The 72,089-nt window shown below is 37.2% G+C and overlaps 2 protein-coding genes across 6 annotated transcripts in view; both read left to right on the top strand.

Moving 5' to 3' along the window:
• Positions 1-15,204, top strand: part of RSRC1 (arginine and serine rich coiled-coil 1) — a 429,432-nt gene extending 414,228 nt beyond the window's left edge. Inside the window, exons 10-12 of the mRNA XM_073890364.1 lie at positions 5,888-5,994; positions 13,747-13,899; positions 14,560-15,204. Of these exons, the coding sequence (XP_073746465.1) occupies positions 5,888-5,994; positions 13,747-13,899; positions 14,560-14,652 (353 nt within the window). The 3' untranslated portion in view covers positions 14,653-15,204. The remainder of the gene's footprint in view (positions 1-5,887; positions 5,995-13,746; positions 13,900-14,559) is intronic.
• A 23,530-nt stretch (positions 15,205-38,734) lies between these two features.
• Positions 38,735-70,892, top strand: MLF1 (myeloid leukemia factor 1). 5 transcript variants are annotated; one of them, XM_073898085.1, is made up of 8 exons: positions 38,735-38,926; positions 54,876-55,023; positions 59,992-60,033; positions 63,775-63,834; positions 64,928-65,056; positions 66,771-66,930; positions 68,928-69,066; positions 70,565-70,892. In XM_073898085.1, exons 1-8 carry the CDS (start codon positions 38,880-38,882, stop codon positions 70,668-70,670), a joined length of 831 nt encoding a protein of 276 aa, XP_073754186.1. In that variant the 5' UTR covers positions 38,735-38,879; the 3' UTR covers positions 70,671-70,892. The 5 variants fall into 5 exon arrangements, with proteins under 5 accessions (XP_073754186.1, XP_073754184.1, XP_073754196.1 ...); XM_073898083.1 differs by having other exon boundaries at positions 63,751-63,834; XM_073898095.1 differs by lacking the exon at positions 59,992-60,033 and having other exon boundaries at positions 38,736-38,926.
• Positions 70,893-72,089: the final 1,197 nt, after the last annotated feature.

The raw sequence follows: 72,089 nt of genomic DNA, 5'->3' as shown, positions 1-72,089 counted from the left end.
TATTCTTTTGTATTATTCATGTATTTATAGCAGTACTATTAGTATATAAATATTTTTTTACTGGAAGAATAGCATGAGTACCTCAATAACTATGAGGCCAACTGACCCAAACTCTTTGTAACATAAAATGCATTTTAACTTTAGGGAAATTCATAAAATATTAATATTCAGAAGGAGTCAGTTGAAGATGAGATTTTCATGTGTAAGATACCTTTCATGAAACCCATGTTGGCGGTTATCCCATGATTACATCTTGGGTAATAGTGCCACCTGCTGTTCTCAGCGTGGCATTGCTGCCAGTTTAGAGAGTGGTTTGTGTCTACAAATGGAATATAGATTAAAATTTTGCCTTTTCAAATAAAAGGTTTATATTGGACCTTAACATCTGTACTAACTAATCTTTGTGTATCATTTGATAATATTTCTTAAGTCTGTAACAGCTGTATCATGTAACATTTCAAATATAACTTGAAGTGGTTGGTGAGCCTAATTTGTATAATGTAACATCAACAGTAATGAGCAAAATGTTTAATTTTAATTTTTTATCACAAAAGGAACAAAATGATTTTCCACACGGTGAGTTAGTATTGATTGTTTTTAGTCTGTAGTGACTTTGCTTTCTGACTCCAGTATTTTTTATTTTAATATGAAATATGTATCCCTTCTACTGAAATTGTACCAACTACTTATGAAAGTCATTTTATTTACCAATAATGTGTTTATCAGAAATGCTAATAGATATCTTTCCTTCGTGTTTACCATGTTAATGTTTAAAAACATCCTATAATTTTGATTCTTCCAGTAACGTTGTTCCTTGTCTTTATTTTTACCTCATGGCTGGTGAATACAAGATACTTTATATGCTAGGCATTCATGCCAAGCATATAAATGATGAGTAGTTTTCATTCACATTTTTCCTATTAAAATTGGTAAAGAGTTTTTCAGTGACAAATTGGCATGTTAAACTTAAGAGCCTTAATTTAAAACAATTTACTGTATCTTATTGATGTGTTTAATTCTGCTTCCCAAAATGGCAGGATTATATTCAAGACCTATATTTGTGGACGTTGATACTTGAATTTTGAGTATGAAGCCCTTTAAAACATGTTTTATGCCTTTTTTCAAACAGCATGAAGCTGAGCTATTTACAAGGCTAAAAATGTAAACCTCCCATGAATTTTTCAAATTTTAACTTAAATATCTCTCTCTTACTCTTTAATCTAAATATCGCTGGTAAAATGTTCCCACATTGAAAGGTAAAAGCTACGTTGGTTTATTTTCATATTGTAAGTCAGGGAAACTGGCTTTCTTATCTGCCCTGTCACTTTGTTAGTCCTGAAGTGATCTTTAAAGAAACACAAAGATAACGTTCTGGTTTTCTCTCATCTTTTTCCTTCCTCCCTTTATAATTTCTCCAATGCTATTTTGTTAAACATGCTGGCCCTTGGGCCAGCTCCTGTGATAATACTTTTATTTGTATTAGGAGCTGGTTGTATGTCCATATTTGAAGCTGCAAACACTATAAGCTTTAGACATCAAGTACTATTCATGAGCTCACCTCCGATTTTTAATACTAATGGTGTGCTTTGTAAATCCAAATGAGAGAATATGTCAGAGAAAAAACCCAAGACTTCAAATAGTTGATAAATATGAGACATCATCCTGAAGTCTGAAATACTATCTTTTGGTTGGGAGTCAATGATGGTGAAATAATCATGAGACTAACTAAGACCTATACAAACAAGTGTATTTTCACGTTGACAAATTAAAGTTGGAATACATGGAATGGTATCCATTATGACTTTTCTCTGCCATATTAACACTATTATACATATAAGTAATAAAAAATATCATCCACTGGTATAAGTGGAGTTAATAGTTAATAAATTAGCTAGGCAAAGAATCTTCTCATTTTATACGCTCAATTAGTACACTGCCTAATTAAAATCCACAGGAACTTTTATTCTAAAGCATCTGGAACTATTTGCTCATCCATGACACTCTAACACTACTTGCTTTTATGTTGTAAAATATATTCTTCCTAAGTTGGGAGTGTTGGCTCTAGCAGCGATTACTTCCAAACATTCCATGCATTATTTTTCACATGAGAAAGGACTGGTTAGAGCTGTCAGGGACACATCTCCAGAAGACTATCTTTCCCCTAAATAAACTGGAGGTTGCAGAAGTCTTATATAATTACAATTTACAGTTGGCCAAAAGTTGAAACAAAGACTTTTCATAAATTGTTAATTTTTATTGAAATTATTAAACCAAATTTCTTTTCATACTCTTTATAACACTTAGCATTTTAAGCTTAGATCTGCTGGGATGTAAAAATCACTTTAATGCAAACAACTACCTTATTGTCAAACCACTCTTTATGGTTGTTTCTTAGAATGTAAATCTAGTTATTGTCTGTGAAGTCTAAAAATCCCAAAAATTTTTAGGTGCTTGTTGAATATACAGTGGCTCCTAATTTAGCTATGTATTCATAGCAGCTTAGAGCAAGAGTTTAAACAGTGAGTGTGTGAACCGTAATGTTGCATTTTTCCTGCCCAGCTTAGCATGTGAAAAAAAAGAAACAAAAATATGAAACAATACATTTCTTAAAGCACTAATTGGAAAAGCAAAAGACTGAAAACAACTCAGATGACCACCAATAAGGCATTGGTGGAAAAAAGCTATCATAAAACCATAAAATAGATAACTATACAGCTGTAAAATAGAATGGGGAAGTCTATACTGGGGTAGGGTGATATTGAAGACATAATGTGTGGTATGTTAATTTTGTATAAGAAAGAAGAGAATATGTATACTTATATTTTCAGAAAGAAACAAAGGAAGGATAAAAACCAAAACCTAATAAAAATGGCTAACTATGGATTGGAGGAAGAACTGAAAGAATGGGATAGGAAAGGAAACCTAGACTCTTCTGAATGATGTTTTGTGTTTTGACTTTGGAATCATGTGTTTTATGCAACTAAAAAGCAAATATTAAAGACAAGAAACAACAAGTGTTGTCAAGGACATGGAGAAAAAGGAACCCTTGTGCACTCTTGGTGGGAAGGTAAATTGGTGCAGTCACTCTGGAAAAACAGTATGGCGGTTCCTCAAAAAATTAAAAGTAGAATTACCACATGGTCCAGTAATTCCACAATTTCACTACTAAGTATTTACCCAAAGAAAACAAAAACACAAATTCAAAAAGATATATGCACCCCTATGTCTATTGCAGCATTATTTACAGTAGCCAAGATATGGAAGCAACCTAAGTGTCCACTGATAGGTGAATGGGCAAAGAAGATGCGGTATGTGTACACACACACACACTGGAAAATTACTCAGCCATTTTAAAAAGGGATACAATCTTGCCATTTGCAACAACATGGATGAACCTAGAGTCTATTATGCTAAGTGACATAAGTCAGACAGAAAAAGGAAAATACCATATGATTTCACTTATATGTGGAATCTAAAAAACAAAACTAGTGAATAACAAAAAGCAGAATCAGATCTACAAATACAGAGAATAAACTGACAGTTGCCAGAGGGGAGGAGGGTTGGGAGATGGGCAAAATGGGTGAAGGGGAGTGAGAGGTACAGGTTTCCAGTAATGGAATGAATAAGTCGTGGGAACAAAAGGTATAGTATAGGGAATATAGTCAATGGTATTATAATAGCATTTTATGGTGATGGTAGCTACGCTTGTGGTGAGCATGGCGTAACATATAGAATTGTTGAATCACTGTGTTGTACAACTGAAACTAATGTAACATTGTGTGTCAACTGTATTCAAATAATATATATTAATCACAAGGACAACAGAACAAAAACCAAGATCTAAATCAGAAATGAATTGAAACAAATTAAACCTAGCTAGATATCTAGTTGGTAGCATAATCACATGGAGAATTATTTCAGGTAACTTTAGAGTATACTGTTTTGACATTTCATCAGTGGAATAATTCCTGAGATAAAAAGAACCATAAAGAAATTCTAAACTGTATTAATTCATCTTATTAATAGTGATATTAATCTTTTTATTTTGAAACTAATGCATACTCGACTCATATTAAAAGAAACGAGTAAGTACTTTTGGTCATATCATTAAGATTTTTAAAATGAGAGAAAAGATAATACAAATATAAAATCAGAGACTTTAAAATTCCTCTAATCTTTAATTTGATTGATAGTATCAGCATGAACTCGTATTACTTTTTTTTTTTCTTAAAATATGCATTTCCTACCCCACCCACTGAAAAAGCTGAGAAGCAGTGACAATCCAGGAACAGTGAACACCCCTGGTGCCCAAGTTACTGTTTTTAAACATCATTCCCCACTAAAAGCAGTCCGAGCCTTTTGGAGAAAGAGCTAATTTCAGGTCTTGGGCAGGAACTGTACAAGATGAGCCCAGAACTTCTTGTCACCCCTTAATTATAAGGGATCATATCAAAAGGATGCAGGACAAACTTCAGGAGGTCCCTACTACCCAAAGGCAGAATAATTTGAGCAACAAAATATGAAAATGATTACATGGGGTAAAATATGTTAAGTGTATAAATATTCAGGAACTCATAATGCTCATCTTTGGATCAAAATTGACAAGTAAAGGGAAAATTAAACATTTATTCTTCCTCTCTTGTACAGACTATTCTTTACAGTCAGCAAGGGAAGTTCTTCACAGCAGAGGAATCAAAGCTAATAAATACAGGGAGAATAATAGAATTGGAAAATCACCATTTTGCAACATCTCATGAAATAATGGATCTAATCAACAAACATTAATGTCTGCCAAAAGCATTAAGTGAATGGTTGGTGAAGAACTTTATAATAGGGCCAGGCTGACATCACCTTGGACCCACTGATCGATCTTAACATCTTTAAAATTGGGAGAAGCATATCCCGATACTGTGTAATGGGAATTATGCATCATCACCTATGATGTATCCTTGACCAAAAGAAATTGAACCTGAATCTTATCCAGCCTCTAGACCTAACTATTGGTTTACACAAAATATGAGGAATAGAGGAACATATTAAATGACATCATAAGAATAAAATCAGCCAGATCTAGAATGTAGATTTTCAAGTGTAAATGATCCATTCTCTTCAATAAAAAAATAGCAATGAAAGGGAGGGCCTGAAGACTGTCAGTGATTAAAAGGGATTTAAGATACTTGTCAACCAAGTCTAATGTGTGGACCTTGTTTGGATCCTGTTTCAAACAAACTACCTGTAAAAAGAAATTTTTTTTTGGATAATCAGTGAAAATTAAACATGGACTCTATAAGATGATATTAAGGCATTGTTGATAATATTGTTGGATGTGAAGATGGTAGTATAGTTATATTACTATTTGTTTTTTTTAAGTCCTTATCTGAAATGCCTACTAAATATTTAGGGGTGATATGGCACGATGTCTGGGAGGTACTTTTGAGTACTCCAGATCTACCCAAAAAAATGAAATGAGGATCAATAAATAAGTAACAGAGTTCATGACTATAGAAGCTAGGTGATGGGTGCAGGTGGATTCATTGTGCTGTTAATTCCTTTTATATGTATTTCCATAATAAGGTTTTTTTTTTTTAATTTTTAAAGCCCTCCCATGAGATTAGCCCAGATTAGATTGGATCATTATAGCAGTACCTTCTCAGCCATGTTCTATTAGGTTTTAGGTGAGAGACTTGGTGTGTAGGAATGTGTATTTGTGGATCTCAAGGGGAAAATAGTTTTTTTATTAGAGCTTAACTATAACATCTTTTCATCCAGTTAAATTCCAGAAGTCATAAAATTACTTCATAGAAAGAAAGAACCTTGCTTAGGATACTGTTGTTAACAAGCTTACACACCAAAATACACTGACATTATACCCTTTTTTTTTTTTTAGACCAAGCCACCCTGGTTGAACAAGTAAAAAGAGTAAAAGAAATTGAAGCCATTGAAAGTGATTCTTTTGTTCAGCAGACATTCAGATCAAGTAAAGAAGTCAAAAAGGTAAGTTTTCATCCAGACATTATGAATAAGCCTTTAGAATCCCACTGAGGAAATGCTTTATTAATGGATTTTACTTAAATGTAAGTGCTTCTTCTAACAGGTAGATGAAGTAGGGTGAGCGAGTGTCAGTGTGTTATTGAGAGAGAGAGAATGAATCAGTGAGAAGCAGTTCAAGTTTAACTTGTAAAAATATATCTGATGCCATTTTTTATTTTAAAATTCACTGAGAAGACAAAGTAAAATGTCAACAGTTCTAAAGCAGTAATATGCATTTCATGAACATACAGTTTTCTTTTCAAGTGTCTACATCTACTTTCTGAATTGACACTGCTAGAGAAAAGTTAGAAGAGATCTTTAACAACCCGATTATTACCCAAATAGTAACATGTGTGCACTCTTTGCCCAGATTGGTATCACTTATTAAACTCCAGTAAAAGGAGTTTTGATTGGCATTTTATTTCTGTTGATTATTGCATGTATTCTTTCAATTATTATCAGGACCACCTTTAGGAATCTGTTCCTTTAGTCAGAAAAGGCATTCTACTGTGAGATACATGTATTCTTTAATAACATACATGTAATAAAGACATAGTATTGTTACCACCTATTCAAAAATATTCTACAGCCGTAAATATATTAACAACTGTATAGCATCCTGCTGACAAATTTATCATAATTCATTTATTTTTTTCCTCTGACACTAGATAATTTAAGTAGTTGTAAGCTTGAAGGTATTAATACATGTTTGTAAATATCCATTATTGTCCCCATAAGATCAATTTTTCAAGATGGAGTTACTTGCTTAAGGTTAATATTATTTATTTCTACACATGTTCCCAAAGTCATCCTCCACTAACGTCCCAGTCCAGATTTTGCCCACAAGTCCAAGGAGAGGTCTGCCTCTCACACCCTGGTTAACACCAAGTCCTTTTTCACATTTACTTACCTGATAGGTAGTCAGGCAAAAATTGACCTTTTGTCTTCCTATTAGCATTTCTTTTGTTGCTTGTGATATGAACATCTTTTCAGTTACCATATACTTTTTAAATCTTCCTGGAGAAGTGACTTGAGCGTGTGCTGGTGCTTAGGTGCACAGCACCAGCCATCCCTGGTTAACCCATGGTCCCTGCCTTCATTTGCTGATTTCATTTGAACTTTTTGTAAAAGTTAGCCACCACAACTCCTAAAAAATGGTGGAACTGTAAAATGGACATCCATAAGTATAGTTGCTCATTTTATTTACTATCTTACTCTTGAATATCTTACATATTAAAAGGTCATTCATATGTCCTAAAACAATGGTAATTTACTTTTAAATTTACTTTCCTAATACTTGTTTTCTGAGGTTCACCCTGACTTCCCAGCTCTTACTGGACTCAAGATAAACAGCATTTTCTTTCTGTGGAAATACTTATTCCTCTCTAGTAAATACACCAGGTTTTCCTCTACATACCTTTTTCCCTTTTGATACTAATTATTAATAATAAACTTATTTTTGGGCGCCTGGGTGGCTCAGTCGGTTAAGCGTTCTACCTTCTGCTCAGGTCATGGTCCCAGGGTCCTGGGATCGAGCCCTGCCTTGGGCTCCCTGCTCAGTGGGGAGTCAACTTCTCCCTCTGCCCTTCCCCCCAGCTCATGATCTCTCTCTCAAATAAATAAAATCCTTTAAAAAAATTTAAAAATAATAATAATAATAATAAACTTATTTTTAATTCCATTGTTTTTCCTTCAAAATACTGGCAGCTCCTCCAATAACTAGCAAAACCAGCAATGAGCAAGGAAATTGATCAGAAGTGTACCTGATAAAGAGGAAAGAGGATGGGGCTTTGGACTCAAAGAGATCTGAGTTTGAATCTTAACTCTCACACTTCCTGCCGTGATTTATGGTCTTTAGCAAGCTTCTCAACTTCTTCATCCCTCAGTTTCCATATCCATAAAATAGAACCAATAATACCTACTTTTGGAGTTGTTGAGGAGTAAATATAATGAGTATCAAATATCTAACATGGTTCTTGGTCCCATAAATGCTTATTTTTAAATAACATACTCTAGCACCTAAATTATTCTATATCTAAGTACATTCTGTAAACTAAGCATAGTGCTTAAAAACTTCTACCGTAGGTGCTCAGTCTGTCTTTTTTCTTTTTTTTTTTTTTTAGATTTATTTATTTGACAGAGAGAGACACAGCGAGAGAGGGAGCGCAAGCAGGGGGAGTGGGAGAGGGAGAAGCAGGCTTCCCGCTGAGCAGGGAGCCTGATGCGGGGCTCGATCCCAGGACGCTGGGATCATGACCTGAGCCGAAGGCAGATGCTTAACGACTGAGCCACCCAGGCGCCCCAGTGCTGAGTCTGTCTTAAGTATCAACACCTTACCCCATTTACATTTTTTTAATATTCCCCAAGTTTCCATGCTCACCAGTAAGGCAGACCTCTTGCTGAGAAAACAGAAAATCTTTAGATCTGGTTTTACCTTTAAAGTCTTTTGAAAGGTATAAATGTAAAATATCTGTATATTTCAATTCCAGAATTAGTAATGTTTTCACCTCATTGTATCCCCTAGAAAAGTTTTGAAAGATTATTTCCCCTTAACCTCTGAAGGTTATCAATCTTAAGCTAATGGACTAAATCCAAGAGAAAAAAGTCTTCTTCCTAAATCTCTAACAAAAGCCTGTGTAGTTAAATGGCTTTCCGTGGGACCAATATAAAGGAATTTCACCTATATCTCTGATCAAAGGGACCATCACTATTCATTATTTTAATAACTAGTTCCCGTTGTTTTAGTGTTCAGTGCCGAGTTGGAATGTTCACTCACCTTCAGTATGGCTTTTCTTGCACTTCTAATTCAGATGCCACCATCAGGGATAGAGAGGATTAAGATGAAATAGGGGCCTCTAGGGGCACCTGGGGGGCTCGGTTGGTTAAGCATCTGACTCTTGATTTCAGTTCAGGTCGTGATCTCAGGGTTGTGAGATTGAGCCCCATGTGAGGCTCTACACTCAGTGGGGAGTCTGCTTGAGATTGTCTCTCTCCCTTTCCCTCTGCCCCTCCCCCCAACACATGCTCTCGCTCTAAAATAAATAAATAAATCTTTTTTTAAAAAAAGATGAAATAGGGGCCTCTCAATTTCATAAGGAATGTTCATGAATCTGTGTAAGAAAAACCCATCTACTGTTTCAGCTGTCTTTTTTTTTATTTTTTTATTGTTATGTTAATCACCATATATTACATCATTAGTTTTTGGTGCAGTGTTCCATGATTCATTATTTGTTCATAACACACCCAGTGCTCCATGCAGAATGTGCCCTCCTCAATACCCATCACCAGGCTAACCCATCCCCCTACCCCCCTCCCCTCTAGAACCCTCAGTTTGTTTTTCAGAGTCCATCATCTCTCATGGTTCGTCTTTTAAAAGAGGTGGCCCTTAACAATAATTCACACAAAGAAATAAAATCAATTCTGGAAGGCCTTGAGCTGGCTAGTTCTAGATTGAATGAGTATGAGGGAGAAGCAAAAGCAACCTAGAAATATTAATCCAGCACTGTGAGTTGAGCCACTTAAAAATGTATGTAATTAAAATATTTTACCAACATTTTTATTTCTTTCCTCTAAAATTAAAACCAAATAACAATAAATCTTAGGTTTAGCAGTTGGGAAGCAGTGGTCAAAAGCATGAGATGTAGGGTCAGACAGATGCAGGGTCAGGTCTGATTCTGCCATTTACTGGCTATGTGTCCTTAAACCACATGATAACCCCATGGCTCTCGTATCTTAAAGGGGAGGTAATATTACCCCTGGCAGAAGTTTTTATAAGGATGAGCAAGATACTTTACATAAAATAGTTAGCCAAGCACCTGACACTCAGGAAATAAAAGCTGTTATTATTCTTCCTCTTCCTGAATGCTGAGGGCTGCATTTGTCTCTGGCTTCCTTAAAAGGAATTGGAGATGCAAGGATTCTCATTTTGGTTGGGTCACAGCTTGTTTTATGTAATTTTTTATGGTTTATAGATCCTACAATTCTCACTGGAGGCTTGGTGGCCTATTGTATTCCTAAGCAAATAATTAAAAACTTACTTTACAGCTTTATATAGTAGCTTACTGGTTTAGTGTGCAGACATCAGCTTTGGGCCAATTTGTTTCAACCCAGCATTTGGAAACATTAAAGCACAAGCAAATGATGTAAAACAATGTTGTAACATAGCCCCATTTTGATTTTTATATTTAAATAACTTAAAGTGACTAAAATAATAATGGCTACCATTAATACTAGACATTTAGCGTATGTAAGTTATCTAAAATCCCAGTAACCTTTATTTAAAACTAAGCAAGCTAAGGCTCAGCAAATTTTATTACCCATGGTCAAAGTGCTAATAAATGGCAAGAAAGAGCTTCCACACAAAATTTATTCAACTCCGGAGCCCTTGTTTGTTTTTACTCATCCAGTGTCTCTCATAATTGTGAACTCAGTGCACGTTCCCTATTGAAGTATAAAGAAAGCATTCACTAACGGGGGAGTAAGCTAAAAAAAAAAAAAAAAAAAAAAAGAAGAAGATGGCATTTACCTTGGTGAATGTACAACAGTCTAAAGTATTAGCCATCTAACACTGGACTTGTATTAGTCACTGCATTTCAAAATGATCAGAAAAGCAGGGATGGGCCAACAGTGAATAAATTTACACTCAACTGTAATATAAAGCAGAGGGCCAATTTATTAGTTTAGAAAACGGTATCCTTTTCCAGTTTCCAAAATGTCTGTGTCTGCAATATAAGGTAGCGATTCAGGATGCCCAAGAAGCTGAATTATTTATCAGGAGATTACTTAGCAAAGGGAGGTAAATTATCTTGAGGACCATTTCATCCAGATCATGGGGAGATAGGGGCTATCCCTGATGCACACCAAAGACTAATTCTCTTGAGGACTAAATTACTCATGACCCAGGTTTCAACGTCTTTCTCTTCTGGACAGTTCTACACACATTGGCATACATTTTGTATTTCTGAAAAAGGCTTCTCTATACTAACCACCCCTTCAGTTGATAGAGTCTTTCTTCAGCTGTGTGAATTCCACTAATTAAGCTAAGGAGCTGTTACCAGAAAGTGGCTATTACCAGTAACATGCTAGACATTGTGTCTCTGTCAACACATATCAATTTAACAGGTTAACTCTCTGCAATCATCTCTCTCTTGTGTGAGTAGATAATTGATAGTTCCTGCTATATCATCTTCAGGAACCAAGATGCAGTTCGTTTCCAGACTTCTGTCCCAAGTAAGCTTATTGCCAGTTATTCAACCCTAAAATTGTTGTAGCTGGCAGATATCCACCTATGTTCAGAAAGAGGATAAATAACCCTAAGCAGCAGGGTCTAACTTACTCTTTTACTTGGAAGTACATTTTAAAACAAGTTTTCCAAACTGAACCACCAGGTGGCAGTGCTACTCAAAGCCAGATACTTGATAGTGACCATGTTGTGGGTTTTTTTATAGTCAAAATTTCTCCAACAGTTTTCCTCACTTAAATAAAGAAGCAATTTATGATTCCTGTCATATATTTTTTAATTATCCATTTAAATAATAACTTCCATGCTCTGATCCTAATCTCTGAAAACTTTACCTGAAATATACATAAGTACTTTTCCAAGAAAATGTTAATGTACTGTATGTATAAACAGAACGAGACCAGGTCATTTTTATAATAGAATGTTATCTCTGCCTCCTGAATATGTGCGATCCACATCTTTGGCAACTAGAATAACAACACTCCACAGTTCTTCAATACTGCCAGTCTCCTAGCTGCGCCCTATGAGGCACGGCTCAGACAGGCGGAATGACGTGCTCATCTGTTCTCTGCATGCAGCATAGACCACCAAAAAATGATGTCTGAGCCTCATTAGACTGGCATACTTCCCACCTTCCCCTGTGTGGAATGTTGGGCTTTACTGATCTACGTCCTCCGTTTTATAAAGGGTCAGTATAATATCACACAGGGCTTTAGGCCTTCTAGGCCTAGCATGTTGGAAACATAGAAAGGTTTGATGCCTGGGGGTGGAGGTGGGCGGAGTATTGGCTTCAAAATACAAGAAGAAAACTGCCAGATTTAACAGTTATTTCTTTAAGTATCTCTGTGTCCCTTGTTACAATGTGTGATTATATCTTTATTTTGCTATCTGTTTGTAAGTTATCTGTCAGTTCCATTAGCAAAATGTAATCTCCACTTGGTACCGGGAACATACCTATTCTACTCTCCCTTGTGTACCCAGTGCTTAGCAGTTAGTAGCACTCAATAAATACTGAAGATGGATATCCAGTTCTAAGATAAATCATTCCAAGAAAGGATTAACTAATTTGTGTAGATTTCATTTTCTAGATGTTTTTCCCAGTGACATCTGTTTTACCCTCCACTCAGAGAAGTAGATGTTCAGAAGTAGCTACATTAAAAGAAAATGGAGGTTCAAAAAGTACACATACAGAACCAGTAGCTGTAGAAAAAGGGCCGAATGGTGGAATTAATCTCCCAGTCATCTTGGGTTTTTTTATTTTAATTTCCGATTTCAGCTTCTCATCTAGTCCATTTCATGTTACCCCTGCAGCCTTGCTGCTGATTAGCCACCTCCCTGGCCTTTTGCTTTCCCAGACAGGGAAGTATGGGAATTAACCCAAGAGAGCACAGTACGACTGGCTTCTTCCAGGCAGCAGCAACCATTTATCAGTCCTCATGTCCGCAGCCCTGAGCCCAGTGCCTGGCGCTTAGTATTCCGTGATGGAATATTATCATTCAGCAATAAAATGGAATGACATACTGATACATGCTTCAGCCTTTCATGGAAGAACCTTGAAAGCATGCTCAATGAAAGAAGCCAGTCACAGAAAACAAAACAAACCCACAACAAGAAACTACATAATGTATGATCTTTTGTATGAAGTGTCCAGAATAAGCAAATCCACAGTGACAAAATAGATGAGTGGTTGCATAGGGATGGGGAGGCTGGGAGAAATGGGGAGCAGTGACTGCTAATGGGTATGGGGTTTTGTGGGAGGAGGATGAAAATGTTCTGAGGTTGCTTGTGGTGTTGGTCGCAAAACTCTGTGGATATGCTAAAAGCTATATGAATTGTGATATGTGAATTATATTTCATTGAGGCTGTTATTTAAAAAGCAAAAACAGGGTGCCTGGGTGGCTCAGTCAGTTAAGTGTCTGCCTTCAGCTCAGGTCGTGATCCTGGGGTCCTGGGATCGAGCCCTACATCGGGCTCCCTGTTCAGCGGGGAGTCTGCTTCTCCCTCTCCCTCTACCCCTCTCCCCTGCTTGTGCTCTCTCTCTCATACTCTCGCTGTCTCTCAAATAAATATTTAAAAATAATAATAATAAAAATAAATAAAAGCAAAAACAAAATAACCTTTGAATTTGCTTTTCATCTCTAAAGAGACCAAATGAATGCTGGAGATTTGTTGCTTGTTTTGACTAATAGAATTTAGATTTATGAAATGTTTTTCTATAGTATAGACACCTAAGTCCCAATTTCTCAAGAAAAATATGCTGATCATAAAAAAATCAACATTTTCTCCATGTTTTTGTATTTTTTTGCTTATTTTCAGAATTGTTTCTTACTCAATCACCCAGGGTCTTTTTATGATTAATATTATCTCAAAGGAGACTAAATGAACAATTACTATTCCAAATAAAAAATATTGTTAAGGCAGAATTTTAATTGTGTATTGTGATCTAATTAATAAAACATTTATGTATCATGTTTCAGTCTGTGGAGCCTGGTGAGGTGAAGCACGCAGCTGCGACATCAGGACCAGCAACAGTAGTTCCTGACCCTCCCAGTAGTGAAAAAGAAATAGACCCCAGCAGCATCCCCACTGCCATCAAGTACCAAGATGACAACTCTCTGGCCCATCCGAATGTAAGATCCTTAGATCTGAAGAATGTCCACTGAAGTCTAGTTGACTGAAATGAATTCAAACTATTGTCATTTTGTGCTGGTGACAAAAAGACTGTTGGAGGAAATGGATTCATATATTACTATTTGCTAGAAATAAGCAGCTGACCCCCGTCCCTTAGAGCAGTGACATGGATTTGAATCTGGTATGATCCAAATCGTGTTGTCTGACTTCTAGAAGTAGTCTTCCTATCCTTAACAAAAATAGGCAAAAAGAAGAGGTTGGTTGGTTGGTTTTTTTAAATCTGGCACTAAAAGATCTAAATCTGCCTCAGCTCTCATTGGTTCATTGAACTGAGCCTGTCATGGACATCGTATTTTGCTATCTACTCTGAAGTCGTGTCATTCCACTGTGTCTCTGAGAAAAAGTGTAGGAAATAAACTTCACAAAACACGGCGTAAGATTGTTAACAAAAAATGTTGCTATTACTCTTTTTCTCCAAGACTTTCTGAACATTATTAATTCCAAATAGATTATCTTCAGTTGAGAAGTCACCAAAAGTTAACAGTATCCAAATCTTGTGCTAAAAGATGTATTCTGTAAAGATAATTTATGTTACATAAGGTCAAATCCAAGTTATTGGCAAACAATAACATTTTTCTTTTTTCTTTTTCTTATTTCAGTTATTTATTGAGAAAGCTGATGCTGAGGAAAAGTGGTTCAAGAGATTAATTGCTCTCCGACAAGAAAGGTTAATGGGCAGTCCTGTGGCCTAAGTAATATATTTATGGTTGAATTAACAGTAACATTGGAAATTTAGGTTTTTAAATCCCAATATTAACTTTTTACTCTTAAAAAGCAGTTAGCTGATTATGTGAAAAGGTAATATTTCATTCATTTCTCATGTAGGCTTGAATATTTGTTGATTTGAACTTAATCAAACATTGTGAATATTAAAACTAGTGTAAAATTTAACAATGCATGAAAATATCATATTGTTAATAAAGTTAATCCTAAAAATATCATTGGTAAAATAAATGGTACACAGTAGTGTTTGAGTAAAATTGGAAAAATACCAAGTCGTGACAATTTTGATTAATCATGCATATGTAAGAATCAGACTATATGCTATCCATGTGAGATTTCATCTTCCATGTATTATGAAACCATTTTTGAATCTTTTATTTCAGCTTATTGTAAAAATTTAGGCAGAATAAAAAGCACTGTAAACAATCTAAGTAGAATGAGCATGTTAATCCTAGAGGAAAAAAATATTTTTTGAAAAACATTTCTTGCAAATTAAATAAATTGATGATTTATTGCTTAGAGATCAGCATTTACTAAGTGTTCCTTTTAAAAATGTTAGCAGATTCCAGCTCATTCCTCTAGAAACCATATGTTCATGGTAGACCTCATCAGTTGACCAAATACCCGTGATGGAGAAATCATTTCTGAGAAAGCTGGTAAGAGCTCTCACTTCAGTCTTACTTACCCAACTGCTATTCCCTACAGAGGAAGCCAGCTAATTGTAATTTTGATAAAGCTATCTGTCATTGTAGAATACCTTTCTCTAGTAGCTGAATGAAAATCAAGTATGCATTCCATACTAAACATGCCAGAGATAAAGATTTCTAGGCCTTGCCTTACAAAACTAGTTTTCAGCAGCTGATGTGAATATTTCCCTTCTCTTCTGTTCTGTTGTCTGGTCTCACTCTAATTTGGTCTCTATGAAGACCGTGCCTTGGAATACAAGATAAACCTGAAAAGTTTTTAGGAGAAGATTACCAATATATAGGACAGCTTAAAGCCATCTTTGCTATATTTCTGGAACTACTAAAATTCTAATTCCTGTTAAAATTTTTTTAAAAATAGGGGCGCTTGGCTCAGTCAGTTAAGCATCTGCCTTCAGCTCAGGTCATGATCCCGGGGTCCTGGGATCGAGCCCCACATTGGGCCCCTTGCTCAGTGGGGAATCTGCTTCTCCCTCTCCTGCTCCCCCTGCTTATGTTCTCTCTCTCTCTCTCTCTCTCTCTCTCTCTCTGTCAAATAAATAAGTAAAATCTTTTAAAAAAATAAATAAAAATTTTTAAAATATAAAGATTCCAGTTGCAAAAGGTATGGAAAATAGACTGATGACAAAATACTTGTTTTCATATAAACATGGTTCACATTCTAAATAGGTGCTAGTCGTCTTTTCTTTTCTTATCTTATCTTTTCTCTTCTTTTTTAGGTGTAAGTAAAAGTGCCCAGCATAAACTCAGGTTTATGTGATCCTTAATATAGATACACACATTTTTGGTGACTAAAAAAGGGAAATAATTTGTATTTCATTCTTTGCATAACTTGTAAACAGTAAAAGGACTCTCACTCTTTTGGAACGTATATTTTACAAGAATATGGGTTGTCATTTGGGCCACTAGTTATTCTCCAGAGAACCTGGAGTAGGCATTTTTTTCCAGTATGCCTGATGCTCCTTACCTATAACTAGTGAAAATATTGTGATCTATGTTAATTATATTTAACACCCGTGTTCCTTTGTGGCAAGTAGCCCAAATACAGAAGTTTAAATTACAGTTGATTTGTATTTTAAAGCTGAATTTTTCACAGAGATGGAGAATCAAGTTATTTTTTTAATTAACTAAACTTTAGTCCCTGCAGGAACTCAATAACTATTCCCCTCCTTCCTGATTTCCAGTATGATTCATTTTAATGTATTATTAACTTCATTTGCCTACATTCCTGTTGAAGACTACAATATTACCACACAAGCCAAATCAAATTTAATGAGGAAAGACTTCAGAGAATACTATCAAATATATCACCATACTCAAGCTAGGTGATGCCTGCTGGCCTTCTTTAATATCCTAATATAATGAGTCTGTAAAACACAACAATCCCTTTAATGTCACTTGACTAATGATAACAACTTGGATTTACATGAGACCTTGGTGTTTATTGAAATGTTGACTTCATACAAAATAATGAGTGCTCGTAATATAAGTTGGGTTTTCATTTCTGACTACATTCTTAGGGAAAATGGAATAAGAACATTAAGTCATTCAACCTTCACTTCAGCATCCTCACCTATAAAATGAAGATGCTAAGAGTGTACCTGCCTTCTTTGATTTTTCAGCAAAATAACATAAAAGAATGCCCTTCATAGAAAAAGTATTCTGTTTATGCCAAGATAACATTTTAGCATGCTAGCCATCTTAATGAAATATGGAACAAATAGTTGCACGGGTAATGGTTTGAAAAGCTGCACCCCAACATCAGTGTACTCGTTATGTATGCTCTTGAAATGCCACGGTCAGTGGATTCCATCCCAGCTTTGTCCCCAGCTTCCCCTGATCTCCCTCCCTGCCGGGAACACAGGAAACCCTATTTTCTCTGCAGTTAATGACCTATACCTTCTACTTACTTAAAGGATCTCAGGTCTTCTTCAGTCAAATTTACCTACTTATTCATTAATCTTTTTTTTTTTTTTTTGAAAGACTGGGCTGGGCACCATAAGTGCAGTTGGGTATACACAGGTGAATCTAGTGGGGATCCTGCCTCCCAGAGGCTTAGTTATAAAGCCCAGACATGTATATAACATAAGAAATACAATACTTAGTGGCAGAGGAGAGGATATCGTTGCAGTGAAAGAGAAATTACTCCGGGTTAGAAAATTATGGAAGACTTCATGGAAGAAATCACAACTGATGAAGACTTGAAGGATAAGATGGCTCCTGGAGCCACAAAGACTCACAGCCATCCTCCTCCATTTTCCTAATAGTTGCCCTAGAAGGTTGGGAACTATCACAGTTCTAATCCAGAGAAGAATCCCTCTTGTGAAAGACCCAAGTGGCCCTGCCTCTCAATCTTATGAAAAGTTCGGGCAAAATTTGAGGTTCCTGGTTACCATTTGGCTTTCTCTGACCATTTCTTCCTTTTGGCGGAGAATTGGATGAATAAGCCAAGCCTTCATTTGGCCACAGGCATCAACAGTCTTGTATCACCGTGAAGTTGACGTGAGCTGAGACGTGCAAAGGTAACTCAAAGGAGACTTTCAGGACCTCTGAGAAAGCATTGCACCTGCCAGTAAGGCCTTGCACAGCTTTGTGGATCCCTGTGCGTTCCCCGACACTCTTTGTTTTTCCACTGTGTACTGTTATAGAAAGCATCATTTTGGAACAAAAGATACAGTCCACCTGTCTGTGGTTAGATCCTATGCCAAATTTTCCTTTCGTTTGGGCATCCAGTGAAAATCTGTAAGTGAACAAATAAGATAGTAACAAAAGCTGGAAATGAAACAAGACAGGTGACATTTTTGATCACTGAACTATGGATGAATTGGTCTGGAATTCTTGTCCCCATGTTACTCCTTCCTTCCCCCTTTTCCCTACCCCAATTCATTGTGAGTATTACAGAAGGAGTTTTATTTTTCTTAAAGAATTATTTATTTTAGAGAGAGAGCAGGGGGGAGTGGCAGAGGGAGAGGGAGAGAGAGTCTTAAGCAAACTTTGCTCTGAGCACAAAGACCCTGAGATCATGACCCTGAGATCACGACCCTGAGCCAAAACCAAGAGTCGGACGCTTAACCAACTGTACCACCCAGGCAGCCCTACAGAAGGAATTTTAAACCAGCTCTTGACCATTACTCAATTGATACAGTACTTGAATTATTTAGAAAGTGTTTACATGCCATCCTTTAAATGTAAGCCCGACTCCTTGGAACTCCGTCATGGAATAATGAAAAAGCACATCATCTCCGCAAGAAAATACTTGAGTCTTTACCACAGAACAGGAATGAAAATAAAGGTAAGACAGAACACTTTGTGAATTCTCTAATCATCTTCACCTTTCATTACAGGAATGGACATTGGTCAATATATTTAACTGGTGGGGTTTTTTTCCTAAATCAAAGAAAATGCTCTTATCATCTGTATTTCCAAGTTATTTTTACTATCATTGTACCCCCAGGATCTAGCTCATTCCTGACACAAAGAAAGCTCTCAATAAATATTTTCCAATGAAAGAAGAATGAATTTGCCCATGTTGAATGAGCAGTCTATTTAACAGTCTGGTTATTTAAATTACTTAAGCTATTTGGAGCCAGTATAAAAAATAAATAGGTGTCTATGTATATACCAAAAGATTCTTAAGTACAGTCTCAAAGAGATGCTTGCACACCCATGTTCATAAAAGCATTATTCACAATAGCTAAAACATGGAAGCACCTCGAGTGTCTATGGATGGATGAATGGATAGTAAAATGTGTATACACACAATGGAATATTATTCAGCCTTAAAGAGAAAGGAAATTCTAAACAAAATAAGTCAATCAGAGAAAGACAAATACCGGGGCGCCTGGGTGGCTCAGTTGTTAAGCGTCTGCCTCCGGCTCAGGTCATGATCCCAGGGTCCTGGGATCGAGCCCCGCATCGGGCTCCCTGCTCGGCGGGAAGCCTGCTTCTCCCTCTCCCCTTCCCCTGCTTGTGTTCCCTCTCTCGCTGTGTCTCTCTCTGTCAAATAAATAAAATCTTTAAAAAAAAAAAAAAAAAAACAAATACCATATGATCTCACTCATATGTGGAATTTAAAAAACAGAACAGATGAGCAAAAATTAAAAAAAGAAAGAGACAAACCAAGAAACAGACCCTTAACTGTAGAGAATAAACTGATGGTTACCAGAGTGGTGGGGTGGTGGGGGGGGATGGGTTAAACAGGTGATGCGGATTAAGGAGCGCACTTTTGATGAGCACTGGGTGATGTATGGAATTGCTAAATCACTATATTGTACACCTGAAACTAATATAACACCATATGTTAACTAAAGAAGGAGGAAGGAAATTCTGCAATACGCTACAACATGGATGAGCCTTGAGGACGTTATGTTAAGTGAAATAACTCAATCACAAAAAGACACAAACTGTTATTCCACTTATATGAGTTACTCAGAGTAGTTAAAATCACAAAGACAGAAGGCATAACGGTAGTTGCGCAGGCTGGGGGAGGGGGAAAATGGGGAGTTATTGTCTAATGGGTAAAGAGTTTCGGTTTCATAAGGTGAAAGGAGTTAATGGGATTGGATGGTGGTGATGTTTTCACAACACTGTGAATGTATTCAATAACACTGAACTGTAGGCATAAAAATGGTTAAGATGGTAATTGCTATGTGTATTTTACCACAATAAAAAAAAATCTAAATAAATGTCATGGGTAAGTACAGAGTACATAGTGCCTTTCTGTTGCATTTGGGGCTACAACAGTGCGGTAGAGTTTAAGCAAGGATCTTACTAGTTCTACACTAGACCAGACTTTCTAGTGTAATTGTTTTGTATTGCTTAAATAATATTTCAAATGGTGTGGATGTGGTCATTAAGGGTCCGCTGGCTCCTATGATGGCTGTCCTTGCAAGCCATAGGCCAGTGTTCAAGAAGTAAAGGCTACTAGTATAGTAATATGCCACTGTAAACTCAACAGTGTACCATTTTATTTTTAGATCTTGAGAAGGAATGGCAAAATGATCCTGCTACAGCTCTCAGACGGAATGATGAACTGAACTGACCCTCTCTTAGCATCTTGTAACTTGATATGTGGGCTGAAATCTCACAGTGTAAAAAATGTAATAGAGTGGAGACTGCCTTCATAATCTTTTTAAAAATGAACTGCTAAAATCCCATGTCTTACGTAAACTCCATAACTACAGTCTGTCTACCTGTGAATGTTCCACAAGAATTATGCCATAAATTAAAATGGAATTGAAAACATAAATAATTGAGAAATAAATGGTTTCCAAATACCAGCACAATGAATGAATGACCACTGTGAAAAATTCCTAGATTTTTTTAAACAAATCCCGTAACTGGATTATTTATTTAGCACCACTGTAGCTTTTCTGTCTTCTCTTTCTGCTATGGTACGTCTAATTGGCCTGGAGAAGAAAACTCATACTATTAATAGTTTGAAAAAAATACTCTTTTCAAACTGCTGTGTATTTGAATCCGCTGCAATCTCAGTATGTGAGGTGAAAATGGAAAGTCATTGAAAATGATCATTTCCCATAAATATAGTTTTCTGCATGTTTAAAATATTTCATTAAAATTTGTGGACCTGCCATAGAGCATAATGAGTAGTGCAAGTCCTGTGTTACTGAACAGCTGTTCCACCAGAAACACTTGAAGGCGAATACCTATTCACATTACCTTGTGTTTCAGAGGTCATGTGGGCCAATTTCAGAAAAAGGTGCTCAGAGACTTCTAACTTCCCTTCTTTATAATTAATAAGAGGGTAACGAATATGTTAGCATTCACCATAGCTTAGAAAATACCAGAGACTCCATTTTTATTTGTTGTCCTTAAGTTGAAATTCCAATCTCTAAGTATTCTCATCCTGCTATAATAACTGTGCAATGTAATTCCCAAGAGATGGTGTTCGATTAATTTCTAAATCCCTTTGAAAGGCATTTAAATGGAGGTGGGGGGATGGGTTAGCCTGGTGATGGGTACTGAGGAGGGCACGTATTGAATGGAGCACTGGGTGTTACACGCAAACAATGAATCATGGAACACTACATCAAAGACTAATGATGTAATGTATGGTGATTAACATAACATAATAAAATAAAATTTTTTTTAAAAAGGCATTTAGACAGACCTTAAAGAGCTTTGGAACAGTTATTAAAATATGTTTTTTCTCTTGTTTTTTGAAAAGCTACCTTAAAATTCTCACAATCTATGATAAAAATTTCTGTCCTTTTGCCAGCAAAGACAGCATAGCATTAAAATGTGTTTTTAGGGGGCGCCCGGGTGGCTCAGTTGGTTAAGCGGCTGCCTTTGGCTCAGGTCGTGATCCCAGAGTTCTGGGATCGAGCCCCACATCAGGCTCCTTGCTCAGTGGGGAATCTGCTTCTCCCCTGCCTGCCGTTTCCCCCTGCTTATGCTTGCTTTCTGTCTCTCTGTCTCTCTCTCTCTGTCAAATAAATAAAATCTTAAAAAAAAAAACATGGCCTTTCATTAAAAAATAATAATAATAAAATAAAACGTGTTTTTACTTTGGGAGTTAAAAAATCAATCTAATGTTTAAATGTCACTGGGAGATTTAAATACTGGATTCTAGTTCAAATGCAGACTGTGTATACTAAATGTGAATGGCCACTATTTTATTAAACTAGTTCTGTTTCTCAGTACTTCAAAGTGTACTCAATCTTCATGTATATCTTCTCTATAATTTATATAATTTAAATATGCCAGCTAGCAAATGGTCACATAGAATTTATTAAATGTGCTCATTTGCTAGCCTTGTATAAATACAGGCAACGTCAGCCTGATAAAAGAATAACGTAATGGAAGTTGTATCGAGAATTAACCTTTTTCTTAAGTGATATCTTCAACATTTGTGTGACTTGAGGTTTTTATTTCATTAATTTAAAAAACAAAACAAAACCAGGAAAGTCAAGTCATCCGTATGCAACCAGTTTTTGTTAGGCTGCTGCCCTGCCCCTCCCTGCCAGGTGATCATTATTAACAGCCCTTCCCAGCCCTGTCCTATGTTTAAACAAATACATCTCTGTAGAGATACTGACATATGGGCTCTCTTTCCAGACCATGGAAACAGATTGGTCTGCAGTTAACTTTTTCCCCTGATATTATGCCTTGGATAACTTTCTGAAGCTCTCCATCTGTGTGCCTCGTTCTTTTTGAATGGCTGCGTAGATTTCCTAACCGTGAAACTGCTAAGCCATAGGGTACGTACCTTTTGTATTTATAGTATAGTAGCCACAGTAAATAAACGTTCAAATTAGATGATTTTATGCAAATTAGGATTGTATCACTCTCTTCTTCAAATCATTTAAGAACTAAAAAGTCACTTTATAATTAGGATGCATTTTATGCAGCCAGTTCCCTCCATATTCCCCCTAAAATCATTGGTCACAGTGTCCCAGGAGGCTGACTTTTATAGACTGCAGCACCCGGTTTCCCTTGTCCTCCAGCCTTTGGTTGGGTTCACCCAATAGGCAGCACTGGCAGGAAGTCAGAGGAAGGAGCAGAGAGAATTGGGTATCTGTACCCTTGCTGGGCCATGTAGCTGCTTTCCTAAAGTCACAGCTCTAGGAGGCTAACTAACCCCTTTCCCAAGGGTGCATCTCTCACCATGTTCTAGTAACAGCTCCTTCCTCCTGCCCCTTCAGACCTAGGGGCCGGAACAGTTTCCTATAGCTACTACTCCCTGATTGGGGCCCTTAACCCTGTCCACACCCCTGTATTTCATACCCTCATTAAACGCTTTTGCCTATGTCATCTGTTTCCTGCTGAGACCAAAGCTGATAAAATTGTCTTCAAGGGCAGTGTATCAATTAGGATTAATTAAGTACAGCCATTTCATAACAATAGCATAACAACAATAGCAGCAACAAACAATGGCTTAGAGAGGAAAAATGTTTCTCTCTCAACTCTCTTAAAGGCACTTATGATGGAGTCATACGTCAGGGACTGGGGCTCATGTTCCACCATCTTCAGTCGATGGCCGCTACCACATGCTTAAGTCTGACTGAGGCTGTAGCTAGCATTCTCACATTCCACATGTCCACAATCCAGGCAGCAGAAAGGATGTCCTCCCTGCCTTTTAAGAAAACCAAGAAGTTAGGGGCGCCTGGGTGGCTCAGTCGCTGAGCGTCTGCCTCTGGCTCAGGTCATGATCCCAGGGTCCTGGGATCGAGCCCCGCATCGGGCTCCCTGCTCGGCGGGAAGCCTGCTTCTCCCTCTCCCACTCCCCCTGCTTGTGATCCCTCTCTCGCTGTGTCTCTCTCTGTCAAATAAATAAATGAAATCTTTAAAAAAAAAAAAAAAAAGAGACCTGGAAGTTTGTATCACACCCAACTGAAACTTAATCAAATCAACTTAATCAAATGACTGCTCTCCTGTTCCAAAAAAGTTTGGGAAATGTAGTGTTTTAGCTCGTCAGAGCAGAAAATACCCTGATAATTATGAATCAATCATAAGATAATATTTCCTTTAAAAATATAGTAAAATCCTGAAACAGACTTAACTTTAGAGAAGAAACTGATGGTTACCAGAGGGGAGGTGGGTGAGGGATGGGTGAAAAAGCTGATGGGGATTAAGGAGGGCACTTGTCATGATGAGCACTGAGTAATGTATTGAATTGTTGAATCACTGTATTGTACACCCAAAACTAATAAAACACCGTATGTTAACTATACTGGAATTATAGTGAAAACTTAATTAAAAATAAAAATATAGCTAGCAAAATCCTGAAGGAACCCAGCTACATAGCCCATCTACTCATTCAAATTTCCATTAATTCAGAAAACAATTTCAAGGAATACTGCTGGGTGGCATGTTCCCTTTCCCAGCTCTCCAAAGGCTACTAGACACCCTTTTCATGAAGTTATATTAAGCAGGAACAGCAACAGTTTATATGTAAAAATTTCAAACACCACATGAGTGGCATTTAGACCCTGAGAATTCCTAATCACTATTGTTCTTTAGCTTTATTCCAGGCCAATACTAATCAGTTAAGGGTGGTTCTCTGAGCCTGCATGTATCACCTTTAGAGAGATGTGGCATGCATGTTTCAGCTTGACTTTATGTCGTCCTGCTATGATCTCTTGGGTGAGGACCCAGGGAGGCACCAAGTCATCAGTTTAACTCTGGTGCCTGACCACCTCTTTTTAAATGTAAGTAGTTCCCATGTCTTTATTCAACTTTGTCTCCTTTAAAGGAAAGGGAAAAAAGACCCTTTCATTCATCTTGTATTGTAAGCACATGAAAAATGCTGAATTCAATTCTAATTCTACATTTATCAAGCAACCTTTGATCAATGGTTTCTGTCTTCACCGGCAGGGGCTTGTCAACAAATATTTTAATTTGCTAAAGATTGAATTAATGGGGTGCATGATTGTGTGTGAGTAAAGCAATAAATTTGAATTTTTTAGCCTTCTCTTACTCCTGAAGAGCCAAGAAAAACTAAGGTAAATGAGAGGCATAGTCTGCCTCTTTCTGTCGTTAGAAGAAATGGTTGAAAAGAGGTCTCCTAATGCTTGTATCAAGGTAGCAGATCAGCTAGAAATTAGGGGCAGAAGCCCCAACTAGTAACAGAGGTATATGTGTCTGGAGCATGTCCTTGCTTATATTTCTGGGGACCAAGTGAGTCAGCAGAAGGGGATAACAAGAGAGATAGATGAGAACCCCAACTCCAACATGTAAGCCAGAGATAGCAGTAGGTAGTAGAATATTTGTTATAGGCTGTGATGGCTTTAAAACATGTCTGCAAATTCTTTGATACTTTTCCCATTGATAGGTGGGGGGCCTAGGTCCCCTTCCTTGAATCTGGGTCAGTCTTAGTGACTTGCTTTTAACCAAAAGAATGCATCAGAAGTGGCCAGCATAACTTCCAAGGCTGGTTCAAGAAAGGCCCATGCCCACTTCTCAGGATCCTAACCCTTGGAGCCCCGAGTGGCCATTAGAAGAGGACCAACTACCCAGGAGCTGCCCTTTTGTGAGAAAACCCAGGCAATATGGACAGTCCATGTGTTGGTGTTCTGGCTGACGGTCCCATCTGGAGTTTCCAGCCAACACCCAGCATGTGAGTGAAGACATCTCCAACCTCTGAGTTTCCCTAGCTGAGGCCCAGAGGTAAGCCATCATCATTTCCCTGTCTAAAGTCCTCACCTGTGGAATTTATGAGTGTCATAAAATGGCTTTTTTGCACCACAAAGCTTGGGGGTGGTTTGTTGCACAGCAATAGTAGTCAGAATACCAACCCTATGGAGTCACTGAAAATCTGGTTGAACCGCACACCAGTAAGCATGGATGTTTACATGCAGGTCTGCTGGAAGCTGGCTGATTGCCGCTGTTGAGGCTGCATGGCATGGTGGTATGGGCTTGAGTTGTCTACAGAATCGACTCTACTTCCTGAATCTCTGTTCCACCATCTAGTAAACAGGATTGGGGAGGGCGCCTGGATGGCTTAGTCCATTCAGCAGCAGACTTGGTTTCAGCTCAGGTCATGATCTCAGGGTCGTGAGATTGAGCCCCAGTGGGGCTCTGCACTCAGCGTGGAGTCTGCCTGAGAGTCTCCTTCTCCCTTTCCCTCTGCCCCTTTCCCCCACCGCATGCATGTGAGCCCTCTCTCTCAAGAAAGAAAAAAAGAAGAGAAAGATTTAAAAAAAACAAAACCCAGAACGGTAATTCCTATCTTGCAGAGTGTCTGTATGGATTAGAGTTGTATATAAAACACTCAGCACAGTGCCTACCAAAGAACTAGAATCAATTAAAAAATAGTTTAAGGGGCGCCTGGGTGGCTCAGTCGGTTAAGCGGCTGCCTTCGGCTCAGGTCATGATCCCAGGGTCCTGGGATCGAGCCCCATGTCCGGCTCCCTGCTCAGCAGAGAGCCTGCTTCTCCCTCTCCCTCTGCCTGCCACTCTGCCTACTTGTGCTCTCTATCTCTCTGTCAAATAAATAAATAAAATCTTAAAAAAAAATAATAAATAAATAAATAAATAAAAATAAAAAATAGTTTAAAATTGCAATGCTATAATTTTCTGATTTTGTGTTCCCTGTCATTTCACTTAGAATGAAGCTTTACTCTCTTCTGAGTGATGTTATCCTATAAAGCCACCTCACCATATCACCATATACAGCTAAGTCAGACAGACAAACCTATAAGACTGTTTGGGTTAAATGATAAATATAATTAGAAAATGAGAGTGCCATGTAAAAACAAATACAGGGTTATTTAGCGCCCTTAGCTAGAAATCAGTGTATCCTGTAAAACTGACTGCTGTGCAGAAGATTGAATGAAGCATAATCATCAAAATGAGAATTAAGTAAGAAAATTAATTCCCAAAGGAAATCACTGTAGATCTCATTAGTTCAGGAATAACCTACCTTAGGACTTTAATTAAAAATAATATTTATTCCAAATAAATGAGTGCTGACAGGTTTCTGCAGAATCCATAATCTTGGTTATGCTAAATCTTCTTATATTAAGGCAGACATCATTAATCTCATCTGAGATGCCCTCCAGTCTGACAGCTCTTACAGCACTGGGGCAATTTCTTGCAGCAGCCTTTTTATCTTCACAAAGGAGTTCTAACTCATGCAGATACCTAATGTAAAAAGGTCTAGGCAATTAGAGACATCACTCTTGAGATCTACACTGGCATTTTATCACGTTGGAAAGCATCGCATAATGAGTTTGTTCTCAAACAGAGGCCAATATCTCAACCCTACCATCAAATTAACAGTGGCTATTTTATTATTTTCTTTATTGCTACAATTCTTTTTTTCCAGAAAATCATCAGGTGTTTTATAAAAATGCATAGAATATGGCAAGATAAAACAGAAATTTTAACAAATCGATTAATAGGGCAAAGGAGGGAATGAGAGTAGAAAACATAGGAAGAAGTTAGAAGGAATCAGGTTAATACCCAAAGTTTACTTTGGTAAACTACTGTAAAGTTTATATAGGTATGCACTTTCAACCAGTTTGTTGTACTACATTATGACAGCCCTGAGAAACTTATACAGCCCTTAAAGATGGTTTCTTAAGAGCCTAGAATATATGCCCAGAATGAATATAAAGGTCCAAAGGAGAAAAAATGAAGTAAAAGAAACAAAATTCTAAAAATATTGCCTAGTAAACTTTTTGTCTAAAACCTATGGCTTGGGGTGCCTGAGTGGCTCAGTTGGTTAAGCGTCTGCCTTCGGCTCAGGTCATGATCCCAGAGTCCTGGGATGGAGCTCCGCATGGGGCTCCCTGATCAGCGGGGAGCCTGCTTCTCCCTCTCCCACTGCCCCTGTTTGTGTTCCCTCTCTCGCTGTGTCTCTCTGTCAAACAAATAAATAAAATCTTTAAAAATAAAAAATAAATGGATGAAAGACCTAAATGTGAGACAGGAATCCATCAAAATCCTAGAGGAGAACACAGGCAGCAACCTCTTTGACCTCAGCCGCAGCAACTTCTTCCAAGAAAGTTGGAAGCAAAGCCCTCCCTCCAAAGGCAAGGGAAGCAATGGCAAAAATGAACTATTGGGACTTCATCAAGATAAAAAGCTTTTGCACAGCAAAGGAAACAGTCAACAAAACCAAAAGACAACTGACAGAATGGGAGAAGATATTTGCAAATGACATATCAGGGCTAGTATCCAAAATCTATAAAGAACTTATCAAACTCAACACCCAAAGAACAAATAATCCGATCAAGAAATGGGCAGAAGACATGTACAGACATTTCTGCAAAGGAGACATTCAAATGGCCAACAGACACATGAAAAAGTGCTCAACATCGCTCGGCATCAGGGAAATCCAAATCAAAACCTCAATGAGATACCACCTCACACCAGTCAGAATGGCTAAAATTAACAAGTCAGGAAACGACAGATGTTGGCAAGGTTGCAGGGAAAGGGGAACCCTCCTACACTGTTGGTGGGAAGGCAAGCTGGTGCAGCCACTCTGGAAAACAGTATGGAGGTTCCTCAAAAAGTTGAAAATAGAGTGACCCTATGACCTAGCAATTGCACTACTGGGTATTTACCCTAAAGATAAATCTGAAGGGGTACGTGCAACCCAATATTTATAGCAGCAATGTCCACAGTAGCCAAACTATGTAAAGAGCCAAGATGTCCATCAACAGATGAATGGATAAAGAAGATGTGGTATATATATACAATGGAATATTATGCAGCCATCAAAAAAAACGAAATCTCCAGGGGCTCCTGGGTGTCTCAGTTGTTAAGCATCTGCCTTCCGCTCAGGTCATGATCCCAGGGTCCTGGGATCAAGCCCTACATCGGGTTCCCTGCTCAGCAGGAAGCCTGCTTTTCCCTCTCCCGCTCCCCCTGCTTGTGTTCCCTCTCTCGCTGTGTCTCTGTCAAATAAATAAATAAAATCTTAAAAAAAAAAATCTTGCCATTTGCAACAATGTGGACAGAACTAGAGGGTATTATGCTAAGCAAAATAAGTCAATCAGAGAAAGACAAGTATCATATGATCTCACTGATATGAGGAATTTGAGAAACAAGACAGAGGATCATAGGGGAAGGGAGGAGAAAAATGAAACAAGATGGAACCAGAGAGGGAGACCAACCATAAGAGACTCTTAATCTCAGGAAACAAACTGAGGGTTGTTGGAGTGGTGGGGGGTGGGAGGGATGGGGTGGCTGGTGATGGACACTGGGGAGGGTATGTGCTATGGTGAGCGCTGTGACGTGTGTAAGACTGATGAGTCACAGAGCTGTACCCATGAAACAAATAATACATTATATGTTAAAAAAAAGAAGATATTAGTAAGGGTAAAATGAAGGGAGGGAAATTGGAGGGGAAGAGGAACCATGAGAGACTATGGACTCTGAGAAACAAACTGAGGGTTCTGGAGGGGAGTGGGGAGGGGGGGATGGGCTAGCCTGGTGATGGGTATTAAAGAGGGCACGTTCTGCGTGAAGCACTGGGTGTTATGCACAAACAATGAATCATGGAACACGACATCAAAAATGAACGATGTATGGTGATTAACATAACATAATAAAATTTTTAAAATAAATAAATAAATAAATAAAAGCAAGCTATGGCTCCCCTATACATGCTGGCCAGTGACAAATATTAAAAGGGAAAAGAATCTTGGAAGCATCCAATCACATTTAGTTTAATAGATTATTTTTATATGGATAAATGGGTTTTTGAAATTTTATTACATACATTGCTAGATTCCAATTTTTCCAAAGCAGTACAGGGAGGACAGTCTTCAATAAATAAAAAATTGGAATACAAGCGGATAGGGCACAGACAAGATGATTTCAGGTCCACTTTAAGACTGAAAAGAATTAGAAAGGTAATATAGTACCCAGAACCTGATAAATTTATGCTAGACTTTCACAACCCAGATGAAAACATTAATCTGTAATCTAAATATCCTGGAGAAAGAAACTACTGCCTCACGGCCCCGATATTTTAAGATCCGGACAGCCAGCGATGTGGTGGTGACTAGTGTCTACTCACAAAGGCCTTTTGTGAGGAGTCAGGACACTTCTCAGCTCTCACCACACAGGACTTGCTGTCAACACAGTTCTGAGGTACGTTCAGAAGCCAATATGCAGATGTCGCTGGGCTCAGGAATCCTTTCATGCCATGAAAACTCACTCTCTCCATAACTGGATCACAGTCTCAAAGCCTGGCGGCCAGATTCAGCCCACAGGCTTGTCTTGTTTGCCCTGCTCAGGTATTTTGTTTTTAATTAATTGCTAACTTTTAAAACTTGGGAGATTTCATGTGAAATTCCGTTATTACCAGTGGGCATGAATTTCTGCAGGGCAATCATCTGGAGCTGAATAGCAGTTTCTCCCTTTGCTGGAAGCATGTCCCACCAGTGCCCCACTGTGCACCCCTGCAGGAACCCATAGCTATCTGGCACAGGGGCAAGAATGCTGGTCCTTGGGCCAGATTCCTGGATGTGTGAACTTGAGCAAGCCCTTCCTCTTCTGTGACCTTCAGCTTCCTCTCATGTCAAATGGCTGTAATCATAGTGCGCATCTCATGAGATTGTTCAGGGGATTGAGAGCGTTAAAACATGTAAAGCACTTAGAGTTGCCAGACACACAGTGGCACCCAATAAACATCTGTTGTTCTTTTGATTATTATTTCTTGGCATCTTACCGATCCCACTTCCCTCATGCTTATTACTTGCCTGGCCTCTATTGTTGTTTTTGACTCCAGCTCTAGGTATAGCCCCGCCCTAAACTGGAGGGAAAGGAGACAGTCCTACTAAGGGCTAGCACAGGTTCGCCTGGTGTATTAATAAGAGCCCAGAGTCTACAGTCAGACAAGCTGGTTTTCAACCCCAAATCCACTACTTCTAGCACTATGTCCTTAGATTACTTAACTCTCTAAAGCCCGTGTTTACTTACTTCTGTAATATAGTAATGGAACTGTCATGAATCAATGGGCATAGCACGTAGTAGGTTTCAGCGTTTCAGCTTTTATTATTAAGAACAGCAGACCACAGCATCCTCCCTGGGCCCGGTCACTCAGTTTCTCCCAGTGGGCTTCCAGGGCTAGTCAGGAGTATGAGCCTCGCTGGAGGCTGTGTCCCATGGGGGTTTCCAGGTAAGGGAGATATGAATTAGGAGAAAACCAGGTATAGCTTGGAGCCACTCATAACTAACCCCCTGTTGCCCCTTTATCTTGTTACCCCAAAATATATACCCCAGATAGCATTAAAACTTGCATGGCATTGAAATTAAAAACAATTCTTCTAAGATGGAAGCAGATTTTTTTTTCTACATTTCAAATAAAAAAAGCATCTAAGCATATGACAAAGGGATGAAGGTATTTCAAGTTCTTAATGTTTTCCAAAATAATCCCTTAACCCCTAGACAGACTTCTCAAACCATTGCCTTCACAGCGGGACAACCACCCACAGCTTGAATTCTCTCCAAATCTTATCAAAGATTTAAAAATAACTTTTAAAATAGCACTGTAGACAGTCATATTAAACAGTGTCTGAGAACAGATGACCTCAACAGCATTTCTTAAAGAATACTTTCTACTCTTCAACTTGTTTTAGGCTCAGTGATTCTAAAATTTTTCATTTCTTAGAAAAAGCAAAAAAGTGTTTCTTCTATCCACAAAAGAAACAGAGATAGTCACGAACATGAAAGTGTTGACTCAATAGGAAAATCTTCCTTATGAAATTATTGCCTGTAGAGAAAAGTTTTCCAAATCTCAATGACAATAAGATTAAAAAATAGCTGAATGTTAAATCAATTTTTTATTTTTTTATTTTATTATGTTATGTTAATCACCATACATTACATCATTATTTTTTGATGTAGTGTTCCATGATTCATGGTTTGCGTATAACACCCAGTGCTCCATTCAGTTTTTAAAACTAATCAAGACATGGACAAGAATGATCATAGCAGCTTTATTCTGAAAAGCCAAAAAAAAAAAAAAAAAAGAGAGAGAGAGAGAGTGAGAGAGAGAGGGGGGAGGGAGGAAGAAAAAGGAACAAAGAAAAGGAACAAAAATTGATCAATAGTAGATAAGTAAGTTGTGGTAAATTCATACAATAAAATACTACACAGCAATGAAAAAGAATAAAGTGCTGCTATATGTAACAAGAGGAACAAATTTTGCAGACATAATGTTAAGCAAAAGAAACAAATCTCAGAATACTGGTTACCTTTGAGAGAGATTGGGAGGGAGCTTGAGGGAATTTTCTGGGGCACTGGAAATGCTTTATATCTTCAGCTAGATGGTGTTTTCATAGGTTTATTTGTACGTAAAAATTTACTGAGCTGTACACTGAAGATTAGTGGACTTTATTACATTTAAATTATTCCTCAATTAAAAAGTAAATTTAAAAAGTGAATCAGGCTTTGGATGTGTTTATCAACTACACATGGGTCCTTTATGGGCTCTGTAGAAAGTTTCAGTTTTGTCACTAAAAAAAAAATTAATAGAATGTATTTGTATTTTACATTGTCATTAAAATTCTCTGTCTTTGGGGGCGCCTGGGTGGCTCAGTCGTTAAGCGTCTGCCTTCGGCTCAGGTCATGATCTCAGGGTCCTGGGATCAAGCCCCGCATCGGGCTCCCTGCTCGGTGGGGAGCCTGCTTCTCCCTCTCCCCCTGCTTGTGTTCCCTCTCTGTGTCTCTCTCTCTGTCAAATAAATAAAATCTTAAAAAAAAAAAAAAAAATTCTCTGTCTTTGGAGTAATAGTCTGTTTTATTCATTAAGTAACACTTTGGGGGCGCCTGGTGGCTCAGTCAGTTAAGTGTCTGCCTTGGGTTCAGGTCATGATCCTGGGGTCCTGGGATAGAGCCCTGCGACAGGCTGCTGGCTCCCTGCTCCACCCCTCCATCTTCCTCTGTCCTTCCTTCCCACTCGTGCTCACTCTCATGAGCATGGTCTCTCTCTCTCTCTCTCTCTCTCATACATAAATCTTTTTCAAAAATTAACATTTTTGCTGTTTTTCAGGAAAATTGAAAAGTCTCTTCGTGTATCTAAACCAAACAACCTATGTCAAGTTTGAATAATCCTGGAAGCCTCATGTTTCCATAATTCCATATCATCAAGTCCTTTTTTGTATGAGAGTTGGCTATGGGTGCAGGGGGAAGAAAATGGCCTTGAAATGGTTAGATCTGAATCAGAATCCCTGTTCCAACGGTCGCCAGCTAGAGGACCTTGGCAAATCACTTCCCCTCCCTGAATCTCTGTGTTCTTATCTGCAAAATGGAGGCGATTCCTCCCTCATAGGGTTATTGAGAGAATCCTGTGACAGAAAGTTTGTAAAACTCTTGGTACACACTTTTTAAGTGGAAACTATTGCTGAATAAAAGAGAGCGTTTAGCAGTCTTTATTTTATTTTTATTTATTTAAAATTTTTTTTTACTTATTTGAGAGAGAGAGCACAAGCAGGGGGAGCAGGAGAGGGAGAAGCAGACCTCCCGCGGAGCAGGGAGCCCTTTGCGGGGACCCTGCGATCATGACCTGAGCCGAAGGCAGACGCTTAACGAATGAGCCACCCAGGCACCCCCTCTGTTTATGTTAAAAAGAGCATGGCACATGCTCCAAAGTATCCAAGCCCCAAAGATTTATATCTAAGAAATGTAGGAAAAGCCAAAACTGTGGCCCATTTTTATTAACAACAGTATAATCTTTGGTTCAGCCCTGACCCTACAGTGAGTCTTCACTCCCTCCCCTGCCTATTCTAATATCTCCATCCTCTCTGGCCTTCCATCACTTCAACAGAACATTCCTTTGCTTTTCTCCCCAGAACTCCCTGTCAGCCACCTGAAGGTTAGTCCCACTCCAGGGCCTGGAGCCTCCACTTCTGCCCCCAGGAGGCTGCCTAACGCATCTTTCCATAAAGGCAGATCATTGTTACCAAAATCCCAGAAGGTGACATATTCTCTACATTTTTCCAAATAAAATAACTCAGTTATGGTTGTGGAAAATAAACAGCCAGCCATGAACACTCACGTCCACAGAGATGGAAAATAAACATGACTGAGAAAGTCTGCTGCTTGTGCATAGTTCAGTTGTGAATAAAACTCCAGGCCCTAGCCTCAGTAGCAGGCACCAAAAAGAAGTTAATATTGGAAAAGTGCTTCTGTAAACTCAAATTTGCTTTGAATTTCTAGGTCACTGGAGGACAAACCTGAGTGTATTTCTCAAAGGGAGAGAACGCTATGGGCATTTAGGGCACGACAATTCTTCCCTGCACGGTTTTGTGCTGTTACAAGTTCTGAGATGCTCAGGGGCCTTGGCTCCACCCAATGAGGGGAATACAGACCGCTTCAGGGATGCAGCATGCTCGGCAACCAACTACAGCCTGGCATCCTCTCCCTGGTTGGGGGGGGGGAGGGGCGGTCAGTGCCAATGGGATGGGAACCCAGAATATAAATTAAGTTTAGTTGCAAGAAAATAAATCGACATTTCTTACAAGGTTGTGGCTGGAGCTTGGTACTCATTAACTCTTATCTGGTGGGAAGCATTCAGGCTGGAGAGTGGGGCTGCCATGGGCAAATGTGTAACACCTAAGGGAATGCCAGTCATATCATACACACTGTAGATTTGTATGTTTATGAAACAATTTTACCACTGATGAATGTATCTTGAGAGAGAGACACCTTTCCTAATTTGGACAATGATGCCATAAAGACTAGAGGTGGCCCTGACAGGGATTTTGAAGACCTTGGGATCTATGCTTTTATTAGATGTCACTGGATCGCTATGCACCGTCCCCCCACCTTTCATACGGGGATAATGCAAACCTATTGTAGGACTGGTCAGATGGCTGGCTGAAAAGAAGATAAGCACTAAGAAGAAAATGAATCCTATCATTAAGAGCTTGTTTATTTCTCCTGGGCACTTGAGATAATGTCTTTGAAAGCAGTTTGAAAAGTCTGAAGTACTGTAACAATGGTAATTGCAGAATTAACTGCTAAAAGAGCTGCCCGCTAGAATGCAAGCTCCAAGAGGCCAGGGAGTTTTGTATCCTCAGTGCCTAGAATAGTGCCTGGTATATAATTGGTCCTTAATAAATAGATGATGTATTAATAGATGAAAGAAAAGAGGACTCATTGACATTTGAACTCTTGGTGTTTTTTTTTTTAAAGATTTTATTTATTTATTTGAGAGAGAGAGAATGAGAGATAGAGAGCATGAGAGGGAAGAGGGTCAGAGGGAGATGCAGACTCCCTGCTGAGCAGGGAGCCCGACATGGGACTCGATCCCGGGACTCCAGGATCATGACCTTAGCCGAAGGCAATCGCTTAACCAATTGAGCCACCCAGGCACCCCAGAATTCTTGGTGTTTTTAATAGAGTTGTAAGGTTGACGTGGGTCTCGCGCTTTTCTCTGTATTTTCTCAACTCAAGCAGTGATCTTACAAAGGAGACATAAGTTGTAGTGCAGTTAAAGATTATATATGCACGTAGAGGTGCTCAACAAATGGTTAATTTTTTTATAGGGAGGCAAATTATGGTGGTGGCAAGAATATAAGCTTTGGGGTAGGACTAATCTGGATTTGAACTGACTGGACAAATTTCGATGGGCCTCAGCTTTTTCCCATGTAATATGGGATAAACATCTTAGCATACAGGACTGCTATAGGGATTAAATGAGAAAATGTATGTAAACCACTTAATGCAATGCCTGGTACATAGGAAGTATATATAGGAGCTATTATCCCAATATATAATTTTCACTTTACTTAGCACATCTCCTTCCTCTGAAGGTAGATTTCAGGACATAGTAATAGACTGTATATTATATATACCAGGCACATGCTACCTCAGGATCTTTGATTAGATCTGGAATGTTTTTCCAGCAGATGTCCATTTTCTTCCAGTGAATCTCCTCAGATTTACCTTCTCAAAGTAGGCTACACAGGATTTCCCATTCATAATTCACAAGTCCATCCCCCCTACCCTGCTCAGTTTTTTCCCCCCAACACCTATCACCTTTTAACCTACTACTTTCTGTGCCGTTTATTTTTATTCTGTGAGTACAGAATATAAAGAATATAAATTCCAGAACAGGGATTTTTGTCTGTTTTGTTCACCAACACCTTAATGTCTAGATCAGTGCCTGACACAAGGTAGGCACTCAATAAATATTTGTAAAACTGAATTGTTGGTTTGAATATATTCCCACTGAATTTTATGCTTTTTAGTTTGGACCCATTATTTAGTTCGTCAGCATGATTTTGAGAAATGATTACCTGCTTTCATCCTGCATTTTCCGCGTGGCCCATTACCCACATTCCATGCAACCAGCCACACCAGGGAAAACTCCAGGCCTCCAACCCTGTTCAATAACTAGCTGTATGAACCTTGGAAGTTTACTTAGCCTCTCTGTGTTTTGTTTGCATCACTTATAAATGAAGATAAAAACCATCTTCCCTCCACAAAATCTTAGGAGTGATTCAATGAGCCAATGCACATGAAGAGCTTACCGCAGTGCCTGGCACACAATCAATATTAGCTATTGTGATTCTATTTACAGCCAAATCCAGGACCCTATTGCTCCCTGTTGGGGTATTCATCCTCTCTTACCTCTTCTTTCATTTCCCATCAGATCAGAAACGATGCTGTCTCTTCAGTTTCAACTCTCCTCTTTCTTCCATTAAGCCTTTTTTTTTTTTTTTAAGCATTTGCTATTAGACCCAAATTATTTTTGGGATCTCCAGGTAACTCTGTGACTAACCTGTGCCTGGGCTAAAGCTTTCAGGTTTCAGCACTGTGGGTCTAAGAAAAATCCCCATGGGAACAGGGGGGGAACTTTTCCTTACAAGTCGCTTTATTCAGTGTTAATCCAAAACCATTTTATTTTTATTTTTTTAAGATTTTATTTATTTATTTGTCAGAGAAAGAGAGAGCACAAGCAGGGGGAGTGGCAGGCAGAGGGAGAAGAAGCAGGCTCTGCACTGAGCAGGGAGACTGATGGGGGACTCGATCTCAGGACGCTGAGATCATGACCTGAGCCAAAGGCAGCCACCTAACTGACTGAGCCACCCAGGTGGGGTGGCTTTGGGGGCAAAGCTATTTTAATACTATCATTTATCACCAATAATCTACCTCATTTCATTTAAGGATGCTTTTCTTTTAGGGAGTGGTTAGGAGCAGAGGGAGAGAGAGAACCTTAAGCAAGCAAGCTGCATGCCCAGCGTGGAGCCAGAAGCGGGGCTCGAGCTCAGGAACCTGAGATCATGACCTGAGCCTAAACCAAGAGTTGGACACTTAACCAATTGCATCACCCAGGCACCCCTGTTTTTAGTTTCTAAACAATGTGGCCCTCCTTAACATCTTGAGTTATACTATTTTAAAGAGAAAATAATTTCAAGTCTTCTAAAACAATTTTTTTTTGCCTTGAAACTAATGTAGAGATCCCTAATATGTGTATGCTCTCTGAACTTATTCTGATGCCAGAGGAGAAGAAAATAGCCTATTCCCTGGAAAAGCTATGCTATCCTAACTTGGACAGTGTAAAATCTGCCCTACCTCACACTACTAGTCTCAGGAAAAGGAGGCTGCCAGCAAACTTGGCTAAAGGTGCGGAGGTAAGAGGTCCAAAGGATTAAATTTCCAGCTCCCAAAATAACCTCTGAGTACTCCTGTCACCTCAAATCAGGTCCTGCATGCTTCTTCATGCTGGAAGAGTGCCACCTCTCTGGCCCAATCCCAGGAGGCCCTGTGGAGCCCTGGATGGCCATCTGTCTCCAGAGGACAGCCCCCTAGAGAAGCTGGGGAGCCCACTGTATTAAAGGTAGACATACAAGGTGCATCTTCTCTCTTCCTATACTCTCATCATTCTTCTCTTTCTTTAACGTCCTCTCTTCTACCTTCTCCCCCACCTGCCTTTAGACTGATAGAAGGCCTCAGGACAGAGTTTTCCAAAACTTATTAATATGAGTACCACTGTCACGTATCCTTCCCCCGCACCATATCCAAATCCCACCTGTACTATTTCCGTAAATTAGCTCACTTTTTCACTTACATTTGTAAAGACTAGTTATTGATGTATAGCACTGCTCTAAATTTAAAACAATTTTCACTTGCCATAAACAGAAGGCTCACGCATAAATATAATTAAAACAAAACTATATAGTAATGGAATTTTAGTTGGATACGGTGCAGGCCTTGTGTCTGAGTCCTACTCTATTAGGTTAAGGAATGCTGGAGAAGTGTTGAAGACGGACTGGCATCAAAGTGAGACTTCTTCCTTGAAATGGAGACTGGAAAGAGGACCAAAAAGAGAGCAACTTGCTCATCTTGTTTTTAAAGATCATGTCTACATAAAACTTAAGCATTCTCACTTTGGGAAATATTGCTTTGAATTTTAGACTCACATAAGGCAAAGAAGTTTGTGAAATTTTATAAGCCTCATTTCCTTCAAGCAAGCACTGAGTACATTATTAACTGTACTCAAAAACTTGTTGCACATTTATTCTCAGTATTTGTGCACAGCTTTTGACCAACTATCACGGAAGTGTTTTGGATATAAGACTCTTTCCCGTGGATCACAAAATGCGACCTATGAATGGATCTTTGGAAGCCATCTAGCCCAAATCTTGGCCCATTTCCATTTTCCCGAAAAGAGAGTTGGGGTTTGAGGCCGAGGGCGATTTGCCCAAGGTCACGCAGAAGGTGGTCTAATTTTTGTCTTCCTGCAGCCCCGGGAAAAAGCTATCTCCTCCCTCAGAAGGCTTCGTCGCCTGGCTGGCAGGAAGCCAGACTTCTCGCCTCCACTCTGTTGACCGCAGTTGCCATGGCAGCGGCGCTTTTTTCCCCGCCTCGTCTTCGTGACGCCAGGAGACCAGCGCCCAATGGGAAAGCAGCTCGGCGTCACGCACCGCCTTTCGCGGCGGGCACCGCCTTCGGCGCCGGGCGAGGAGCGTTGACTGCGTGGGGAAGGCTGGCTCCGGTCGCGGCCGCGGCGAGTTACATCGTTTTCCAATCTGCCCGCGTCCGCCGCCGCCCGGGACAGAGCCACGATGTTCGGGATGCTGAGCAGCAGCTTTGAGGATGATCCCTTCTTCTCGTGAGTGTCGGGGGAGGGGAGCCCGCGGTCGCGCGGGAGTTCAGGGATCTTGAAGGGAGCTATTTTAAGGGAAAAGTGCGAGAAAACTGTGAGGAAGGCGAGGGGGAATTTGAGTAACTTCAGGAGGGGGCTTGGGGGAGAAGAGGACTCGAGGGCGTGAGAGGGATGGGAGGGGAGAACTTAGGGATGGGGGAGGGAGGGGAGAGAAGGATTGGGGGGTTGAGGGAGAGGAAGATTTAGGGGTGTGGGAGGGAGGGGAGAAGCATTGGGGAGCGCTGGGGAGAAGAATTGGGGACGTGGGAGGGAGGGGAGAGAAGGATTTGGGACCGTGAGGTGGGGAGAGGTGCGAGCCGGCCCCCCGCACACAAACCCGAGGGGCCGCTGCTCTCGACTTGGCCGGACTTCGGGGGTCCGGGTTGGTTCCCGCGCTCGGAGGCCCGCCTTCGCAGCCGCAGAGCCTTGCAGGTGACGGTAACTGCCCTCTAGGTGGAACTTCTGGGGAGAAATACGCTTAGGGGACCCTTTCCACACCCGTTTCAGTTCCAGATGAGAGGCAGGGAATGTCTTCTAAGATGACAACTGTTTGGAAAGGAACACATTTTTTCAAACAGCGTTCTAATAAATACGCACTTCTGAGAGCACAGCAAAGTTGGAGAGTTGTGCTGTCACGTCGAAGTGGTTGGAGGTTGCCAGGTGCAGTTTGTTTTCTTTGCTTGCTTTGTTACAAAGCCAGTTCTGTTTGTAGAGGGACTCCTCTCTCAAAAGTGCAAATAGGGCAGGGAAGCAGAGAGTAGGTGCATTTAACACCTCAGGTAAACAAATGTCAAACCTGTGGACAGTTCCAAGTGAATTAACGTGATGCCTTAGGAAGAACGTATCCAGAACTTCATTAGTTGCTTCATTATAATCGAGTTTTCTTGTGGGGTGTGGGTGTTTTTTTTTCTTTTTTGGGGTTTTTGGGGGTCTTTTGTTTTTTTTAGTTCTTGCTTTGGCGATTATATAAAAATGATAACAAACTATTTGGATTCCTAAGACGGGAAGCTTTGTGATACTTTTTTGCCCAAGTGTTTTGCCAGTTTGAATTTTGACTTGGTGTCCTAATTTATTTTGATCGATTAAATTCTCCATCTCTGCAACTCCTAGACATTTTTTTAAAAAGTTTAAAATGTCAGCAGTTTTCTACATAGTATTGTTGTTTTTAAAGGAAAATCTTGCGTTGGCTTACATGTGTTAGTACTATTTTTAAACCAAATAACATAAAAGTAACAATTGAAAGGATAATTAGTGGTAAAAAGAGATGAAATGATTAATATAGAAGAATAAAATGATTAACATTTCATTCTAAAGTTTGTAAATTACAATTAAGGGGTGTATGGATTCAGGCAAAATTATTATGCTGTTTTAGTTAACTTGTTTAGGAGCTTTGGGGACGTTTACAATTAATGCCATTTTAACAAATTTTAAATTTTGTGCTGTATTCCGATTTGCTCTTTTAAAAGTCTCAGTAGGGATTAGTTGAGCTGTTGAAATGATTCTTATGTAATTGTGACATCACTACAGTGGGCAATAGTTAAGAATTCTTGATTATGACAACTTTTGAGTTGCATTATGTCCTCAATATATCAAAAACAGCAATGGCCTTAACTAAACTGTGAGAGTATAATTAGTACCTTTTTAAAAACGTCTAGCAAAAGTGTAATTTAAACTCTTGGGTAACCGTCTGAGCAAAGGCAATGAACCCAAGAGTCAGGATCAGAAATAGTAACAGACCACAAATAGTAGGCATACATCAAAGAACACTCTTCCCTGTGCTTAGGAGGGAAAGAACCGTCAGTTACATGTCAGTGGGTCTTTCAGTCATCACTCTTCATAGCCTTCTTCAAATGCAGACAGCCATGTCAGAAAAATTTAGGATAAAATTATTATAATTAACTTTATAAAACAGATGCATGCTTATAATTTCGTTGCTCCACAGTTAACTGTTTAGAGAGTAAACACAATGGTGGGGGGAGTAAGGAAGAAAGAGAATGTGTGTGTGTGTTTATTTCAAGTAATCTGTCATTTGACTAACCCCAAACAATGTGTATCCATGACTTAATATAAGTCCAACATAAGAAATTCTTAAAGGTTACAGACTCCTTATCAAATCATTCATTGACCTTAAAGAACACAGAAGGGTTCCATGCCCACCATCTTTTATATAAATATTAGCCCTATTGCTAACATAATGTGTCATTGGGTTCCTTTATTGCTAACTTAATACCTGACATGTAGAAAGTAATCAGTAAATATTGTTTAATGATAATCTCGTGTCCTTTACACTCTGCATTGTAGTTAATCTGGTATTTAGTTAATTGCTGAAAGTATTTGCACTCAACATATGCTATTGTTGATGTTGACACTTTCTAATTTGAACACTACCATTGTCTAAATAACCATTAGTTTAGTATATCAAGGATGTCAATATAAGCACACTCTACTAATTTACAAATTATTCTAAAGTGGGCAGACAAATACTTTTTGGATATAAAATTAGAATTATTAAATAATTTGAGACTGGTAAAATACTGTAATCAAATAGATGTTTAAAAGGTTTGAGTAAAAAAACCAATTTTAATGAAAATTAAAACCAAATGAATTCAAATATGTTCATTTTCAGTGTTTACTCTAAATGTTGTACCTCAAATGTTTCATCAGAAAATTAAAAGGAAACTTTAAAAGTGATATGTTGAAGTTTAGTATTTTATTGTATATTTAGAACTTTTTTTTTTGTACCTGATGTTGCAGAGCTGAAATTCAGTGAAAGTTGCCATACAATATACCCTCATATATACCTTCTTAAGTAAATAATACTTGTAATTTCGTTCAAGACACAAAAGCTAAAAGCTGGCACTTCTGGCATGCAGTTTACTCTCAAGAATACTACTTTCCCTTCCCATTTATATTTGCTTAAGAAGAAATAGAAATACATATGTATGGACAGGAAGATTAATTTGGGGTTCAAATGATTTTGACATCTATCCTATATCCTAAAAACATTGATTATGTAGTATAAAAGTTTACCTATATCTGGTACAGTCTAAACATTTCTACTTTGTGCAGAACATGAACTTTGAATCTTCTGACCTGCAGAAATGAAAGTCTGATCATGCAAGTCTACAGAGAATAGCTGTGTTACCACATATCAGTTATTAGATATTAAAGGCTCAGAAGCAGGTTGGCAAATCTGTCAGCCTTATTTTTAATTATAAATCGTTAGCATTTCCTTAAGGGCAACCTATGTATGATGACCAGTCTTTGGTCAAAGAACCCCTACATATATTCACAGGATGTTACTTTTCCATCTCTTTGCTCTTAGCAGGGGCTAAAAATTGCATATCTATAATCTTTTTAAATTAAAAAAAATTATTTTGCCCTTTGGAGGTAGTTCAAGGACACTGGCTTTGACTTATTCACTGACTGAGTTGAAAGTGAATATATGCCTTGTACAAGACAGGCCTTGTCTGATATTTTCTTGATTGAGAATGTTGTCATAAAACGGAATAAAATCACCTTTCTAAATAAGCTTTTGTGAACAATGAATGTTCGGGTTACTCACAAACTTGCTTTCAGACTTAAAGTCTGAGGTAGGGTCTTCCATCAAGATGACACAGTTTGGTGCTAATTAGTATTCTGCCACATAAACCTCCAATTTTAACCATTTAATAAAGGTGGCTTGAGAGTACTCAGCTAAAATTTAAGGTTTTGATTTTCAGGATTCCATTTTATGTTAAGACACCTAACAGCTTCTGTGACTTTTAGCACCTAGAAATTTGTTCTCAGAAATATTTTAATGTAGATGTTTCTTATAAATGAACTTTGCAGATTTCAAGATCATATTTGATAGAGTGAGGCACTAAGAATTTCTAAGGTAGACGTTTGGGGCTTTCTGTGGTTCAGTAGGTATATACCATTGAATTCAGAGCCAAGGAGCACAGCATGAGTATGACATAGTTGCTGGATCGAGGAATGCCATTTGGTAGCATCTAATCATATAATGCTTAGTTCTATCATTGAACGTTGTAAATATCCACAAAAAAGTAAGGAAGTGCTTATAGGATGAGAGGGGGCCATAGTCATTCCTACAACCCTTTTAATATAAAAGGCTTCTGCCACACCACAATTTTAAACTGTGCCTCTAAACAGTGGGGAAATAAAGAATTGCCTATGGAAATGTAATTCGTTCAAATATTTCTTAGGCTTCTATTATATTCCTAATGCTGTGGACTCTATTATAAATTTGTAGAAGTTATGGCCCATGCCCTCAAGATTCTCTTATGAATGTAATATGCATTATTTCTAGTGTCAAAACTTGGATCACCTAATGTATTTTCTTTATGGACCTTTACACCTCATTGGAACTAGAGAACATTGCTTTATGATCAAGAAAGCCATAACAATCTGCTGATAAGCTTTTTGTCACCACTATGTGTAATGGAAGGAAGGAATTTCTCTTGATGACTGGGACTGCCATGTCAATTATCTGAGACCCTTATGTATAAAGCATAAATTGCTTTTTACTGTATTGTACTGGCCAAATAAAATTGTAAGTGGTCAGTATATTTATATATTTGAGAGAGTCTTAAAAACAGGACCTTATTTGGAAATAAAGTTTACTATCTCTTAAAAAAAAAAACTTTTATGTTGAAATTATTCCCAATCTAAGAGTTAAGTTCTTTTTTTTTTTGGTAGTGGGGGGGCAAACTTTATTTTTCATAGCTTGTGATAGATAAATAATATGGAGTAGAAAAGATACCTTTGGTGCCAAATATCATTCCGTTTGGTTGTGGTTTGTGTCAGCAATCCTAAAAGAGATAGTATGGCTATCATAATAACATAAGTAAATTTTTTCTGATTTAAATGAAAATGCATCCTCATGGAAAATCTGAAAACTATAGAAAGTTTGGTAAAGGAAATCATGCAACCAAGATTTTATCATTTCAATGTATTTTGTTTCCACTTTCCTTATATGAAAAATATTTTCTAAAATCAGAACAAAGCTTTATGATCATAAATATACTATTTTCCTCCACATATACTACATTTTCCTAGTCTTTAGATATTCTCTAAAGTATGAGTTTAGTGTCTGCAAAATATCGCATCCTGTGGATGTATGAAGAATATTTTTCATGTAAATCTTTAACCACATTTCAAATTATTACTTTAGACTAGTTTATGTATATGAAATGACCAGTTTATAATGTATGAAGCTTATAAAGCCTTGTCATATTTCCAATTTATTTTCCCAGAATGAAACATTAATTTTCAAGAGAATAATATGAATAGGTAGAAAAATATAAAAACGATTGACTTCTCACCTGAGAAAAGTAACTCTGCATTAGGTTAATTTTGAAAATAATAAAATAGTCCCTTGCTACCACAAGAGATTTTTGGCTTTGATAAAAAAGAATTCAAGCTTGAACTAGAGAAATTTTAGTCTTATCTCTGAGCAGCTGCTGTTCTGGGTAGACAGGAATTGAACTTACTTCAGGGCCCAGCCAGATTTCTTCCTGAATGGTTTAGACAGGTGCAAAAGCCAGACTGTGAGCACAATTTTGTCTTAATGCTTTTTCCAACAAGCTGCCTTTTGTTCATGTCACTCAAAAAATAAAGACGTTTTTAACAGTTGTTCTCCATATAAATACATACCTACTTCTATTTAAATAAAGAGAAAACCTGGGTGACATGGTAAATGGGCCACATTTAGTTATTGAATTTGTAGCCCAATTATAATGCAATCAGAAAAATGCATCTCACTAAATTATATGTTTCTATAGGAAAATAATAGCTGCTGAATACTCACTTATTCACAGAACAAAATATAGTATTCTCTGAAGTATTTTTCTTCTTTGCAGTTGAATCTCATCCACATATCTAAAGGGAAAGTTGACTGGTTTTCTTAAGTGACTGCATATCAATAAGAATGAACATTTTCATCTCTATACTAGTACCCATATTCTAAACTATACATGTCCAGTGAATATGGAGCTCTAAGCAAAAGGTGAGGGCGCCTGGGTGGCTCAGTCATTGGGCATCTGCCTTCGGCTCAGTCATGGTCCCAGGGTCCTGGGATCGAGCCCCCCATGGGACTCCCTGCTCCACGGGAAGCCTGCTTCTCCCTCTCTCACTCCCCCTGCTTGTGTTCCCTCTCTCGCTGTGTCTTTCTGTCAAATAAATAAATAAAATCTTTTTAAACTAAAAAAATAAAATACCAGGTGGTATGAAATCCTTTAATTCCACATAGTTCTATTTCTTTTTGTTCTTTAAAACTTTTTAATGAAACATTTCAAACATATACTACAAAAGTATAACAATTGTATATCTGTCACCCAGAATTTCAAAATTTATACTTGTTTTATCCATCTTTATTTCTGCTGATATCTCAAATGCATTTTAAAGCAAATTCCAGATTTCTTATCATCTAACCCCTATGTATTTCCAAATATATTTCTGAAAAAATATGGTTATCTTACATAACCACAGTACCATACCACATGTAATAAAACTTAAAATAATTCCAATTGCTTGGCATCATTTGGCATTAAGTATCATCTAGATATGAAATACTTTGGAATAATCTAGTTTTTGAGGTAAGAATTAAAAAATTGTTTCTTAGACAACTCTTTATGGGTCTTGGAATTACTTGAAATTCTGTTCCTTTAAGTAAAAAGTCAAGATCCAGACACCAGATTCTGATTCCTTAATTATAAACTAACTTGATCTTCACATCTTGATTTCGGAAGCATAAAACAACAACTCCTGTTCTGCTCTCCAGCGTGTTCAAACCTAAGTTGCTCATTCTGTGCCATTGATCCATTTAATTTTTAAATTGTTACAACTTCCTTATAATGCTAATTGCCTATAATTCGGTTAGAGTAGTGATTCTGAAACCTTTAACAGGTGGAAAATTTAGGAATAGTAGTCTGTTAAGTTTTCCACACCTGTCACTCTTATCAATAAGACAAAAATCCCAAACTAAAAATCCCACAAGAATTCATGGAAAAATGACCTTGTTTATGATATTTTTCTGCATCGTATATATAATATCTTTACTTGTTTTTTTCTTAATATGTTAGAGTTTGTTTTTAGTTGGAAAGAATGAGGTATGTATAATACCTAAATAAAGCTAATGTCTGGTGTCTTCATTTTATATTTCCTGAGTGAATTTAGTACAATTACGTTTTTCCAGTTAATACCCAACATTTATCTAAAGCAACTCTTCATTCTGGGAGATTCAGTTACTAATTCGATTAAGAATAATTTTCCTGTAGAAATTTTTGTATTCAGTTGCAATAAGAGTATCTTCAACCTGCACACACACTGGAGAGAGCACTTTCCTTTTATGACTTTGCATAAAATTTGTCAGTGAGCAGGAAAGAGGCTGGAAAGTACAGCAGTGTTCCTAAGTGGATTGGTATGTAGAGGAAAAGAGAGTTATGGCAGGAGTACAAACAGAGAATTGAGAGTACTGACATGTTACAATTTTTTAGAATATGGATTTGTCAAACAAGTGATTTGTAAAGTGGTTATCAATCATCCAGACCAACAGTGTTCCTTATGCGGAGGTGGTTGGAAATTATCACGTTGGTCAGGTATGCAGGTGACCTATTTATATTTAAGTCATTATTAACTACATTTTTCTATTTAACAGTTTCTGTTAAAACAATTTATGTTGGACAAGAATAAACAGATCTATAGAAGAGAGCAGTCTAGAAACACTCTCATATACAGCCTCCCTATTAGATTTATTTAGAGAATACTCATCTTTTTATTTTTTAGTACTTTCTAATATCATCAAGTGTACCTGGGCAATGGCACTGCTTTCTGAGAAGATTAAATTGTGATTGATGGAACTATTGACACCTTGTTCTTTATTTTTAGTAAAACTTTACTGCTGAGATACTGTGTTTCTGAACTGCAAAGCAGTGTTAGTTAACCACAGTAGTTTAAAAAAATTCTTTAAGTTAAAAACACTCACCTTTGCACCATATATGGTAGACTCAGTCATTCAAAACATAACAAATTTCTACATTCACTTTTCAGGAATTTTGTTCCAAGTTTAATCAAGGCAATAAGGCCTCAGAACTACACAGTGTTTTTGGAGGACAGTTTCTGCTTTAGCATATTTTTAAAACTAATGCCGAATTAATAACAGTTTGGAAATATTACTTTATTTAGACATAAAATTTAGTAGCATCTCACCACAAACTTTCACAAGCTAATATACTTTAGGGTTTTCACAGAATAAGATAAATTGGCATAATTTTAGTGGGATTTGCTGAGATAAGCTTTATTACTATTAGGAAAAACACAGTTATACAGCCTTGAGTGAACATTTGCATATGATTTGGAATTCCAGAACTCTTTTCCCATATCAATTTTCCATATTTACACGTGCACTAGAAGACTTTAAAATTTTTTTTTAAATCTTAAAATTCAGTAACGTCCAATATTTGGTAATTAATACCTTATTTTATAAGGTATCAAGGTACTTTACTTTTTCAAAAGTGTGTTTTTGGAATATGTAATACATGCTTATGGCAAAAACAAAAGGTACAGAAGAGTACACGGTTAAGACTCCCTTTCCACAACAATGTGAGTATACTTGGCACTAAAGTGCATTTAAAAATGCTTAAGATGGGAAAAAACCTCAGTGAGTTATACAGTTATGTCTGTACACTTTTCTGTATGTTCTATACTTCAATAAAATAGCTTATTGAGACCAAAAAAAGACTCCCTCTCACCTTCAGCCCTCAACCATCTAGTTACCCTCCCGAATGCAACCACGGTGACCGGTTTGCTATGTAGCTTCCTAGGGATATGTTCCATACATTTATAAGCATGTATACATGAATTTTTTACACATACGGAGATATAGATCTTGCTAATCCTTCCATGTCAGCACATAAACATCTGCCTTGCTCTTTTAAAGGTCGCATAATATTCCATTTACATTCTTTTAAAAGCGCTGGAAAGTTTTTGATGGCTCTTTTCCTGTCCTTTCTTCGTTATTGTTCCATCAGTCAGGAAAGAAACGTCTGCAGGCTGATTTTGGATAGTGGATTGAGCGAGAGAGAGAGAGAGAGAGAGAGAGAGAGAGAGATGTTCCCTTTCTTCAAGAAGCTTTTAATCTAACAAAAGACAAACAATAGTTTCTGTATGTTATTTTATTATCAATAGTCAGTAGCAAGACTGTTTTTAACTTGAATTTTAAAAAAATTTCCCCTTTGACTCTCAATAGTGGTGACCTATGCCTGCCTTTTGAGGGAAAGAAAAGAAAGTAGAAAAGAAGATAGTGAAGAGTACTTAAAAGAAAAATGATAAAATAGTTTGAATAGTCAATACTACTGAAAAGTGCTGGAATGGGATTAAAGCTGACAAACGTAAATGTGTACTTTCCTACTTACATTGGCTCAGTTGCAGAAAACAAAATTTCCTGACTTTAGGCAGAAAAGAATTTATTACAGGCCTTTAAACAGCTTAGAGAATCTTTGTGATGGTCTAAGAAACAGACTCTAGATTGAACTTTCAGGAATGACTCCCAAAGCCACATCAGAGGTCCAGACCACAAAGGGAGCAGCGGCCACTTCTTGCACTAAGAATTGTTGAATTGGGAAGCCGCTGCTACTGCTGCTAACTCTAAAGTCATGGTGTACCTTTGGGGACCCATACCAGCAAAATGGATTTCTCTTGTCTGGCCCCCAGTACCCATAAGCTCTAGTGATGGACTTCCGATAACACTGCTACAGAAAGACTGTGTACCTCTGTGATCATGCTTACCAAATAAGAGAAGTACTAGTACTTACAGACTCTGCCACACTTCTACTTTCCAGTTCTCAAATAATGGCCCACAACTGGCTGAACCTAAGTCCAGAAACTTTGCTGCAGTAGAGTCTAGGAAACTAAATCTTAAACTTTCTAGTGTCTGCAGTGTAGAAAAGCACATCAAAAGGAGATTGAAATGGATTAAATGTGAAAAACTTTAGAGATGTTAGAGGATAGTGCATTCATTCTGAAAAAAACTAACCAGAGATACCAGAAATTAAAATTTTGATTTTAAAATGAAAAAAAAAATGAGTTAAGTAGAATTTTCACTATCAAAGACTAAATTAGTAACCTGGGAAACTGAGCCAAGGCATTTCTTGCAATATGTAGGACAAAATCATAGAGGGTTCAAATTCTACAAAGAAGGAACAGATAGAATAGTAAATATGCAAAGAAATATTTTAAGAACAATTTGTAAAATTAACCAAAGACTGAAATCCTTAGGAACACACATTGGAAAGGGAAATTTGAGGGTTGTCAGGATTTTTTTTTAAATTCTATACCTAGAAGCATAATAGTGTAATTTTGATACATTAAAAAGAAAAGAATCATAAATCTTCCAGAGAGTATAGATTTTTTTTTTAAGATTTTATTTATTTGAGAGAGCATGAGCAAGGGGAGAGGCAGACTCCCTGCTGAGCAGGGAGCCCTGATGCAGGGCTCGATCCTAGGACCCTGTGATCATGACCTGAGCTGAAGGCAGACATTCAACTGATTGAACCACCAAGGGGCCCTGAGAGTGTAGATTCTTTAGAAAGAATGAGAACCAGATTGTCATCACTCTTCTCTTAACACTAAGTAAGGAAGATAGTGAAGCAATATAGATCCTCAAAATAGGAGAAATGATTTAGAATTGTATACCCAGATAAGCCACTGTTTCAGTTCGGGTGTGAAAGAAACTTAGACATGACTACTAAAAATTTACTCTGCTCAAATTACTAGATGTTAGAATCCAGAAAAGAAATAGTAAGATATAAGAAGTCATGATAATTCAGAAGTAAACCAACCTCAACTTTTCTTGATAGAGGGAGATTGAACTAGACCGCTTGCCATCTCCTTTATTCTTCCCATGGAACCAGAGTTCACCTGTTTCCTCTCTTGAAGCTAGCACAGGACAGATTAAAACCCAACTAACATCTGGCCCATTCCTGAAGTTTTGAGTTGGATAACTTGGAGAATAATGGCTGTGCCCTTAATAGAAAAAGAGACATAAAGAGGAAGAGCTGGTTAGGGAAACAGACAGTGTTGGAAATGTTAGATTAAAGACTTACTACAATGTAGTAGGCAAATGTCCAAAAATTACTTTATTGTTATTTATAATTTATACTCTGAGTATTTTAGAAAGTATTACAATTTCTATTGTAAGAGCAGGGCTCTATTCCCACTTCCTGGCACAGTGCCTTTTACATAGGTATCCAGTAAATATTTGTTAAATATTTGTTAAATAAATGGAGACCGTTTACATCAAAACAAGCAGAAATTGAACTAGAGGTCCCTGATAAAATGGTTGAAGAGGATTAGTGTTTATTCATGTGAGGTTCTTGGACTGTCTGCATTAGGATTAATAGAAACGCTTGCTTAAATGCAGATTAATTGGGCCATGCCCCAGATACAATGAATCAAAAATCCTTGGGTGTATGTTTCAGGAATCTGAATTTTAATAAGTGCCTCCAGTGATTTTTAAGCATGTTCAAGTTAAAAGGAATTAGCCCTACAGAGGCCAGGGAAAACAAGAACAGATGAAGCATAAAGCCCAGAAAAAGTACAGATCTCCCTCAATTTAAGATGGAGTTACATCCTGATAAACCCACTGTAAATTGAAAATAGTGTGATTTGAAAGGCATTTAATCCACCTAACCTACTGAACACGATAGCTTATCCTAGCCAAGCCTACCTTAACGTGCTTAGAATGCTTACATTAGCCTACAGTTGGGCAAAATCATCTAACATAAAGCCTATTTTCCAGTAAAGTGTTGAATATCTCATGTAATTTATTAACTACTGTACTGAAAATGAAAATCTGAATGGTTGTATGGGCACAGAGGTTATCAGTGCATCGGCTGTTGGCCTTCATGATCCCGTGGCTGACTGGGAACTGCAGCTGCTGCTGTGGCTCAGCATCACCAGAGAGTGTGGTACCACATATTGCTAGCCCAGGAGAAGATCAAAATGCAAAATTCCAAGCACAGTTTCTATTGAATGTGTAGCATTCTCACACCGTCATAATTCCAAAAATCGTAAGTCAAACCGTCGTAAGTTGGGGACTGTATGTCTTTAGGAGACGGTACTTTTTAACATTTTAATGTCACTTACAGTTAGAAAATATTTGCAAAGCACCTTGGGGTACAAGAAGGAAAGACTGATGAAAGAAAGAAGTAACCAGTGCCAGGGGCTTTGGCTGGCTCAGGCCCCAACTGGTTGCTTCAAGGCTGACACACCAGTTATCTGTCTGTGACACTCAGGAAGCTCTGTCAAGGTTGAGAAGGAAATGAGAAGGAAAATGAACAATGAAAGGAGAATTTAAAGGAGGCATTTATCAAACAAGGCTCTGAACAGTACATTGCTCCAAAGTTAGAGATGCTGAGTATTCAAGGAACCGGAATGACTTTGGGTTTCAGTAGTTGGAAGGTTGAGGGAATCCTTGGAGTTGTAATGCAGAAGTGAAGGGAAGGAAAGGGGCATTTGTAAAATAAAGTGAATGTACTCCAAGGAAATAAAGGATACAAATATAGATGACTAGTGGAAGATTTTAACTGCTAAAGGGAAGGAGACAGTAGCTCAAAGAGTGTCGGGAAATGGGTTTGGTGGGATGGGGAGTAATAATAGATGTCTTACTTTGCTACATAAGAACAGAAAGTAGTTTTCATTGGTATGGATTTTGTAAGTTCTTACTTACTTTTCTTTTTTTAACTTTGTAATCATTTAGTATTCTAAGAAAGGATCTCAAAAGTCACCTTGAATTATAAGAAGGAATAATGGTTACAAATCAGGCCATTTAGTGCAGAGGGAATGCTGCCATTGAGGTGGATACTTCAGGAGCTGATGCTTTCAGGATCTCTTTTGGCTTGTTGTAAAATAGGTTTATGTTCTTTTTACTGTTTTAATCATCAGTCATAGAAATCCCATTCAGTGTTCTCGTGCCAGGTTAATCACTGGCCGTATTTTATAGCATTTCAATCTTCTAAGACTTTTATGCAGACTGAGAGGAACAGTTGGAAATTGCTTTAAATAATGTGACTTTAGGAATATATCTGTAGCAGGTGGAATAATTCCCCTTCTCCCAAAGATATCCATGTCCTAATCCCCAGAATTTGTGAATATGTTAATTTACATGACAAGGAGGAATTAAGGTTACAGATGAAATTAAGATTATTAATCACCTTAAAATAAGAGATTAACCTGGAGTACCCTGTAGGCTCAATTTAATCACAAGCGTCCTTTAAATGTGGAAGAGTCAGAGATTTGAAGATGCTATGCTGCTGGCTTTGAAAATGGAAAAAAAAGGGGGGGTCACAAGCCAAGGAATATGGGCAGTCTCTAGAAGCTTGAAAAAAGGCAAGGAAGAAACAGATTTCCCCCACAGCCTCCAGAATGAACCAGCCCTGCCAACGCCTTGATTGTAGCCCAGTGATATCCATTATGGGCTTCTGCCCCCCTGAACTGTAAAAGTGTAAATTTGTTGTTTTAAATCACTAAATTTATGGCATTTTCTTACATTAGCCAAATTAATATCCAAGGTTTATAATCTTAATTTTAAAACATATGTCTCATTTCTCTGTCAGACTATAAGTTCCTCTAGATCAGTAATCAGCTTCTGTGCTTGCCACACAGTATACATGATAAATGTTTATTGAATTTGAACCATTCTATATATCAGATGGTCTCTCCATCATTTTTGAGGAGAGTTGCTTACCATTCTTAAAGTCTCTACTCACCTGGGTACATGCTACATAGAGAAGCAGCTGCATTGCAGTCAGTACCTGCAGTTCTGAACCTCTTCCTTAGTGACTTTTGATTGGAGAAGGGGTACTCATTTAAACCAGTTGGTTTTCTCTGGCTCAAGTGTTTTAATACATGAGACTTATAGCTTCTAATCAACAGTTTCATGGGCTTCTTGTGCCTTAATTTCAACTGCTCTAGAGTAAGACTACCTGTCTGAGAAACGCCATCCTCCTGAGGTTTATAGAAGCTTATATTTTAATTTGTACCATCCCAAACAGTCTCAAAATTTGGTGAAAATCTAAAAAAAAAAAAATTTCTCACAATGTCATAACAGACCTACAGATAAACTACTGATTTTTAAAGATTTGCATTCATTTCCCTCCCAGTCTTTAGATAAAAAAACCAGTAAAATTGAAGACTTAGAATGGGAACAGTTTTAGATGTGTTATGCACTGTTCCTTGGGATGTAATATGTATTAGTAATCTATTGCTGCTGTAATTTAGTAGCTTAAAACAACAAACATTTATTATATAATTTCTATTGGTTAGAAATCCAGGAGCAGCTTACCTAGGTGGTTGTGACTCAGGGCTTCTTAGGAGGCTGCATCAAGTTGTGAGTCAAGGCTGCAGTTATCTCAAGGCTTGACTGATAGAGAATTTACTTCCAAGTTCTTTCACGTGGTTGTTGACTGGTCTCAAAAATCTGCTTCTAAAGAGCTGACTTACGTAGGCCTCACCAGGCTGCCTAATAGCATAGCAGCTGCTTGCCCCAGAGTGAGTCATCTTGCTAAGACAATGCCCAAGCAGAAGACACATTCTATTAGAGACAAGTCAGTAAATCCAGCCCATCCTTAAGGGAAGGGGATCATTGGGGGCCATCTTAGAAGCTGGCTACCACACATATATAATATTCCTAACTGAAATTAAATTTAATAATATCAAATATTTTGTGAGGAAACCGCAAATAAATTTCTCATATTAGATATAAAATAAAAATGGAAGCCTTTTAACTTTCACAGGGTAAATTCAGAAGGTACATTAAAATAACAGAATTTACTTTTTTTAACCATACTTCCCTCAGATTGTCTAATTCTGACTTCCTATTCCAACTTGTCCCTTCATTTTAAAAATTGTACTTCCCGTAGTCTCCTAAAAACAATTGAAAGCAGCTTATAGAAATATGTAAAATGTTATAAGAATTGAAATTAAAGATGAAAGACAGAGAAAACTCAGAAATAAAACTACTACACAAAGGTCCTAGTCTGGTGAAAACTGAAGACCTAGCAAAGATCCATAGCTATGTGGCTGAATAAGTTGATGTTAAGAAAATGAAAAGGCAAGACCAAGACTAGGAAAAGAATACTTACAAGACAAATATCTGATCAAAGTCTTATGTCTACAATATATAAAGAACTCTTATAAGTCTATAACAATAAGAAAAACAACCTGGTTTTTTAAAATAGGGAAAAAATTTGAATACATATTTTATCAAAGAAGATCTATGAATGACATACAAAATATGAGATACTATTACACCACCACTCAAATGGCTAAAATTAAAGACTGACAATACCAACTATCAGTAAGAATGTAGCACAACTAGAACTCTTAGTTCACATTTTTTATAAAGTTAATCATACAATCCCACTCCTCGTTATTTTACACAAGAGAAATGACACAAATAAAAAATACAGTGCTCATATTCCATAAATAAGAGTTAAAAAAATAAATAAGCTAGCATTCTTTATTGGTTCTTACTAGAATTTATATTTTTGACTGCCTAAAATGACCTCTACCTGGTAGCAGTATTTTTCAGTCCTTTTTTTTTTTTTTTTGCCATTTCCCTTACTGCTGGCTTAAGCTACCTGAGATGTGTTACTTTGTATTTGTCATTTTTATACAGTAAGGGTTAAATAGAGGTTTATTTTTATTATACATAGATTAATTATAGTAGATAGCAAATGGAACAGTTTTTGTATTCATGAATAATGGGTCTTTGTGAGATAATTCCATTCACTTAAACTCTTCTTTTGTCTCTTTAACAAGCATATCAACCCAAAATAATTCTTTGTAGTATTTAGCTGCCTACTTATTATTTAAATTCCAGCCCTTACACTTAGATGATTATATGTATTTTCAACAGTGATTCTTTTCTTGCACACCGAGAAAGTATGCGACAGATGATGAGAAGTTTTTCTGAACCTTTTGGAAGAGACTTGCTCAGCATCTCTGATGGTAGAGGAAGAGCTCATAATCGTATCAGACATGATGATGGCGAAAATTCCTTGACTGTAAGTTCTTTATTTTAAGTTAGTGAGAAGGTCCTATAGAATTTGAAGAAAATTATTACAGAAGAATATTATCTATGATGTTAGGATATGAATAATGCTTATGTTATAGAAATAACTATTATATAAAAAGGTGGTCTTGTTGTAAAGCTGAATCCTTTAACAATGAATTGTTAGCTGTATGAAATTCCACCCCACTACCAAAACTTTAGGACCATAGAGTTATATATTATAAGCCAAACTTAGAGCATTAGTTTTCATAAGTGTCTATAGTTTGTTCTGCATGGCTACCTTGGGGGGCCTTCAAAACTTAAATTAACTTTTAACTGTATTTAAATCCTTGCATAACTACAGAATATTTTCGTAAGTTTTATCTGAGAGGAAACCTAGGAGGTTACAAACATATTCAACTAAAAAAAAATCCAGGATGCTAATATATCTTATTTTCTTCTCTTTTCATTTTATTTCTATTGCTTTTTCAAACTCAGGAATGGCAGTTCTAGAATAAAAATCCACAGGAGTTTCTGGTTTTGTTTTCTCTTAATTAGTTAATTAATTTTTGCTATTACCTAAGTCTTTCATACTTAGACATAAATATGTCATATGTATCGCAACCTAGGGAAGAAAAGGTGAGCCATATCTCGCCAGTATAAATTATAAATATACAGGAAAAAAATAAGTTTTGGCTAAAAGAGAGGCTGAATATTTCAAATAATCCTAAGAAGTTTGATGGATAAAATTAGATTTACCATATAAATGAAATTTTCACATTCTTTTTCTTATTATTCCAACATGTGTTACTCATATTCCAGTTGTTTTCTTTCAATTACTGAATAGTGGTATTTTTATATATATGTTTTTTTTACATCTGGGGCTATCAATTTCCAAAGTCTAAAATTAAGATCTAAGGAACCACCTCACACCCGTCAGAATGGCTAAAATTAACAACTCAGGGAACGACAGATGTTGGCGGGGATGTGGAGAAAGGGGAACCCTCCTACACTGTTGGTGGGAATGCAAGCTGGTGCAACCCCTCTGGAAAACAGTATGGAGGTTCCTCAAACAGTTGAAATTAGAGCTACCATTCGATCCAGCAATTGCACTACTGGGTATTTACCCCAAAGATACAAATGTAGGGACCCGAAGGGGTACATGCACCCCAGTGTTTATAGCAGCAATGTCCACAATAGCCAAACTGTGGAAAGAGCCAAGATGTCCATCGACAGATGAATGGATAAAGAAGATGTGGTATATATACACAATGGAATATTATGTAGCCATCAAAAGGAATGAGATCTTGCCATTTGCAACGACGTGGATGGAACTGGAGGGTGTTATGCTTAGTGAAATAAGTCAATCAGAGAAAGACATGTATCATATGACCTCACTGATATGAGGAATTCTTAATCTCAGGAACAAACTGAGGGTTGCTGGAGTGGTCGGGGGTGGGAGGGATGGGGTGGCTGGGTGATAGACATTGGGGAGGGTATGTGCTACGGTGAGCGCTGTGAATTGTGTAAGACTGTTGAATCACAGATCTGTACTTCTGAAACAAATAACGCAACATATTTTAAGAACAAAGAAAAAGAAGAAGATAGCAGGAGAGGAAGAATGAAGGGGAGTAAGTCAGAGGGGGAGACGAACCAGGAGAGATGATGGACTCTGAAAAACAAACTGAGGTTTCTAGAGGGGAGGAGGGTAGGGGGATGGGTTAGCCTGGTGATGGGTATTAAAGAGGGCACATTCTGCATGGAGCACTGGGTGTTATGAACAAACAATGAATCATGGAACACTACACCAAAACAAATGATGTAATATATGGTGATTAACATAACAATAAAAAATTAAAATAAATAAAATTAAGATCTAAGGAAAAATTATCAAGGAGGGCAGAAATATCACTTATAAAGACATTCTGAAATTTTATCTTTAACATGAGCATTGAAATATTTTGTCTATCTGCTATAACCATAGCAAGGCAGAAGTAAGACTCTATATAGTACTTTGTATTTATGTGCGTAAATGAGCTACTTGTAGCTTTTGTGGAAGAAGGAAGGTGTGACGATTTTATTCCCAATGGAAAAAGAGACATTAGGGGCACCTGGGTGGTTCAGTCATTAAGTGTCTGCCTTTGGCTCAGGTCATGATCCCAGGGTCCTGGGATCAAGCCCCACATCGGGCTCCCTGCTCTGTGGGAAGCCTGCTTCTCCCTCTCCCGCTCCCCCTGCTTGTGTTCCCTCTCTCACTGTCTCTCTCTGTGTCAAATAAATAAAATCTTAAAAAAAAAAAAGACATTATATCGTATCAGCTATGTTAGAATGCTAACACCAATGCACTTTTTTCTTGTTCAAGCTGTATGAAAACACTTTGCCAGCCAAGAGTACTGAGTATTGTCCTAGGGCAGTAATAATTTTTTAAAATATAGATTTACAACAGAGTTACAGCAGATTTTCCAAGGAACATTCAGCCTCTCTTTTAGCCAAAACTCATTTTATAATTTATACTAAGGTAATAGCAAAAATAAATAAACAAAAACAAACGAACAATAGCAACGAAAGACCTCTATGCCAACTTGAACTTTTCTAAGTCTGTGTTTTATAACTAGATGTGAAAGTAGGAACAGAAATTAGAAATTGACTGCAGAAGATGGGAAAGACTGCTGCTATTTGAAAAGAACACAGCCAAGAGAACAACCAGCTTTTTTGAGCATTCTGCTGTTCTAGTCCATTTAAACTAATAAAAATTCATTGAAATCTTCTTTCTCCCTCTAGTGAAGCTGTAAAGTTTTCTTAAATATTTCTAAAGATTTTTCTTATTTGAGAGAGTGCACATGAGTGTGGGGAGGGGCAGAGGGAAAGGGAGAGAGAGAATCCTAAGCAGACTCAGTGTGGAGCCTGGTGCTGAGCACAGGACTGGATCCCAGGACCCTGAGATCATGACCTGAGTGGAAATGAAGAGGCTGAAATGAAAGAGTCCAAAGCTTAACCGACTGAACCACCTAGGTGCCCTAAGCTACAAGTTTTTAAATGAGTGTTTTGATTAAGCAGTGAGCCATTATGCTGTTGCCTTTAAGCATAGTGGATGAAAATCTGTATTTCAGATAGACATCTTGATAATTTTTTCTTTATTTTTGGCCCATTACTTGACATTTGTCTTTTTCGGCAGCGGGGAGGGAGAGAGAGAATCTTAAGCAGGCTCCATACCCAGCGCACAGCCTGATTCTGGGCTTGATCTCATGACCCTGAGACTGTGACCTAAGCTGAAATCAACAGTCAGATGCTTAACCAACTGAGCCACCCAGGCCCTCTCTGACATTTGTCATCTTTGTCAGCCATTTTATGAAGGAAAACAAAGACTCCTACAAAAGTAGGGGAAGCATCAGCTATGATATTTTCTTGTTTATATTAGCATTTTCTTCAGTTCACAATTTCTTTATGGGGATATTTTTAAGCCACTTGTCCATTTTGAGAGGATTAGTTTTGTTTAAAACTAGTTTTTTTTTTAATTTTTAAATTTTTTAGATTTTACCTATTCATTTTAGAGTTAGAGCATGAGAGGGGGGAGGAGCAGAGGGAGGGGCAGAGGGAGAGGGACAAGTAGACTACGCACTGAGTGCTGACCCCATCTTGGGGCTTGATACCACGACCCTGAGATCATGTCCCCAACTGAAATCAAGACTCCGCTGCCCAACCAACTGAGCCGCCCAGATGCCCCTAAAACTAGATAATTTAATCTGTAAATATATTAAGCAGTTTATAATTCAAGGTATGACATGCAACCCTCTAACATTTAGATTGAGTGATAGCACCAGAGTCAATCTACAATGTTTTTATTTTCAGTGAAAAGAAATAGAGAAATTGTATTGATGCGTCCAATACACTTTGGAGATTACTGTTCTAAATATGTAGTATAAATATATATCATCTGATATAATTTATTATAAAATTTAATATAAGTACACAAGTTTTTTCTATTTTTCAACAAAATTTACACAAGGAAAAATTATTACTGAATGATGGTAAAATTTTACATATACCATTTACCCCAAAATTTAATTTTCAATATTTGAAACTTCTAAGTAATGAAAGTTTTTAATTTGTATATATGTCTGTCTAAAATTTTATTTTTACTTATCTGTACCTACTGAGGAATACAATTTGTGAACTATTAGATAATTCTATAATATTCTTTTGCCTATCAAAGACCCTACAGGGGCGCCTGGGTGGCTCAGTCGTTAAGCATCTGCCTTCGGTTCAGGTCATGATCCCAGGGTCCTGGGATGAAGCCCTGCATCGGGCTCCCTGCTCCATGGGAAGCCTGCTTCTCCCTCTCCCACTTCCCCTGCTTGTGTTCCCTCTCTTGCTGTGTCTCTGTCAAATAAATAAATAAAATCATAAAAAAAAAGACCCTACATATTTTTAAATCTGTATGTGATGCTTTCTGAAGTTTTTTTTTTTATTCCGTGTATTAGTTCTTAGGAGGTATTCATTAATTTTTTTGCCCAATATCTCTACTTTTGAAATGTTACTAATGTAGATAATTGCTTATTTTTAATCGGTTATAAACAAGTTTAACTCATCTTTTAAAAAATATGGAATAGTTGAGCAAAGGAAAGATGAGATCTTAATAATTGTACCTTATGTTTTAATTTTGGTGTGAATTTGTATTTCCTTTGAGAAATGTTTGTATTAATCTATAGCAAAGACTTTTTCTTTCAACTGCCTTTGGTAAATACTACAGTAGTCATATTTAAAAGTGGTATATGGTCTCTCTATTTGTCTGCCAGGCTCCTGTCAGGTTTTATGATGAATAATAAGTGGATAGTTTTTAAAATATATGTTGAGGATTTTTTTATTAAATGATTTAAAACTTTGTCAGCTCTGAACTATGTGATTATATAGTACATTTCTTTTTTGGGGATTACTATATAATAAATATCATAACCAAAATTAACTGAATTTTTTTTTCTAGGCAATGAATTCTCTTGTGCCTTTTGGCAGTTTTGGTGGTATGGTTCGTATCATGAGACACAAACCATTTTAGCAATATTTTCTGACAAATATTTGTTTTTCATTAACTCAAGCAAAGTGAATTGGCATGCAGTTTCACTTATTTTCAAAATAGCTTTTTAGAATTTGTAGTGAAACCTGTTTGTGTATTAATCTTAGAGTATTCAGGCATGTTTTTTTCTGAACTAAGTCATATCAGCATATATAAAATCAGTCTCAAAAAAAGAAAAAATACAGTTTAATAGATGAATATTCACTTGAATAACAAAAGGGATCCCCATAGTTTGTTTGAAAGTTTGGACACTTCCACATGCTTATGATGACTTTCCAAAAGATGCTAAAGCACCAAACTGTAGCTAGAGGAGCACATTTGGAGAAGCTCAGATTTTCTGCTTTTTCTAGGACTCTAAAGTTAGTTTGTTCATGCTGCTTTTCCATTCCCACATCTAAGAATGACTATTCTACAACCAGCTTTTCTCCCACTCCTGTTTCTTTTCTGTGATGCTAGTTTCTAATACACTTAAAAGCAGCAGCCTGAGGAGTAGCAGAGAATAGCATGACTTTGGAACATTTCCTGTGGATGCATCTATTCTCTTATGAAAAAGTTTCTTCTTATTGTGTTAGACTTAAGCCATTTGTCTCCTTAAAGTTTGACATGCCACATTTGTCCTTTCTGACCAGAGTCTTCAGTGGGACAAATGACAAATTAAAAAAAGCAGTTATAGCACAGAGTTATCACTAAAATGATCAGGAAGTTCAGCATGCTGTGGAAGCACAGATAGAAAAAAACCTGTTACCCAGACCTTTTGATGTATTAGGGTGGTGGTGTGGAGGTTAATCAGAGATTTCTGGAACCTTAAGGTTGAATAGGAATTAGCCAGGAAAAGAAGGGAGAGGAGAAAAAGAGTGTTCAACACAGAAGAAACAGCATGTGCAAAGACCTGGTGGCTAGGGAGCTCAAAGATGTTAGGATCACTTGGCCCTGGAGCATGAGTTGGAGAGTAGATAAAGATGGGATGGTTGGTAACCAGGGACTTCTTTTGTCCTGGTAAGGACTGTGGACATTATCTTAAGAACAGGGGAAGCAGTTGATGAATTTTCACCAAAATGGTGATAGAGGCAGGTTCTCGTTTTTGAAAGATTATTGTACCTTCAAGGGAAGGAGAGATTAGGAAGGACCATATATGAGGCAGGGAGGCCAGGAGGCCGTTGAAGTGCTCTGGGAAATATTAGTAATGGCTTCTACTTGGGCAATGCCTGTGGTGTCTCATTTGAGAGTTAAAGAGGTGAATGGGTAAAACTTTGGGATTTACTGGGTTGAAAGGAAAGTAGAGAGGGAAAAGGAAAGTATTATGCCCATTTTTTTGGCATGAGGAATTAGCTAGATGGGAATGCCACTGAGCTAAGGAACAGTGCATTCATATAGAATGAGAGCAGCGGTGGTCAAAGGATCATTTCAGTTTGGGGTGTTGGGCATTTGAGGCATCCATGTATGTCCAGGTGGATTTATCTGGTGAACAATTGAACATATGGGTTTGAGCTGAGCTAGAGCTAATTTGTTCATTCATTCAGCAAATATTTATTGAGCCCTCCTTATGTGCCAGGAATTATTTTTTATTTTTTTTTAAAGATTTTATTTATTTGACAGAGAGAGCACAAGCAGAAGGAGAGAGAGGGAGAAGCAGGCTCCCTGCTGAGCAAGGAGCCCGATGTGGGACTCGATCCCAGGACCCTGGGATCACGACCCGGGCCAAAGGCAGCCGCTTAACCGACTGAGCCACCCAGGCATCCCTGCCAGGAATTATTTTAAAAGTATTGAGAATATAGTAGTGAATAAGACAGAGAAGATAGCCCTGCCTTCACAAAGGTGATTTCTACAGAATGGGAAAACAGGCAATAAACAACAAAATAATTTCAGATAAAGTACTTCAAAGTACTCTGAAGGAGATGAAGAAGGGCAATGATACAATGACAGATGGGAGGTGAAGCAGAGATTACTTTTGCAGCTGGCCTTTTTAAGGAGGTGATACTGGAATGATGAGAAGAAACTATGCTGAGACTCAGGATAAAAACATTCATGCAGAGAGAAGAACATGTGTACAAAGTTCCCAAAGACCTTAGGAGCCCACTGGAATCTTACCTCTAATTTGTACCCACGCTTTTTGTCACTCCAAGTTGTTGGGCCACCCCACAGCAAGTACAGATACACTTTGACAGTGAATTGAGAAAAGGGCAGAATATACCCAAACATCTGATCTTTTCTTCCCTCTTCTCCTCTTCTCATTTGGGCTAGCCCTTCCAACTCTCATGAATTGTATCTCTCATATATAGCCCTGATTTCTCAACCTGGTGTTGAAACAAAGTGTTCAGAATGTTTCCTGAATTGTGTTGAATCTCTGAAATGCAGATTAATTCTACTGCAGTCCTTTGTGTACCCAAAGATATATCAGTATCTCCTAAATGTGCCGTTGTTGTTCCCTGTGGTGTTAAATGCAGGTTCTAAAGGAGAATTTGGTTTTCCCATCTGTTTCCCTTTGTTACAAGTAATAAAAACCCATTGGAAGGCAGAGACATAGACAGGCCTTTGATAATTCTTTATTGAGTCCCAGCTTGGCATACAGCAAAAGAATCTCTAGAGAATGCCAGAAATACTGGCATTGAACTACAGTGCCTTACAGGATTCAGAAGACTTCTGTTTGAGTAGAGGAGTTCCTTAAATCAAACCCTCCTTCTGTTTTATAATAGTAAACAATGCATCAGGTGGCATGCTAAAATGTGTGCTTCACTTTTTAATTTCTCATGAGTGTTCTTATGGTAAAACTTAAAATCAATAGCAGATTTTTCTAGAGCAGAGCTTCTCAGCCCCTGACACCATTGACAAAATTTTAGACTAGAAAATTCTTGTTCTAGGGGGGCTGTCCAGTCTTTGTAGGATTTTAGCAGTGTCCCTGACCTTTTCTCAGCAGATGACGGTCATACACCCACCTCAGTTGTGACACACAAAAATGAATGTAATTATGAACAAATGTCCCCTGGGAGTCAAAATCAGTTTTGACTAAGAAACCACAGTTCTAGAAGAATTAACTATTCTTCTAAAGAAGCATATGCTCTGCCTAAAGGGAATGTTCTGAGCCTTCTGTGGTAGGCAGCAAATTCCAGGCCTACCAGTAGAGTGAATTAACCTCTCTCACTTGGATCCTTTTATGTAAAGGAGAGCCAAAGATCTCAGAGGCAGTTTCTATCAGCTGTGTCATACTGGTGGAAGTGACATTGGTATCTTATACCCAAGTTTTATTGATTGAGGGGAAAGAAGGAAAAACTTGAAAACTAGTCTATGCTAGAGTTGTCCCCGCCCAGAATACACCATCCAGTATTTAAATATAACTAAATTGTGTTTTGAGAAAGTTGATAAATGTGTGTTTATATGTTCATGCATGTATATATGTGTGTATATACACACGCGTATGTATGCATGTATTTATAGTGTTGCAACTCCCTAATCATTTATATGTTGGCTGTTTGAGATTTTGTATATGCTTCCATTTTTTCTTTAACGAATCGCTTTTTTGTATAGTCCTTAAATTATCTTTGCCTGGTTGAGTGCTGCATGAGCTCCCACTGCGTAAATCAAGAAAAAAAAATTTCAGCTGTTTTGGGAAGGTTGATTTGCTTCTTTTGTGTTGTACTAATAGTTAATAACATACTTCCTAATATCCTGTAGCGTACAGATGTCAACCCTTTTCAGGCAATGGACCGAATGATGTTAAATATGCGAAACAGTATGCAGGAATTACAAAGAAACTTTGTAAGTACTAAAAAATTGATGAGAACATTATTTTCAGTTATTGGTACCCTATATTATTGTGGCTTTCAACTTTTTTTTAATCGTGGTCCACAGTGGTTGAAAAATATATCTTAACAGTATGACCCAGTACATAATACTTGTGTACTGTATAAATAAACCTGAAACAATTTTTATGAGAAAATGATCATACTATTTACAGTGTGTGCTTAATTTTCTATTTTAGTTCATATTTTAAAAATCCTGGTCACAACCCACCAAATTGATTTCACAATCTATGAGTTTGCATTAATTAGCTTTCAAAATTAAAAAAAACACAACCTCAAAAACATTTATCCTGCTGAAGGTAACTATTGTAAATGCACATTTTATATGAATTCAGGCTTTTTAATTATTTTTAGCTTGTCTACCTAAAAGGATTTGTAGCATCTAGGAAATTAAGTTTTAGTGTTTTCTTAAAAAAAGCTGAAAACAGAAATTTGAGGAATGATGTTTAGGCATTGGATTAGATCCATAAAGTCCAAATAGTTATAAACTAATGCTAATACTCTTACTTTTCTACTCATAATATTAACATTAAAAAATTAACTTGATTCAATATGAAAAAGACTCATATTATTTAGTCATCCAGTTTAACATCTAAGGATCATTTCAGAATGTCCAAATCTAGGGCATTATTAATGATTTTCATAATCTAGCAATCTGGTACCCACAGGAGGTATAAAACTTGGTGTATGGCTGATGGGCTCAGCATTGGCAAAATTGCACACAAGGGTCAACCACTGACTATAAAGGCATCATAGGCTTCAGGGCACAGCATCTATATTTAAATCTAAGCTGCAAGTCTTTGATCACAAAGACTTAAGGATCTCTGAGTGAGTCACTTCCTATTATTCCTCACAAGGAGAGTGAGAATTGGTACCTAAAATGGAAGGAGATGAGGACCTTCCTGGGGGTGCCATTTGGATATACCATATTGATAGTATGGTATCCTTAGTAGAACTTTAGCTAGTATTGTTACTTATTTGAATCCTCTAAAATCAGTTCCTCATATTTGACTAAACTCTCTGGATTGACAATTTATATTTATCTCTAGGGTCACCTTTCAGTGGATCCAAATGGACATTCATTTAGTTCTTCCTCAGTTATGACTTATTCCAAAGTAGGAGATGAGCCACCAAAGGTTTTCCAGGCCTCAACTCAAACCCGTAGGGCTCCAGGAGGAGTAAGTATTTTCTGAGCGTTCTTGGAGCTTTATAAAGTTGTGGAATGTGAAATCTATCGATCACCTATATTGGATTTTAATTATTTAAGCTTGATCTGGTACTCTGCGGGTAGAGATGAGGGAAGAAGACACATATCACTGTGAAACACAATAATGCTAACTGTATTTACTTAGTTTAAGGCATTTTTTTCTCCCCCTCCACCTCAGATGCCTTTTTTCATGTAAATATCTATTGATGTTTATTATTACCTTTACATGTTGACCAGGTAAGTAGACATTAAAAGAAGTCTTTGTCTCATGAAATAAATATCTATTTTTAATTTATATCTGAAGTAAATGAGTTTTTTTAACTCATGAAATACCTCAAGTGTACAGAAAAGATATAGAAAATAATGTAATAAATACCCACATTCCTTCCACCCAGTTTAGTCAACTCATAACATTTTTCTCTATTTGCTTTAAGTTGTCCCTTATTTTTTTTTTCTTTTTAAGCAAAAATATTAGATGCAGTTAAAGCTTTCAGTGCACTCTTCCCTCCCTGGTTCCTTTTTTCCCTTTTACTCCCTCCCCACAAAAGAACCATTTTTCTGTATCTGGAACTTGTCATTCTCATGTATGTTTTTATAATTTTATTACTTACGTATGCTTCATAAGCAATATAATGAATTATTTTATGGGTTTCTAAACTTTATATAAATGGTTTCATGCTGCATGTGTCTTCTGCAACTTGACTTTTGCTCAGTAATGTTTCTGAGATTTATTCAAGTTTATAGATAGAGCTGTTTATTTGACTTCTATATATTAACTGAAATATGGATACACCACAGTTTTTAATCTGTTTTTCTGTTGATTGATTTTTAGGTATTTCTAATTTTTCACTTATCTTTATACATGTCTCCTCTTGCAAATGGTTTAGGAAGGGTATTGTTGGTTTGTAGGAGGTGGATGTCTTCATCTTTACCTAAAAATTACTAAGTTACTATCCCACAGTGATTGAAACAGTTAGCTCCCATGAAGTCTGGTATGAGAGTTCCTATTTCTACGCTTCCTCATTAGTACTTATAGTAAAAAAAAAAAATTAGGTTTGCCTGTTTAATGCATGTGAATAGTCCATTTTTTAGTTTTTACATATAAAGACACCTTTTCATCATGCTCTTGCCATAGTGCACACATTTTCATTTTAACTTGCTATAAGTAACATACATCTTAAATGTAAACAATTTAATTGTTGCCATCCCACAGCAAACCATGCTAATATTAATAGTCTTTGGCTATCATGAATATTCTCATAACCCATAGAGTTGATATGTAGGAGCCATGAGATTCAAGCCCATCGACATGACTGCTGAATAATCAGTTACCCTTACTTAGAGGGATGTACTCCCAACTATTACACTATTAAGGACAGTGTTGAAGGCACTAAGTTTTATATAATTAGGTTATTATTTGTTATGCCATTTGATTACAATTTAGAAAAAGTTTGTATTGGTTCTATTTGCCCTAGACATTTTAATTTTAAGTAGTTTTTAAAATATCAGAGAACTATTACCACAATTTTACTGCAAGTTGGTAGTGGAACTGAGTACCCAGTTTTTTAGGGCTGTAGATTTATGGTCTTACTTCTATAAGTAAACAGGTCCTGAGGAATTGAGAATTATATCCATTCTCTATATATTTAAGTAATAACTAATTTTTATTTTCCTCATTTTTACAGATAAAGGAAACTAGGAGAGCAATGAGAGATTCTGATAGTGGACTAGAAAAAATGGCTGTTGGTCATCATCTTCATGACCGAGCTCATGTCATTAAAAAGTCAAAGAACAACAAGACTGGAGATGAAGAGGTCAATCAAGAGTTCATCAATATGAATGAAAGTAAGTTGTCACAGAAAATAGCATTCTTCCTCTTAAAATACTGGTAGAACTTGATGAATGTTTTTTGTAGAAACATTCCATAAGATGTCATTTCAAGGTAGTTTATGAATAATATGTAGGGACTACCTTATCAAAGTAATAAAATTGTGGTTTCATTGTTTCATAGTAGATTTGTTTTTTATAGTGATTTTTGGTAATGTTACTTATTTTTTGTTTTATACATGGAAAATGGAATCTTTTGGAATTGTCATTTAGTAAGACCGCCAGTAGGCAAAATGAGTTTTTAAATATTTCTAAGATATATTTGAAAAGTATAAAAAAAGAATAAAGAAAACTAAAATTATCCATAATCCCAACCCAAAATAACTATTAATGTTTTAATGTATTTCTTCCTAGTAGTTTTATGTATATATTAACACATATACTTTTTCTCAAAATTAGTATTTTACTATCTAGTTTATATTGTGCCTATTTTAATTCACCATTATAACTGTGAAAACAGTCACCTATGATGTTGTTTTTCAAAAATATTCTAAATGGTTACCTAAAAGTTTTCATGAATGGGCCGTAATTTATTTAAATCATTCTGTATTGTTGGGCACTTAAGTTTTTGTATAGATAAGATTTTAATTTCTTGTATTAAGTATGTCTTTCCATTTTCTAGGTTTTTTTTTTTTTTTAAGATTTATTTATTTATTTATTTGACAGATAGAGACGTAAGTGGGAGGGAGAGGGAGAAGCAGGCTTCCTGCTGAGCAGGGAGCCTGATGTGGGGCTTGATCCCAGGATCCCGGGATCATGACCTGAGCTGAAGGGCTCGATCCCAGGACCCTGGGACCATGACCTGAGCTGAAGGCAGATGCTTAATGACTGAGCCACCCAGGCACCTCTCCATTTTCTAGGTTTTATATTCATTCTTCAATGCATTTAAGTCCTTCCAGTGTCCTAACTCTTCTCATTGTGGTTTTTGGGTTATATTCATCTACTTTCAAAAAGTATTTTGAATAAAAGTGTCACTTTAAATTTAAATTATTTAAATGGAAATGGTTTAAATTATCATATAATTTCAGAAAAAGAAATTCTCTTAGGGTTGGCTTGGAGAAAATTATTTTTATGCAATGAGATGGAAGCTACAACATCTTAACCTTTCTTTAATTTTAATCTTTGTAGTTTTGTCATAGTTAAATATATACAGAGTACTTCACAATAATTAACATGTTGAAGAAAAAATCAGTGAAGGAACACATTATTATTATAAAGGCCATCTGATAGAACAAGTATTACCATTTACCTGTTGTTGTTATTAAAGTTAGATTGCCTACTTCATAACAAATTGACAGTTGAGTAACCTGTTTTAGGAAATTGACAACAGAAGCTTGCGAGGTAAGCCAAGTTATTATGTAGGAAAACGGTGAGGTTAATAGGAAGTGTTAGTTACAGTAGAAGTGCCCAAGTACTGAGGAAAAGCATGATCACCAGGAAGATGACCCAAGAAGAAAGACTGTAAGTGTAATTGGGTCAAAGGGTTCACTGGATAGAATAATATGATATCCAAGCAGGTGCATGAAAAACCAGATCATCGGGGCACCTGGGTGGCTCAGTCAGAATAAACGTCTGCCTTCAGCTCAGGTCATGATCCCAGGGTCCTGGGATCGAGCCCCACATCCAGCTCCTTGCTCAGTGGGGAGTCTTCTTCTCCCTCTCCCTCTGCCGGCTGCTCTGGCTTCTTGGGCCTGCTCTCTCTGTGTCAAATAAATAAATAAAATCTTTAAAAAAAATCATCAATAACCAAATTATCAATAGGAATAAAAGAGGAACAGACAAAAAAGGAAATACTACTCTGAATCAAAGACCTTTATATTTGGAGCAGTTCCCTGCCTCTGTCTTGAGGTTAGGCTGATGGAAACACAAGGCCAAAATCAAGTATGTGGGAGCCAAGGCAGTTACTGACAGTTGATATCTTAATACTTGCCCCTTTATTTTGATATTTAATGTAGGTGACGCTCATGCTTTTGACAGTGAGTGGCAAAATGAGATTTTGAAGTACAAACCAGTGGGACAGTGGCACAATGTAGAAAACCCTAGGATGAGAAGTGTTGGTCATGAGAATTCAGGCTGCCGAGAACTTAAAAGAAGGTAAAGTTATTTCTAAAATAAATTGTGTTTTTTAAGAAGAATTAGGAGAAAAGTTACATAATTTTACCTCTGTATCAGGAAGTTTTGATTAACATCCCTTGTTTGTATCAACAGTATCTTTTGTGAAGGATGTAATGATTTTACATTTTATCTGAGCATTCCACACAAATTTGAATTTGTATCTAAAAACTAATAATATTTTAAGATTGTATGATTAGTAACTCACTAGCAAATTATGCTTCAAAAGATAGGGGCTAAAATCCTTCTAAGGAAAAGTGAAATACCATAATGTAGTTACTCTTGTAAAGCAGATTTTAATCTGGATATAGTAGGAGTCATACATTTCATGCCAGGTAAAGATATTGGTATCTAGAGATATGATAAGGAGAGAGGGGCTCTATTTGAAAGGCTTATAACAAAACTCTCCTAATAAGTCAATGGTAAACGCATTTTTAGATACTTGTATAGTATATAACATTATCTGCACCTATATTAGGCATTAGATATTAGCTATTTTGGAAGAATTTTTCCAAAACTTTAGCCTCCTTTGGGATTACCTTTGGAATAGCTGTGCTGAAACCACACCTTAAAGATTATAGAGATTTTTGTACATGAATGTATATTCTAGAATTGGAATTTAATTTGGCTCTCTGGAGGAAAAATGGAAAACAATACCTCGTTCCTATTAAGTTTACACTTGAGAGAGAGAGAGGCCTCATCAGGCCTTAAAACAGAAATCTGTTCTAGGCCATAAGAGAGTGGAGGATTGCTGCAGAAAGTGAAAGTTTTAACAGAACCAGCGGTGGACAAGTGGGTATCAAGTAAATCAGAAGCCTTGTGCAGAATTTCATGAGCTAGCGTCTTTTATTTTAAAATACTTATTTAGGATTTTAGAGCCCTAATTTCTGTATAAAATTAGCTTCTGTATTACTTTTAGACAATATTTGTCTAACTTTGAAAAGTTTATTGATAAAAAACCTTACAGTACTAAGTTTGACTATGAAATCCAGGTCCCTGTTAAAGAAAGCATGCTCTTTATAGATGATCTGTAAATCTATGGCCCTATCAGTGGCATTTTCTGTAAACCAGCACTGTCCAGTAGAACTTTCTGGAATGATTTTCTGTAATAACGAAAATGTTATGTATCTATACTAGCCACATGTGGCTATTGAACCACACTTAAAATGTGGCTGATGCAACTGAGGAACTGAATTTTAAACTTTATTTTATTTTAATTAATTTAAATGTAAATGATGTGGCTAGTGGCTGCCATGTTGGATGACATGGTTAAACAGTTAAATCTATCTCAGGAAAGCAGCTGTTGCGCTCTTAAATGTTAATGAAGTAATCTCCCATATATTTTTCAAAGCTATTATGGAAGTTTTGGATAAAACTCTCCATAAATTACAGTGGTTTTTTTTTTTTATCATGTTTGTATTGATTTGTAAACTACTGGCTATTTAAAAAATGGTATTTATGTTCATATTATATTTCTCAGGGAGAAACCTCATCAAAGTCCAGCCATTGAACATGGAAGAAGATCAAATGTTTTTGTGGACAAACTCAACATCAAAGGATCACCTGTGAAAATCAACAAAAAATAAATAGCCTTGCATTTGATTTGTTTAGTTTTGATTGTTTTAACAGAGAAAGTAATGGTGCTGGGTAATACACATAAGACCAATCCCTTGTTAAATCAGTACTGTACTTAACTTTCTTCTGCTATCTGAATGTTCTTGGAAGTGCTAGCTTTATATTGTCCATACTTTAGGAATAAAACTTTGATTTTCAACAACTTAATTGCTAAACATTCTATAAAACTCTTTTCTTTAAAACATACTGATTTTTAAAGCTGATTTTGCTTTCCCAATTATCTTTCTTTTGGCTATGTTTTCTTTTATATATTCGATTGAATGTAGAGCTAGTTTTATCATATTTATTAGTTATAAGAAAGTAAAATGTTAAAAAATACTCTGTTTTCACTAACACAGTACTACAGTGATGTTAATAAAGGTAAAATTATTTAAATCAGATTTGATGTGTTATATAGCCAACAGCTTTATTTTTTTTTAAGATTTTATTTATTTGACAGAGAGAGACAGCGAGAGAGGGAACACAAGCAGGGGGAGTGGGGGAGGGACAAGCAGGCTTCCCACTGAGCAGGGAGCCCGATGTGGGGCTCGATCCCAGGACCCTGGGACCATGACTGAGCCGAAGGCAGACGCTTAACGACTGAGCCACCCAAGTGCTCCAGCCAGCTAGGTTTAAGATTATGCTAAGTGAAATAAGTCAAGCAGAGAAAGTCAGTTATCATATGGTTTCACTGATTTGTGGAACATAAGGAAGAGCATGGAGGACATTAGGAGAAGGAAGGGAAAAATGAGGGGGGGGGAATCAGAGGGGAGATGAACCATGAGAGACTATGGACTCTGAGAAACAAGCTGAGGGTTCTAGAGGGGAGGGGGGAGGGGAGATGGGTTAGCCTGGTGATGGGTATTAAGAGGGCACGTTCTGCATGGAGCACTGGGTGTTATATGAAAACAATGAATCATGGAACACTACATCAAAAACTAATGATGTATGGTGACTAACATAACATAATAAAATTTAAAAAACAAAGGTTTTAAAAAATAAAGCAAAATTATACTAGTACTATTTTATGAGAAATTAGTTATTATTGGTAATAATGAATAATCAAATAATTCTGAATTTTAAGGAAATTTTAAATTGCTAATATATATGAGTTTTGTTCTTTATAATTTCTTTATACACTGTGTTCTTTTTTGTTCCATATTACATTCTTAACATTCATCAGACTTTACATTGACCTTTCTCTTTAACTTTTTTTTTTTTTTTTTTCTAACTTCTTAAGGTAGCGTATTTCTGCTCTCCTTTCCCACAAACAGTTTAATCTGTCTCCACAGTTAACATTCTAAAGTTGGAGTGTCCTTGGAGAAACTCTGCTCAGCCTTTTTGTGACATTTAGAAAAATGCATTTGGTATTCTGTAAACCTGAATGATTG

This window comes from Callorhinus ursinus, unplaced genomic scaffold, assembly GCF_003265705.2.
Source record: "Callorhinus ursinus isolate GAN/ISIS: 27379988/994484 unplaced genomic scaffold, GSC_fseal_2.0 scaffold1, whole genome shotgun sequence".
NCBI classification, from domain to species: domain Eukaryota; kingdom Metazoa; phylum Chordata; class Mammalia; order Carnivora; family Otariidae; genus Callorhinus; species Callorhinus ursinus.
Note: the sequence above shows the minus strand (reverse complement) of the source record. Positions and strands in the feature narration are given on the sequence as shown.

Coding starts and splice junctions, on each gene's coding strand:
- MLF1 (XM_073898083.1), top strand. CDS start 38,880: ATGTTCGGGATGCTGAGCAGCAGCTTTGAGGATGATCCCTTCTTCTC. Junction 55,024..59,991: donor ATGGCGAAAATTCCTTGACT/GTAAGTTCTTTA, acceptor TTTTTTTTCTAG/GCAATGAATTCTCTTGTGCC. Junction 66,931..68,927: donor GTTCATCAATATGAATGAAA/GTAAGTTGTCAC, acceptor TATTTAATGTAG/GTGACGCTCATGCTTTTGAC.